We start from the raw sequence: 56,119 nt of genomic DNA on the forward strand, positions 1-56,119 counted from the left end.
ACGCCTTGTATAGGGAGGATGGGACAGAAGTTGGATAAACCCAATAAGGGTTGGTTAGCATGTGATTTGGTAGAAGATAGAGAAGGAGAAGAGATGGTTAAGAAAGTTGATAAAATTGCTAAAGTATGTGGGATTGCCGTACCTCCAGAGAGCTGGCGTAAGTTACTGACAGAAAAGAAAGGGAAGCTGTTGGACCATGATTTAGTCCGAACAGCGGAAGCCTGGTATCGAGTAGCGAAAGCTATTCAGCAAGAGGGATGGATTGAGGAAGAGGTTGATCATAAAGGTTTAAGATTGTTTGTGTATTATAAAAACTTTGTTGCTGGGAAACCCTCCCAGCTGGCGCCCAGTTATGGCGCACATGAGGCGGCCACTACCAGCATCACGTCAGCAATGACTGAAATGCAGCTGACCATGGCTCCCACCCCTAGTCTCTTCCCTGTCACTGCCCCCGTTTGCCCAGTCCTGAATGCTGATGGGTCCATATTTTCCCTCCAGCCCTTTTCACCCCTCAAATATTCACCTCTTATATTTCACCCCTCTTCGCCTATCCTCCTCTGCTGCATCACCTGCATGCCCACTTGCTTGCCCATCTTCCTCTCCCATTGACCCATCCCCTCTATCCGTCTCCCCTCCCACTGCTTCCTCAATTTCCCCTCCTGCATCTCCAACTCCTCCTACTCCACCTTCTCCTCCACCCACTCCGCCAGTCCCTCCTACTCCACCCTCGACTCCTCCTGCTCCACCCTCATCCCATCCTTCCCCTTCCCCGTCGTCATATCCGCACCCTCTATATCCCTCCGCCTATCCTCATCCCTACCCATCGCCACCGCCCTACACCTACTCCGCTCCAATGCCTTGGCCTCTCACCTATCCATACCCTGCACTCCCGCCCTATTCAGCCATCTCCCCTGTACCTCCTGTAGTCACGCAACCGACCCCGATCACCCCTACCCACACCATGCCCACATCCAACATGGCCGCCACTTCTTCTCTTGACCCAAACGCCACTTCCTTCCACGCCTCCAATATGGCGTCCCCCAGTAATACGGCACCTATCATGCCAGTCCTTCCGAATGATCTGCTGCCTCCAACTCATAATTTACCAGCAGCCCCGGCTGGTGGAGTACCTCTCCTACCTCCGCCCCTGACACCACAGGTAGTACACCCTCCGGGAGTCCGGGTAACCCGTGCAGACGAGTCTGACACAGTTAGTTCTCATGGTTACCAGATCCCACCAGAATCCAGGGAGGTATCGCCCCAACCACCCCGTCGTTCATTGAGCGACCCTTTTGGTCGCAAGTATCCGGGAGAAAAGGCCCCTATAATGTATGTCACTTTTAACCCGACACAGGCCAGTACCCTGATGAAATCACTTCCTGACCCTGAAAAACAGCCCATGCCCTTTTATAGGGCAGTCGTTCAGATCCAACAAACCTATTCCGCCGCTTGGCGAGATCTATTGAGTCTCTGTGCCAATAAGGCTGGGGATGCCTATTGGCCTAATATCGCCCGCCACCTATGCACTAACTGGCTGGTTAGTGATCCTGATTATATGTCCGGAGTTGAATTCTGTGATCAACTGAGAGCCTGGGCTAAGGATAAACTTGCGGATCTAGCAGCAGGCCTTAATGACATTACCCAGGAAAAAGGCGAATCAGTAGAGAGATTCCATGCTAGACTTTTCCAGTTGTTCACAGACTTAGGGTTTGAACTCAGTAACAAAATACACGCTCAAATGTTGTCTGGTGCCTTTGTCCAGGGCATCAAGGACTCTATACGCAAGGGAATTATTGCTGCACGCCCTGAGTATAGGGTTGTTCCCCTTGATAAGCTGCTTCTGGTTGCTAGAGGACTAGAGGCAGCACAGGTCCCTAGACGACCTAACCCTACCCCTCTTATGGTGTCACGACCACCGGCCCCACCGGCCCCTAGAGGCACCAAGCCTGAAGATGTAATCTGCTTTAACTGTGGAGAAAAGGGCCATTATAGGAGTGATTGCCCTGCCCCCATTAGATACCAAAGACCATATGCTGGCAGGCAGGTGTCCCAACTTGCAATCACAACAGTTTCTACAAAGGCCCCAAACCCTCCTTCACCTGTTCCAATCCAAGAAGAATAGGACATCGGCAAGCCTGTGTCATTAACCCCTGTTATGGCAGTGTCTTCAGGGGAACAAGGGGGGCCTCTAGCTACAGTAACTTTACCCATCGAAGGCCACCCCACCACTTTTCTTGTTAACACAGGTGCAGCCCGTATTGTTCTGAGAGAACAAGACCTGCCTGGCACCTCCTTCCTTTCTAATATTGATGTTTCCTGTGTAGGAGTGGATGGCCTTCCAAGGCAGAGTCCCCTATCTACTCCTCTACGGGTTGGCAGCTGCCCAAGTCTGCTTGCTCGTTTTGTGGTATCATCCACCTGTCCCATAAACCTGTTAGGTGCTGATGTTCTCTCTCGCCTGCAAGCATCTATCACCTTCACTCCAGATGGCCAAGTGGAATTATCCTCTGCCCTGTCTGACTCAGACACCTCAGCGCTGTGTTCCTTACCTCTAATGCTCCATCTAGAAAAACCCCGTGAGAACACAAAAGCCCTGAGGGACAATTTCCCAGAATCTCTGATGAACAGCGTCCCCAAGACACTATGGTCTTCAGGCCCAGAGGACATAGGCCATCTTAAAGTCCCACCTGTAGTAATCAAGCTCCTTCCAGGAGCCAAACTACCGAGAAAGTCTCAATATCCATTGAAGCCTTCTCAAGCTGCAGCTATCACTAAACAAGTCCAGGCCCTACTAGAGAAAGGTGCTCTTGTCAAGTGTGAATCACCGTGCAACACTCCACTATTTCCTGTTAAGAAGAAAACGCCAAAGGGTGAACCAGAGATATATCGAATGGTCCAGGATCTCAGAGCAGTAAATGAGGCCACAGTTCTGGATACCCCAATTGTACCAAATCCACACACACTCCTCTCTGGCGTTCCTCTGGCTAGATATTTCACGGTAATTGACCTGGCCAATGCATTCTTCAGTGTTCCCCTGGATCCAGTCTGTCAGTATCTGTTTGCCTTCACACATGAAAAACAACAATATACATGGACTGTCATGCCCCAGGTGGCACAAAATTCTCCAAGTCAGTTTGCAAAAGCGATGTGTTCCATCCTTGACCCCTGGCAATCCGACCATCCTGAGGTTGTCCTACTCCAATACGTGGATGACGTCCCCACAACCGAAAAATGTTCTTTGGACCTCCTTTGTTATCTTGCAGATCAAGGATGTAAGGCGTCTCTAGTCAAACTTCAATTCTGCCAGCCTACTGTAATCTTCTTAGGCCACTGCCTGTCCCATGGAACCAGACATCTTACCCGTGAACGGGTCAGAGCAGTGTTGGCCATCCCACCTCCGAAGACTACAAAATCCCTTCATGCCTTCCTAGGCCTCATCTCCTATTGCAGAGCCTGGATCCCTGCGGCCTCTCTGCTCATGCAACCCTTGTATGATGCTCTCAAATCAGATCCATTCTGTCTGTCATCAGAAGCATATGACATCTTCCATATTCTCCAACGTGCTATTGCCTCTGCCCCTGCTCTTGGCCTACCAAACTACGACAAAACTTTCAAATTATTCGTGTCTGAAAGACAAGGCCATGCTACAGGTGTCCTCACACAACCACATGGTCCTGGCGGACGCCAGAGGCCTATTGGTTTCTTCTCCTGCCAACTAGACATCGTGGCTAGAGGAACTCCCTCTTGCCTTCGCGCTGTCTTTGCTGCTCAAGAACTTATTGAATGTACTGGTGACCTGGTCCTTGGCCACTCTCTCACTGTATTGGCTCCCCATGATATCTCGGCCATCATTAACCAGGTCCAAATCAAACACGTCACAGCTGCTAGACACCTTCGCCTCCAATGTCGTCTCCTGTTACCTGACAATGTCACCCTTCAGCGATGTCAGGTTTTAAATCTGTCCACTCTTCTGCCACTCCCTGAGGGTGCCACTCCCTGAGGGTCACCACAACAGATGAAATTATTGAATCATCATCATTACCATCAACAAAGTCTGCGCAAGAAGCTGAATTACAAGCCCTAACCTCAGCATGCAAGATCTCTGAAGGAAAGCGCGCCAATATCTACACAGATTCAAGATATGCACTGGGCGTGGCTCATGACTTCGGACTAATTTGGAAAACAAGAGGATTTCTTACCACTGCCGGCACGCCTATCAAGCACAGTTCTGCAATCAAAGAGCTGATGGATGCCCTCCTACTTCCAGAAGAAGTGGCTGTTTTGAAGATAAAAGCACATGGGAAGTTGGACTCGGATGAAGCAAAGGGCAACCATCTGGCGGATCTGGCTGCAAAACAAGCTGCAAGAGAACCACAGGAAGTGGAAAGAAGAGTGTCCGGAAATGAAGAAACTCCCATATCCACTCTGCAGACTCTTCCAACCGATCTAAAAATCCTACGGGAAAAGCAGGCTACAGTTGCCCCTGAGGAAATACAAAAATGGAAACAGAAAGGGGCAGTTCTGAAGGATGGAGTGTATTACAACAACCTCAGGTTCTGCCTCCCTAAGAATTTGTACCCAGCAGTTGTTCAATGGGCACATGGTCCTGCACACTTATCGAAAGAACTGATGAATGCTCTTATACAAAAGTACTATGAAGCTCCTGGGATTACTACACTAACCAACAACTATTGCAAGACTTGTGTCATCTGCGCAAAATGTAATCCTGGAAAAACAGCCAAAGTCCCTTTGAAACACTTGGCTAAACCCATGTATCCATTCCAAAGAATTCAAATAGACCACATCCAGATGCCAAAGAGTGGCATCTATGAGTATGCGCTAGTAATAGTGGACATGTTCTCAGGCTGGCCAGAAGCCTACCCAGTGGTTAACATTACCGCTAAAACAACAGCACGGCGTCTACTCACAGAAATTGTATGCAGATTTGGATTGCCGGAAGTTATTGAAAGTGACCAAGGTCCGGCCTTCACAGCATCAGTAACCAAAGAGATTTGGGCTGCTCTTGCTTTCCATACACCTTATCACCCACAAAGTAGTGGTAAGGTGGAGCGTATGAATGGTACCCTGAAAACCAGAATGCTAAAAATGTCACAGGAAACAAATGCCCTGGCCAGAAAGCTTGTCAATAGCCCTGTTCAGTGTCAGACACACACCCAGAGGAAAGCCCTCATTATCCCCTTATGAAATTCTGTTTGGAACCGCACCCAGACTAGGTTGCTATTTTCCCCAACAACTACAACTGCAAACTGATGGTTTGGTAGATTATGTAACTGAACTTGCAAGTGCCTTAAACAAAATCCATGCCCAAGTTTTCTCTTCAATTCCAGATCCTGATACTGATACAGGCAACCACAGTTTGCTCCCTGGTGATTGGGTCCTAGTCAAGAAATTTGTGCGGAAACACACCTTGGAACCCAGGTTTGACGGACCATTCCAAGTTCTGCTGATCACCTCCACTTCTGTTAAGTTGGCCGGGAAAGGCAACTGGATCCACGCCTCCCACTGCAAGAAGACACCGGCCCCAGAAGAAACCGACCCTGTACAGCCATGTACTTCTGGTACATTATCCCCTTGATTGGCCTCCTTAAAGCCCAGCAAGTGGCCATTACTAAAGATGCTAATGGGTACACTTTCTGGTATAATTCATCATGTACCCGTGTAGCCACATTTACCTTTGATTATTGTGACATTGTAGATTGCCCATTTCCCAAGTCACAGATCCAAGCCATCTATAAAGATATACCACAAGCAAAAGATCCCTATGTTTGTGTGGTTGACAAGCAATGGGGGCACAATTGTAATCATTGGGGGGCTGCAGGATGGAATGCTGGGGGTTATAAACCAAAACGTGCCTTATCTAAAGTAGATGACCATGGTAGATCCCTCCTTCAGAGAATGACTTTGAGAAAGCCTGGAGGAGGTACACCTATGAAATTGATGTTAAATATTGAACATCCTGGCCCAGAGGATGCTGACCAATATGTAATGGGAATGTATTGGAAGAGAGGTTCCTATAACAAATTAGGTAATTTCTATCTTAAAGATATGTGCCACTCTCCAGAGTGGCGAGGAGCTGATCATATGGTCCCAAATCCGCTGAAACCACATATCCAGTCCTTTAAGGACATGATGGCCATTGCTAACCCCACCTTCGAAGATACCATGGCCGCAGAAACTGGCTTTAATTACATTAACTTGTGGTTAGAGTGGATGAGATATAATGCCAATAAACATAATAGAACTGCATGCTATGTATGTGGTGGTGCCCGACCCCGTCTCGGCACCGTTCCATTAACTATCCCTTTAGAAATAGAGAATTGTTTCCTAGGTCTTTTTGCTAACCATTATGGTTCTAATCAGTCCCTCTGCAAAGCATGGACAGCAGAATACCCTCTCTTAGTTGGAAATGTCAAACCCCCAGATGGAGTTACGATTTACAAAGGTAATTACACTTGTTATACTAATTATGACAGAACTGGTAAATTTGTGGGTAACTTTTCCAAAGGTTATTGTGCCACCTACAGAACTGTTCCTAAACACCTGCTACAGCACCATATCAGGTCACTAGGGGATATTTACTGGTTATGTGGGGACTTACTGATAAGGTCCAAGCTAGAGATTGAATGGTGGGGAGAATGTGCCCTAGCGAAAGTCATCATGCCCATTCACATTATTTCTGATAACCATTCTGACATACTCGGTCCTCCACATATACCAGCCAGAGCCAAGCGTGAAACCCCAGTAAAGGGCAGTTTTGACCCACACATTTACATAGATGCCATTGGGGTGCCTGAGTGGGTACCTAACGAATTTAAAGCTAGAGATGAAGTTGCGGTGGGATTTGAATCATTGTTTACTATAGTCACTGCCAACAAAAACCTTAATTGGATTAATTACATCTATTACAACCAGCAGCACTTTGTTAACTACACCAGGGATGCCCTCCAGGGCTTGGCCGAACAATTGCAGGCCACATCCCAAATGACCTTCCAGAACAGACTGGCCTTAGATATGATTCTAGCTGAAAAGGTAAAATACTACCCGACACCATGACTTGTTGCACCTACATTCCAGAAAACACAGGTCCTAATGGTAAAGTCACCTTGGCCATAGAAAAATTGAATAAACTCTCAGAAGAGTTGAAAAGGAATTCTGGGGTAACTGATCCCTGGGAAAGATGGTTTGGTTGGATGACTGGTTGGCAGAAAGCTTTAGTCCATATTGGTATGGCTCTACTAATTTTTCTTTTTGTTCTCGCTCTTCTCGTTTGTTGTGTCCTCCCATGCCTCAGAAAATTCTTACAGAAGACTGTAGACCAAACGACACCAACCTTTACTCATCTGGAAATTGGTGATCAAGATCTCACATCGCCCTGTATTCCGCTACAAACTCTCCCTTATGCTGATGAAGTGCAGAAATTCTAGGAAGGGACAGCTCAGGGACAGCTTCCGTCTGTATGGGTCAATCTACTGTGTGGAGAAGTGGTGGACAAGCCCCCGCGGGATACCCATGGAGTGAAGTGTTCGAGAGCCGTACTGACAGATGAGCTGCAGCCTGTTAGGGTCAGACAAGGGATAGACTTGCACTTTGCATTAACACCAAGCTAGCGGTCGTGGGGCTTCTGTGTCTTTGGGCTAACAAGTCTTCTGATATTAACAAAGTTTTATCTTTTAGTAATTAACATTTTAAGGGGGGGCTGTTGTAGAATTATTAGGCCCCTTTAAATCTATACCCTTATATTTCTTTCTCATGCTCTCATAGTCTTATAAGAATGCTTTGTTCGTAGAAATTGTGTGTCAGCAGGAAATGTTAGGTTCCTGCTGAATGAAATATTGTAGCAGCCAGTCTTAATAAAATGTGAAGTTACTAAAAGCCTTGAGAACTAACCTTGAGAGACTAACGTGCCAACTACTCAAAATGGCTGCCAAAGCCCCCCCTCCCATCGAGTGAACTCCTCGTGCTAGCAAGATGGCGCTGAAATCTGGAGAAGTTCATGACGACAGTTGTGACACTAGATATAACACCCAGTAGGGAGGGCATTTAACTAACCACGTAACACCTAAACCAATTAATAATGTTTACTTGTTGTTATCTTGAATTTCTTTAGTGATGTAATTATGCCTTTATAAGGGTCTGCGCACCCACTTTTTAACAGATGCCATTAAATATCCGGAAGTTCTTTCATTTAACCTGAACCTCGTGTCAGTGTGAATTTACTTCTGCGTGCACGCAACTTTATTATTTCTAATTTGGACAGGAACAGATAGTCATTCAAACTTATTGGTTTGCTGAAAAGAAATCTATATCACTACAACTTGTTCAACATATTACTACCGTATCAGCAAATGCTGTGTCAATATTTTTGTAGGTTGTTACTTGGGTCACGTGGTCTGGCAACCATTTTTATTTTTTCTGACCAATTCGCACAACATTCAAAAATCAAAACAGTTTGTCAATGCAGAATTTAACACATAAGTTCAAAACTAGGTCCTCTACCATGATTATTCAAGTCGATATCAAAAGCACAACAAATACCTTATGTTAGTTACCTTCAAGGTATCCTAAGATTGTTACATAGTAAAATAAATGCAAACGTATGCAACTTGTTATAAATACAATATCTATTATTTGTGCAGTGAATAAGTTATTGTGTTTTGTCACCTAGCTCAAATTGTCTGGCAGACATTTTGGTTTTTTTTTTTTTAAAGACCAATTTCAAACAAATCTTCTACTCCAGAATCACATGTGCTACAGATCTGCAACAGGATATGTGTCAAGTTATATTGTGAGGTAGATTCAGATTTGTTTAAGACAAGAAAAGATGATGGGTCACATGGTCTGGGAATAAATACTCTGTCTCAATTAAGTGGCAATCTTACACCATTCCCCATCATCTGTTGTTGTAATGGTTCCTGGAAACTGAAGTCACAAAGAACTGAAGATGCATGGCAGCAGGAAGAAAATAGAGCTTTTCTACTTCCCTCCACTACCATACAAGCCGACATGTCACCTGGAGGAGTCGTCGTCGTCTTTGGAAAACAAAAAGGCATTAGTCTCCTGGACTAATTTTGATATTATAAAACTACTGCACTTCTATCGTTTTCAAGAATGCAAGAACATAATATTCACAATGTTGAACTCTTTAATTAAATGGAACAATAAATACACACCCAAAAAAATTATTGACATTTTATTGGTTAACATTTAATGTACACAGTTCATACGAAATTCAAAAATAATACACATAGATATTGGCATGTTTGTCAATAGATTCAAACAGAAATACAGTTAAATATATACAGTGGAACCTCTGTTCTGAACGCTCCCGTACTCCAACAATTCGGTATTCAAACAAAATATTTGAGGGAAAAAAAAATGTCTAGGTACCAGCACTAAACTCGGTATTAGAACAAAATCACACAGCATTAAAGGGAAACTCCAGTGCCAGGAAAACAATCAGTTTTTCTGGCACTGGAGGTACCCTCTCCCTCCCACCCCCCAATCCCCGGTTACTGAAGGGGTGAAAACCAATTCAGTCACTTACCTGAGGCAGCGACGATGTCCCTTGTCGCTGTCTCCTCCTCCGCGTTGCTCCGCCCTCTGATTCCGTCGGCCGGTGGGAGAGACTGATCCCGCCCACCGGCCGGGGAGACCTAATGCGCATGCGCATTAGCGCTCCCCATAGGAAAGCATTGAAAAAGATTTTCAATGCTTTCCTATGGGGAAATGAGCGACGCTGGAGGTCCTCACACAGCGTGAGGACGTCCAGCGACGCTCTAGCAAGGAAATCAGGAAGTGACCTCTAGTGGCTGTCTAGTAGACAGCCACTAGAGGTGGAGTTAACCCTGCAATGGAATTATTGCAGTTTATAAAAAAACTGCAATAATTACACTTGCAGGGTTAGGAGTAGTGGGAGTTGGCAATCAGACCACTCCAATGGGCAGAAGTGGTCTGGGTGCCTGGAGTGTCCCTTTAACCTCTTTGTTGCGGTTTTGGAACCTCCTTGGTATGAGGCATCGGCCTCCTAGCACTAGACAAAGAAAACAGAGCTCCATTTTGTCAGCAAACAGCTCTATTCGGTCAGCAAACAGAGCTGACAGGTAAAGTGAAGCTAAATTTTATTTCATTTCATTTATTTCTTATGGAAAATTTTGATTCGGTTTTCGAACATACCAATTCTCAAACAGCCTTCTGGAATGGATTAAGAACCGAGGTTCCACTGTACTAAAGTTGGTCTTTGGAAGTTGTCTATTTTTTTTTACATAAACCCCCCCCCCCCAAAAAAAAAAAAAAACATAACAAGACAGCTGACAAATGCTCCAAAATAGGATTATAAAATGATCAAACCGATTGGTTTTTTTCTCAGTCATATTTAAACATATATTTTGAGATACATACATTGATATGTGACTCAAGGAATAATGAAGATTCTATAAAAACATAATATAACATATTAGTAAAAGGGTTACTTCTAGCACCATGAACACTTTAGTGATTTGAAGTGGTCATGGTGCCTGGAGTCTGTATGTGCAGCGTTTTGCTAGCCAGAGGTGTAACTCCACCTTGAGCAGCTTCATTAGGGTGTTATCAGCCAGCCCAGAGCTGGAAGAACTATCGGCATCTCGCAGGGTTCATAGTAAGATGGCAAACCGCTGCAATACCGTTTGCCCATTACATGTAAACAGGGCCAGGGTGCTCCTCACATCAGAATTACTACAACCCGCCATTATGCTATGCGTAACCCTTTAACTTAACCATTTGTGATTCAGTGACCAAACCATAGATTGATATTTTCATTTTAATATATGGTACATTATCAATATGTTTACAAATTCCAGTCTTGATTCTACATAAACTTATTTGCGAATTTTCAGTAATTCAAAGTGAATTTCAAAATTTGGGTCTAAATAGCTGATGTAGAAAATTCCCCAAGTCACCTATGTTTTCAGTTTGGCTGTTTTGTCAAAAACTTGAAATTTACTTTGAATTCCTGACGAATCACACTTCAGTAAGTAACCTATCTGTTCTCAAAGAGCAAGTATGTGTTTTTAACCTTAGAACCCCATATGTCACAATTGTGGGAAATGTAGTTTACAAACAACTGGGTTGCTAGCGAATGTTGGTCATCACTTTAATAGGATTGTGTGAACAACACACATTCCAATGAGCTCATGGAACAGTAGCAATGTGTGAAATTTATAATCACTAAACAAAAGCAGCAATAAAAAATACTAAAGACATAATTCATTTCTGCCATTAAAAAAAAACCAAAAACCTCTAACAAACTATTCAAGAATTCTGACTGTTTGCTGTTTATAGTTTTTAAATATATGGTAAATCACAAGCTATTCACAGTCTTTATTTTTGAAAGCAGAAACACACAAAAAAAAATATATATATCTTTAGATAAAAAAAAAGAAAAAATTGTTCAAAACACAACTGAAAACAAAACAAAAATTACTTCAAAACACAGGGTGCAAAAGGCACTGAATATGTCAATAAATAAACCTGAAAAAAAAATTAGAAACAAACAAAAAAAAAGCATGAGGATGTAATACAAAAAGTTCCAACACCAAAAAATGTCAATTTTAATTCCTAGTGGAAATGAATCCAATTTGGGTTCCAAAAGTATCACCATCTCGTTTATGTGAGAAAAATAGATCTGGATTACAGCACGTGCACAGCATAAGGTCATCCTGGATGTTACTTGGAAGAATCCCACCATGGTCTAATAGAATTCTTAGGAATAGAGAGCAGAAAATAAATGGAATTGATTTTTTAATAATAAACAAGTAACACCAAAGACAAGTATTTCAAAGAAAATACATATATGACATGGCATCACATTCCAACTATACATTGTCAGGCCAACTGCTAAGACATTAAGAGATTAAAATATGTTCCTTTCGAATACAGACAATGATTTTTGTATTTATCTTTATGACTTTCGCACCCTTTATCTATGCCACTGGTATAGTGGCACAAAAATCTAAATATGTTGTTTACTGGATGTGAATTGATCACCTGCTTCGCCCCCAAGTGGCATGCAAGAATCCCACAACTCCCAGCAAGTAACTAGGAAAATAGTGTGGAATCCTGTAACATCATTTGGGTGCAGAAGACTGTATGCACTGTTTTCACAGGTTATCGAGAAGGTAGAAAAAGTAAACAAGAAGAAGATACCTTTAACGCCGTTACGGCGTTCTATGCCGTCCCCATTATAATGGGCTTTAAACCTTTTGCGGCGGCATAGAACGCCGTAACGGCTTTCAGCCCCTGGAGGTCCGCGGTACTTACCTTCACCGCAATCCTCTTCTGGAGGAATGCCTGACAGCCCAGGCAGCCCTCCCAAGGCAAATCAGGCCCCCGGGGGTCATGTGATCGCTCTCAAAGAGCAATCACATGGCCCCCTATAGCTGGCTGTGGATCTGCCTGCAGTGGGACGGTCTGTGCTGTCAGACAGTCCCGCTGCTGGTGTGAAAGTAAAATAGAATATTATTACACACGTTAAATTAAATGTATTTATACATATACTAGTATTAAAATACACTTAGAATGAAGATATATATAATACATACATATATATATTTTAATTTTAATTATTTATACATATGTAATTTCATTCTAACTGTATTTTATTATTAATATATATTTGTAATAAAATACACTTAGAATGACATACATACATACACATATATGTATATAAAAAATATGAATAACCGCTTAGTCACAAATATTAGTGTTTTGCTTTTTTCACACAAAAACAAATATGAACGCTAATTTTGGCCAGTGTTTGTGACTAAGTGGCTACTAAAATAAACTTGACATACCCCACTTGCAATACCTTGGGTTGTGTACTTTTGCAAATAGTATGCCAGCATGAGGTAATTTTTATTCCTGGGTTACCATACGGTCTCAAAGGCCAATTTGGCAAATTTCAATGAAAAGAAAAAAAAAAATTAAATGGGCAAGCTTTATATTTGTTCCGGTCTCCTTCAAAAACACCATAAAACCAGTACATGGGGCGTACTGTTATACTCAGGAGACTTTGCTGAACACAAATATGAGTGTTTCAAAACAGTAAAACGTATCACAACAATGATATCGTCAGTGAAAGTGCAGTTTGTGTGTGAAAAATGCAAAAAACTTCACTTTCACTGACAATATCATCGCTGTGACATGTGTTACTCTTTTGAAACACTAATATTTGTATTTAGTGAAGTCTCCTGAGTAAAACAGTACCCCCCATGTACAGGTTTTAGGGTGACATGGAAAGTTACAGGGTTAAATACAGTGTTAGCAAATTAAATTATCTGGACTTTCGGCCTTGGTTGTCAGGCAGGTCTCCCAAATTGCAATCAATAAAATTACTTAATTATGTAAAAATATTACATAAATATGCACGTAGAATTTAAAAATATATATACACACACATATTTATATATTTTAAGTCTATGTGTATATTTATGAAATTATGTATATAGATACATATTTTTTATTTTTATACACACACACACACGTGTGTGTGTGTGTATATATATATAAATAAAAAATATACAAAATATATATCTATATACATACGGTAATTACATAAATAATTTCATAAATATATATAACATTTCATTCTAAGTGTATTTTGGTATAAATATATATTAATATCAAAATACAGTTAGAATAACATTACATATATATTTATTTTTAAATGTATTTATTATTTATAATTTATAATATATATATATATTTTACACACATAATATATACAAATTATATGCAATCACATGGCCCGTGGGAGCCTAGTTTGCAGAGGGGGGACTGTCTGGGCTGTCAGGCAGTAGCCCCCAGACCGTGAGGATCGGTTAAGTGGGGTAGATTTAAGCAGTTAATTAGGAACTGTCATTTCACAGGATTTTTAATATTAGGTTTACTTATCAACTATATTTAACAAAAACGTGTTTGTAAAGTGTGAAAATATAATTAAATGTAGAAATCGACACTTCTTTAGACTGCAACAATAAAATGGAAGCTCCTGCATGGCTGTGTTCCTACGGCAAACTTTTTGCTACAAATCCAAGGTGCAGTCTTAATCACGGATATATATAAACAGACTATCTCCTTGGTGACAGTGGTACATAAAGCAAAGGTTGACGAATTTAACTAAAGTGTGTGAGAGCACATAAAATAGAACGTAATCTTTACAACATCATTTCGTTCAAATCCATACATTACTGATATTGATTAAAAATACCATACTCACTTGGTTGCTCTTCGTATATCAACATGAGGGCTGGGTGATTCAATCTGCCTAACACACTGTGGATGGATATCGTGAAATGCTTTGGCATCTTGCTGGGGAAGAGTAAAGCAGCACGGTCCCACCGAAGGCCCGAGAACCACCTGTATGTCTTTCATACTACATCCATATTCAGACACCATAGCGTTTACTGTGGCCATTGCTACACCCATTAAGGTTCCTCTCCAACCTGCAGAAGAAAATGAAAACAAACAAAACGCAATTCCATAAATAAAAGCTTTTAATATGGTTACTTTTTCATATATTTTTTCCTCAGTGATTTTTCCTGCAACAGGAAATCTTTGCATATTAAAGTTCACGACATATATAAAATAAGCATTCCAAAACCCCAACCTCCAAATCATATCTAACCTAGCACCAGCTCTCTGGCCTCTCTTTCAAAAGGTAAGGATGGATCCGGACTAAAGACTAGTTCACGGTCTTGCTAACTTATTCATTAAAAAGTTACTTTAACCACCATGACCACTCTTGAATCTATACTCTGCTTGAAACGTTGCACATACATAGAAATATGCACTTTTGAGCCAGGGCTAGTAACATCCCCGGCACTCGTAACTTAGACAACCTCTTTGGGGAAAAAAAGGCTAATATGACGTCTGTCGTCATGTGTGCCTGAAAGTGGAAGCTTTAGTGTTCCCTCCCATCATTCTCCATTTTCAACATTTACACTGTCTTTATTTTATTTTAATTTTTTTTTTTTTTATTAAAGACCTCTGTCCACCGGCTCAGAGTGTGACCATGGATTGCCCAGCGCTGACTCCAGGGTATGTTTTAATCTATTTAACGGGAGGGTGTGGGATATAATTAAAGGGACACACAGACCACTTAATTGAAGCAATACCTTGCTATGGACAAGGCCTAATGTGTGCGGCACTTGCCATGCATTAGGTCCCCCTATCACCTAAACACACACACTGACAGACGCACACATACATTGACAGACACACAAAAACACAGACATAAACACACACAGACACTGACAGACACACAGATACAGAAAGACATACACAAATATACTGACAAACACACTCACAGATACATACACACACACACACAAAAACATTACTATTTGTTTTCATGCAATTCTATCGCACCCAGCCTCCCTACCTTTGGGAGAGCTGGAGTAGATCTGTTTTTCCTGGGGTCGAGTGTGGAACAGTGGAAGCGAGCAGCCGGCAAGGGGGCAGTGGAGGCGGACCTGGGAATAGTGGAGGAGGGCGGCTGGCTGTGAATTCTGTAGGCAGGCGGCGAGGGAACAATGATCTCCCTGCTCTGCTCCCTCACGCGCCGCTTAGTAATGCCGGGGCTGGAGTGACATCATATTTCGGCTCCGGCATCACTAAAAGGCGCGCGATGGAGCAGAGCACGGAGATCACAGCTCCCACGCTGCTCGCCTGCAGAACGCGCAGTCATCCGCCCTGATTCTTCAAAGGGAGCGGGCTCACAAATTTCAGGTGCCAGGACTAAATTCCTGGTTGCCACGGTGACCTGGGATTTGTCGAGCCCTGCACTAAAGTGTTACTTTAAATAAGTGGGCTGGGCAAGAGGAATAGTGCCCACTAAGGTATTATAAAGCTAAAAAAAACATTGTCAAGAAAGGAATCATGAGCCATGATATACAAGATCCCATTTAATGATAGAAAATTGATAAAAACATATGCATACATGAATGAACCATTACCATTTTGAATAATTTAGAAGACGAATTAATAAGCATCATAAAAGCACATTCTTAAAAAGGATACTTATAGCACCAAAGCAACTTTAGCTTAAGGAAGCAGTTTTGGTGTTTGGATCATGCCACTGCAGTCTCAATGCTTAATTCTCTGGTATTCAGGAGTTAAGTCATTATTTGATGCACTAAACGCGCCTTCCTTGGCTGTCACTCACACAACCTCTGTACACACTTCCTGAAAAAGAGGTCTAGATTTAGAACTTCCCTTAATGCACAGTGTGTTTAACTAATGCTTGCTAGAGCATGCATCAGCATTTAGTGTGTGAATAAAGTTCAATTAACAGAGCAGGAGATAAGAACTTCTAATATTAAGATTATGTGCTGTTAGATCTGACTGAAAATTTAACTTTTTTTGCCATTAAGGCTGTGTGATTCATAGAAAGTGGAGGGCTAGGTCAGCATTAAGAAAGTGATTTAAATTCTAAACAGCAGAGAATTAAGCAGTGACACTGCATGGGCATTATCTATACACCGACTATACTACAGAACAGCTAAATATTATACTACAAATATGTTGCGTGTACATAAAACGTATTGCACAAAAACTTTATTCTTAAGCTATATTAAAGATAATGGACATATAGGTTCTGATGGCTAAACATGGCACTTCATTAGTTTGTGAACTTAAAGGGGCACTGTGCATCAATACCATTTCAATGCATTTCAAAGGTTTTGGCCGCATTAATATGTTGTATGTATTTTTTTTTGCATGCTCAAATCTTTATACTTTTTGCACAAAAAAAAATAAATGTTTTTCAGAATACTAAACCTTAAGACTACCTTGGCCACACAAACTGATGTCATAACGTCTTTAGCAATGGTATGCCAGCAATGCCAAAACCGAATGCATTAAAATTTATTTGGTGCCTCGAGTGTCCTTTTCATTTTATCTGATGCTTAGTGATCCTACAAATAACTGCTTTACCAAGGAATGGTAGCCAGCACTGCATTACACACAAAGCAACACATAAAGGAACATTGCTTCCTTAAACCGGAGGTCAGGTTGCATATATAATTTCAAATATGCAAATTTCGGTCATAACAAAAAGAAATACAAACACGTCACTGTTGATAGGTGGTCTATATGTTTAAAGGAACACTCACGTTAGAGTTAATGTTATTAACATTAGTGTTTCTTCCTTTATATACTTTTCTGTGCCTTGCATTTTTAAATTAAAAAAAGAAAAAGCTCTAAAACAGTGCTTTCAGTCTAATCGCAGCAGTCACTTCACATATGGTACATGTGCTGCAATCACCCCGTTTAGAAGCATTGAATTCAATATATCTCTATGATAAGCATTGGGCATGTTTGGGATCATCATACTGTGCATGAGGATGCTGAATGTAAAGACCGTCAAAAATCAAAGGTCTTGCGTAGGAAATGCCTCTAGTGGCTGCCAGTCTGGCGTGGGTTCAGACAACTGTAAACATTGCTGTTTCCTGGAAATGGCAATGTTTCACATTGTCCATTACATTAACATGTCCTTGTTTTGGTGTTTAGAGTGACTATTAGAGACTTTACAGCAATCACTTACCGGTCAAGTGATAAAGTGGAAGAGCAAATCTATCAATGCCTGTCACATTACAAAATAATCAATTGGTTGTGTTTTATCTACTATTAATTATGACATATTAAAATGTCAGAATGACGAGAAGACCATAAAGTTAGCATTATAATGGCAAATGCTACATGAAATTCATACACACATGTAAAATCGACACTTATTTTAAAAAGTAATGGTTCTCTAAAAGTAACGTGTTAAACTATTCACACAAAGGAGTCTACCGACTAAAAAGTAAAATTGTGAAACATAGACCAAAACAGCAGAGCTGACAAATTATTTTACTTGGCCTAAATAGAGTCCTGCTCACTTCTTGCACTGCAATTTAGGGTATAGTTAATAAGTTGTTCATCTGATATTGAGAATTTAGTGAGTGAACTGTTTGCATTTGGTCTCTCTACAACTATTTTATACTGGATGGATTGTGTTTTAAAAAAATATCAGAAAACAAAAACAATTAGATTCCCCAGCCCGTGAATAAGAATACAACAAAGCATTGCAATTTCATCATAAAAAAATAAAAAAATCCTGCACGAATACCATTAAAAAGGAACACATACATAGATAAAAATGGGAAAGGAAAATGTAAAAAATATATGTAAATTCTCAACACTATGTATAACAATTTATGTGTTATCTTACAAATCAATAATATTGCATACAGGTAAAATGAGCTATTTAGAAACTAAGCTAGGAAATTAGAATAAACAAGAACCTCCTTAAATTTATGGAGCCTAATTTTTAACATGTTCAATAATAATATAATTGAGGATTTTTTTTAATAGACTTAACCTCTGCCTATGCCCACTCCCGCTAGCATGTAAGCTCATTGAGCAGGGCCCTCAACCCCTCTGTTTCTGTGCGTCAAACTTGTCTAGATATAATTACGTTTGTTAGTCCATCCATTGTAAAGGGCTACGGAATTTGTTGGCGCTATATAAAAATATATTAATAATAATGCTGTTACTCTAAAGGCCATCAACGCATCATGGCGGTTTGTCAACTCTTTTTATGTAATCGTATGTGACAAGATTCTTCAGGCCTTCCAGCCCTCAAAGCCCACCACATTCTGGATAACTACCTACTGTATGTTATGTCAAGGGATAAGCAAAATAGGCTTTTTTTGCAGCAGTTATACAGATTACAATTTTAATTTTAAAAATAGCTAACACACCTAAAGCGATTTTTATCCTAATTACATGGCAATTGAGAAAAAACAAACAATTTACTAATGTAGACTAAACTTAGCTACGGAGGGTGGCAAGTAAAGCACCATGTAAAAAAAAAATGCTCACCTGCCCAATTTTATACATTAGATTTCTAGTAAACATATCATGATTACATCTGCTTATACCACATATGTGTGGCTTGCAGGATCACCATTACCTGAGTGAGCAGCGCCAAATACTTTTTTAACTGGATCGGAAAAAAGCAAAGGTATACAGTCTGCACCAGGAGCTGCTATTGTGACACCTTTCTGATTGGTTACTATCCCATCATAGCTGTCAGGTTCTTTCTTTCCCATGATCCAAACATCATTGGCATGTGCAGCCTAGCATTACAAAGTGACAAAAAAAGGAACAGTAATAAGGGTCTAACAGCCAATCCTGTGCAGTGATTATGTGATATCTCCTAAAGCCTACAGTGGGTACTCCAATGGGAATGAATAGCCTCTAAACAAAAAGATAAAACATATTTTAGTCATTTCATTAAAGAGAGAAAAATGTACTTACTGGTATAGTTTTTCTTGTTATCCATCATGGTGGCACAAATGATTTTATAGCCACAAGGAGATAATCATTATTTCACAGAAGGAAATTGATATTAACTAGTCATCATAACCACTATAGCTGATAGTAGAGGTTATGGTGAAAAACGTCTATTCACATCATCCTCTAGATGTTTGGTAAAATGCGTTGCTTACTTGGGACCTACAGCCTGGATCCTATATTTCATTTTGTTTAAAGAAACACGAAAGAAACACAATCCACTTCATCTAAATGAAGTGGTCTGGGTGCAGTGTCCCTGTCCTCTTAACACTGCAACGTAAAAGATTGCAGTTTTCGTGAAACTGCAAAGTTTATTTTGCAGGGATAATTCATCCTCAGTATGACAGCCACAAGAGGAGCTTCCTCTGCACTGATCAAGTAAAACTTTGTTAAGTGAAGCAAAAGCCTCCACTGGAAAGCATTGATTTAATGCTTTCCCATGGGGAAGTTTGAATTCAGGTGGTAATCATCAAGCATGTGCATTACGTCCCTAATGTTCATCTATAAGGAATATTGGATTGGACATGGCTCTTCTGTTACATCACTGTAGTCAGGTAGGTGAAATGTTTGAGGTAGCTTTGCAGCTGGAAAAGGGGGGATATATTTTTCTTCTTCAAATTTTTACAGCAAACGGGAGGATAAGGGAGACACCTATGTATAACTAGGGAGTGGGACACAATAGCATTAGGGATACAGATTTGTATTCGTAATGATAGTGTTCCCACCATACTTTTTGAAAGGAACACTATAGGGTCAAAAACACACTTCTGATCCTATAGTGTCAAAAACACCATCTAGCCGGCCGCCCTGGCCACCTCACCCCTTAAATATAGCAAAATCTTCCTTGTATTCCAGTCTGCTGCTGCTGGCCTGGTCCCTGATCTGATGTGTTAAACAAAAACCAATCACGATGCTTTCACATAGGAAAGCATTGGATTGGCTGAGTTTGTCAAAGAGGCAGGTCAGGGGCAGAGCCAAACATCGCCGAGGCCAACCAGCATCTACTCATAGAGATGCACCTCTATGAAGAAAGTTCAGTGTCTGCATGCAGAGGGTGGAGACACAATGTCAGGGCTGCACACTGCAGGACTACCCCAGGAAGCACCTCTAGCAGCCATCTGAGGAGTGGCCAATGGAGGTATCCCTAGGCTGTAATGTAAACACTGCATTTTCTCTGAAAAAAAAACAAACAGTGTTTACTGCAAAACGCCTGAATGGAATGATTATACTCACTAAAAACAAATACAATAAGCTGTAATTGTTTTGGGGACAATAGTGTCCCTTTAAAGTTGGACATGCTAATCCAGACTCTCACTTCTACATTACACAAGCCACAAATGCTGCAATAGCATTTCTATGGAAGTTACAGTATTTGCTTTAGTATAGAAATGCAAATATCTTGGTGGCATCAAATTATAAACAATTAAGTAACCTTTGCTCTACTGTTCAACAACTGTAAATTATTAGAATCTCAGAAGAAAAGGGATCAATGACACAGAGAGAGTTGGAAGACATTCAGTGTTGTTCCTTGAATACATATATGTATTTATAACAATAGCATGTCCCTGGTGCCTATTAGATTGTTGGGCCCACCTGTAAAGGTCAAAATTATACTTCCAGGTCATCCAGTCCCAGTCCCTCCAAGGCTGAGACTCCTGCTTTGTGTGAGATCATCTGGACAGATGATCTTCGCCAATCAAATTATTCTCTTCATAGAGAATGCTTCTCTATGATGGACTTAACTGCAATCAATATTATCAGTTTTCTACAGTCTTCACTAGGAAGTATGTCTAGTAGCTGCCTGATTGACAGTCCATAGAGCAGGATTGTCAAATACCAGCCCCCTAAACACTTCAATGCAGCCCAGGGTCATCCTTACAAAAGTCACTGAGCATTTACAATTTAGTTAAATACTCTGAATATGTGGTCAACATTTAATGTTAGTAGTCATTGGCAACTAGTGCTATATGGACTTGATACTGTGTTGTCTTAAAGGATTGTTGCATTAAAATACCAAATTAAGCTATGTTCTTTAGACCATATATACTAATAAAGTCTAGCACGGTCATCAGGAGAATGTTGATCAATTTTCCAAAATCATGAAACTGAGCACATGTTGTTCTGAACCAAATCTTCTCAAATGAAGCTATATACTGCATGCATAACAAAAGAGTTTACAGTACAGTAGTAAATGAGTGCCAGTGTTGTTTGAAGGCTTTTTATATCAACTTATTGGCCAAAGCAGACTTCAGTGCAGCAAGAATTTTAAAAGTAATATCTTACATGACGCCCCTGTTATATCGACTGGCAAATTAAGTTTCAATGCCTGCATTCATAGTAATGCATGGTTCACAGACACAATGTATTACAAGGGCCTCAAATATATCCACACAATTCATTACAAATAGGAGTTAGAAGGTCACTCAAAACACCATAAAAACCTTGCCTAATTGCAAAGATTACCTAGCATTCATTTTTAATGTTTTCAGAATTGCCAATTACTACAGCAAACTGCCAGCCCTCTAGCTCAGATAAAGCTATGGCGGTTTTCAATTCCCCCTTTTCCGGTGTTATTTTCATCCAACTTGTGCAAGTAACATCCACAAATAACATGCATAAGTAGGTTGGAATCTATCTATCCTCCCTGGAGACAGCCAAGATGTAGCCACATGTGAGGAGTAGAATTATTCCTAGCAGGAGCCCAGCAAGAGCTTATGGAGAAGACCAGACACCATGGGCCAGAATGAGAGGGTCCTAACTGGTGGATCGTCTACCTGCCAAGAAGAGGGTTCTGTCTGTAGCTTTAGATAGCCACTCTAGACTCCGCAGCTACATGACATTCAAGGCAAGTATAGTTCTTACTTTTTGTAACCTTTTTTTGCATTTTTATATAATGCAGTAAAGGAACAATGCAGAGTTAAGAACACAAATCTGTATTGCTAACAATATAGTGTTACTGTCCCTACTAACAGGCCCCCCCACCCCGAAGCACAAAAGTAAAATAAAATAAAGATTTACTCATCTTTTGTCAGTGCAGAGGCTCCATTGGTGCTGCTTGACTCTCTTCCCCTCTAATGATTGTACTAAGGCTGCCACAAGATGAAAAGTTAACTCTGTAATGTAGACATTCCAGTTTCTCAAACTGCAGTGTATTATATTGCATGGTTAAGGGGACAGGGATACTGCACCTAGTCTACTCATTGAGATAAAGTTGTCTTGGTGACTATAGTGTGTTCCTATAAAAAAATGGCCAGGGAAAATGTTATTTCCATTCAATTTCAACCTAGAGTGGTCAAAACACAGCTTTGTAATACAATGGAACACCATTTTTGAAGGGGATGGGGATGGTAACTGTATTCGTATTGCCTGCATACAGTATACAAGAAAATGTTTTTGAAGCTAGTGTTCCTGTCAAATGTTAACTATTTGTTTTATCTGCCTCACACACATTGAATTAATACTAAAATCATGTCTTCATCAAATTCAATTTAGACCAGTTTAAATGTTTTCCATGGTAAATCTCCAGCTACAAGACATGATTGTTTATTATGTTTTTTTACCCTAGTTATGAGACAATGCACAAATTAAAATTTCCCATGATACTGTAAAACATCTGTAATATGTGAATTTGTATAATGTTGTGCCTTTTAAACACCTCTAGTGGCAGTTAAACAGCCACTAGAGGCGCTTCCTGGGTCAGTGCTGCACAAGCTGAACACTCCCTATAGAGATGCACTGATACAATACATTTCTATGAGAAGATGCGGATTGGCGCAGCATTTAGCTGCGCATGCGCTATAGCCTCCCAATGCATTAAATTGGCTGTGTGTCAAATTTGCTAATCTTAGTCCAGGAGCGGTGCCAGCTGTAATGAGACCGGCGCTGGAAGCAAGGTAAGTAAACTCACCTTTTACTCCTAACATGAGGGCCAGGAACCTAAACCCTAAACTACATTTTTAACAACTATAGTGTCAGGAATATTCCTAACAGTATAGTGTTCCTTTAATTACTTTCCAAATGTGTAGTCTCTACCACAGTGGTTCTCAAACCAGTCCTCAATACCAATGATCAGTACAGGTTCGATCTGTAACACCATTAGGACAGAATTGTAAACTGCTTAAAGTAAACTGCATGACCATCCGTTTTTTTTTTTAATTTATAACGCTCTGCCACTGTACTATTCAAGTTTAGAATTCAACCAAGTCGGCCATAATCCCCTGACTTAACGCTCTTCAAATACAATCCGAGACAAATGTCCAGATGTTGAGGATCAATCTCCAGCTTAAACTGAACAAAGAATACTGGTAAATACTTTGTGCCACCAAGAAAGGGTATCCAAGAAATTCAAATAGGACACCAATAATGTACCATTTCACTCCATTACCTGTAAAATAAACCACAAACACAGCAACTGCAAAGATGGGGGGAAAAAATGCAGGACAGAGTGCAGAGTCGTACAGAATCAAGTCAAGGTATATGTTGAAATATAGGGAAATAAAAGGCCTTCAGGCAGGAAATGTTTAAAGGGATTCAAGGGATTAACCGGCTTTGTCACTTGCATTCATACATTTAGTAGGCTAAGTATATCAATGTTTTACACCCAGGTGTGTGAACAAACTAGTTGGCAATATGTTTTAAAGCTAGACTAATATTTCATACTTTTTTCCACCAATAAGTCCATAGCATAGGGAGTGCTTACTCTTCTGATTAACTACACATTATTTATTGAGTCTACAACCAAAGGATGTGCTCAGTGTCCCATTGGTTTTAAAAATAATCTATCGCTGCTGTTCAGCCTGGATAGCAATTATATGCTCAGAGTGCTGGGCTAACCTCCCCTCATTACTATCAGACTATCACTGTCATAAAGGTTGTATGGATTGACATTTGATGAGACAGAAATGTAGTTTTCACACTATCATTGTACACGAAAAGGGATGTGGTGCCATGGGGAGCAAGTAATTAGTATTCCAGATATATCTTTCAGGGGACAAATTCTGATTGGATTTACATACTGGATTTCAAAAACTACATTTTGAAAAAATACTAAAACAAAACAAACAAAAACATGAGTTTACATAACTTTCAAAAGCAAGATCACCCGCATCTCTATGAGCTAGACTGGAAGAGTGCTTTACTTCTAGAGAAAATATTCTTGGATTAATCCTACATGTGAGGAAGGTTATAAGCATACATGCAATTCCTAAAACATTCTTTGAACCATGTTCTCAAAAATGACTTACATGAAGCTTTGACATAGTGTACAACATTTTGCAGGGACAAAATCTGTCAGTAGATGTAAACAATGTCCTTCCTAAAAACTTCCTGTAAAGAGTAATCTAATATTTACACTTCCTTTATTGCAAATTCTGTTTAATTTTGAATTTTTCTATCTAGTGCTCTGTTAATAGCTTGCTAGACCCTGCAGGAGCCTCCTGCATGTAATTAACGTTAAATTTACAGTGCTGGAAAACGCTTAAAGTAAGTTAACATCTGACTGATTATGAAATCATGTTGTTTTCATACATGCTGTCAGTCACAGTCAGAGATGGTGTGGCTAGGGCTGCATAAACATAAATAAAAGTTATTTAACTCCTAAATGGCAGAGAAGGTTTCACCACCCTGCTTCTTGTTGGAACTCTCAAACCTGTGACCAGAAAATTCAACAATACAAAAGGTTAGTCTGCATTGCATGTGGGCAGTACACCTCAATTACAAGTGTTCATATAATTGAAAGTCTGTCAGAAAGAATGCTGAGTTTAAAACTTCCAATAGGACCATTTATAGTTACTTTGGTTGCTTTCAGGTCTATGGACAGGAAGAGTTAGTAATAAGTAGTATCTAAATATATTAAACATATCCATTATGATATTAAAATAAAAAGGAGTAAAACAACCAAATAATCACCAGTTCCATAGATTATATACCTTGACAAGGTGAAAGTTCTTTGGATTAAACCCCACAGCTCTGGCTAGACGGCGAAGGTTCTCCGCAACAACTGCAGTCGAATCATGCCTCTTGTCGCTGCTGTAAAGGTTCAAGGAGGAGAGCAGTGGAATGTATGATATTCCACCGTATCGTGTAGTAAATCCGTGGAGGAACACGCTTTCTGTTCGATTAAATAGAATTAAAACATATATTATTATTAAAAAAAGAAAAAAAACGTTAAGTGATGAATTACGGGATAGGAATAACATTTGTGGTTTCTCTTTAGTTTACCTGTCCTACAAATATCATAAATGTTACTATTTTGAAGACAAAGTAAAGATAAAATATGGTCTTTATAACATATAAATGCTAATAAATTATTTTTTTTAAAGACAAAATGAAGATAAAATAGAGTCTTTAAAATGATAGGTTTTCTTAGCAAAACTTAGAAGGCTATTTGCTAAAGTAAAAATGGTTAGGAATTCAAAGAGAATTTTAGATTTTAGACTAAATTTTAGTCTAAATAGACTAAAATTGTCAAACTCAAAACATCCGCCTTGAGATAATTTTTCTTCAATTCAGACATTTTGACTCTACACGTGGAATTAACTTAGAATTTCTGTCAATTCTAACTTTAGTGAAATCTTGATAAAGGCCAGAATTGGCCGAAACTTCGATCTACATAAGATTTGAACTGCACCAATAAATTTATGTTGGTGAGAGTGCTTCTTATTCGCTACAAATAAATCTATAATCAACATAATTGTTATTATGTTTATGAAAAAACAAACTTTTTTCTAATTTGTGCTTCATCTTTGACTTACCAGGTATTAATGATGATTTTAATATTGTCAGTTCCCCTTTGGCAGGAATGCTTTGTAAATATATTTGGATATCACTCTCGACTAATTCAAGTTGCTTTTCTGTAAGATTAAGAACCCCACTGTGAGTGTTGGCAGGTTTCTCTGTCTGATCATCTCCGTAACTCAGGTCCAAGGAATCATACTCAAAGTAGTAGACTTGGGTAAATAGACGGTCAATGAAGGCCTTCATTAGACAAGACCTTTCAAAAGGCAAGATCACGTTGACTCTTCTAACATTCCGTTCATCTAGTTTTTGTTTCACATTATACAACGTGGCAGCTACGCTAGCACCGCTTACCAGTTCGATACGCTTCTTCAGAGCTTGAAAAGACCTGATGGCTCGCAAGAACATTTCTCTGGCATCATTACTATCACATCCAAATGTCTGACAGTACATGATATAAACAGCAGGATCAGAGGAGACAACAGTCTTTTCCGCAACCAGTTTCATTGCCTTGGCCAAAAATTGATTGATGTGCCGAAAATGAGTATTAAACTCTATGCTAAACATATCAATCAACACAGCTTCCATCATTTTTCCTTTTTTGTTGGTCAAATTAACAAAAATATCTGTAGAAAGAAAAATTGGAATGTACTTAAAGGAAATTTTTTGCATATACACTTGTTGAAAAGTATTTTATCAAAACATATATCAAACAAAGTGAAACTTAAGTACACAAATGTAAGACATTAAAAAAGTGATTTATACTTATATACCATACTCAAGTTGTGGTGACTTTAGAACCAACCTCCAAAATTTGAAAAATGTAAAAGTAAAACCAAAATTTAAATTAGATTTTTTTTCTTAGCTAGATTATTTTTGCCAGCATTTTTTGAAATCCTTGATAAAATCAATTCACTAAAGTGAAAATTCATAATCAATTTTATGGACATATGTCTCTTTTCAGCCTATGTAAATAAGTAAATTTAGCAAAATAGCTGAATCAGAAACATTTATCTGAGTTTATCTAAATAGACTTGTAATCATAGATAATTAAAAAAAAAAAAAAAAAATTTTTTTTTGTTTTATTTGTTAATCTTTCATGAAAACATTGAGGGGATGATATGTCGTAGGGAAAATCTTTAAAGGAACACTCCAAGCATCATAACAGCATGCTGTAGTGATATTTGTGCCAAAAATGCCCTGGCAGTATAATTAAAAGCATTTGGCAACTTACCTCGAGTCTGCTGGACAATTTCACTATTGACCGCAGGACTAGCTTTGGGCAGAAGATTCCAGGTCTCATGAAAGGAGGTGACTGGTACCTGGCCGACCCCAAGTAAATCTCAAATCTTTAGTGAACCGTTTGCTTACATTTGTGGGGCAACAGGGCACTCCTCACACCATAACCACTACAGTGAGCTGTAGTGATTATACTGCTCAGGGTTTACCTTTGAAGGACAAGTAAAGTCACCCAGATCACTTAATCTCAATTAAATGGTCTGGGTGCAGGGCCTTGTAGTTTTCACCGTGTAGAATCGACAATGTTTACATTGCATCGTTAAATGCGTCTATTGAAGCGCTTCCTCTGCAATGACTGTGAAAAACTTGGTCAATTGACAATGCAGCTCATAAGAAAGCATTGAATTCAATGCTTGCCTATGATAAGCATTTGGATGCGGCTGCAGCACTAGCTGCGCATCAGTCCCCAACTATCGCAGCTGCAGTATGGTTGTAATTAGTTTAACATTCTGTGTTTATTGAGTGTTTATAGACACAGTAAGCATTACAGAAAGGAAACGTTGCATGACTCAGTGCATATACAGTTGTAATGTAAATCAATAATTATTCGGATACAGAGCGTTATTCATGTAATTAGCACCTTTCGTGAGCATTAATGATGTGTTAGGGTAGTCCACGTGCATTTAATCTTCCTTAGGGTTTTATTTGTTGGTGTTTCCAGCCTATGTCTGAGGTAAATTATGGATATATAGCCAATATTATAAAGGAACAGAATATAGAGAACAAAACAAGAGAAAATATATTCAATGATAGTAACAGATATTAAATTTAATCGGTAGCTCAGTGAGCTGAATTGTGATTTGATTAGTCACATCAGGGGTTCTATGTAGAACAAAGGTGTGTGACATGAGGATGGTGTGCGATGACATTTGTAATTGAGAATGAAAGGGAGTGCCCTTGTGTGTGGCATTAATAGAGGGTGTCACCAATCCAGGCTCCTTTGTGGGGGGTTGTCATCGGTTTTTGGGACAGCTCCACTCATCCTTTGTGATGAATGGAACTACTCTTTGAAGACAAATTATTTGCTAGACAAAAGTTTATGGGGTAAGAAAAGATATCATAAACCAGAATGAGAAACTCTCCTGATTGGAACATCTGAAGTTGGGTCAGTTTACAGCTGAAGTAAAAAAATATACAATAAAAACTAAACTAAAAAAAAAATAATAATTTACATGTGCATAGGGATCTAGGATAATGTGCAAGTAACCTTGTTCTTTGGTTTTTAACTAGCAAAGCCCCTACAGGATACAGAAGATTTATCAATAAAACGAGAACTTTAGCACACCAGATGTGAACTACATCTCCCATAATGCTCTTACAGCCATAACACTGGCAAAGCATCATGGGGGATGTAGTCCGCACAAGGAATGCGGAAGGTTGCCTGCCCCCGACCTTGCCATACACAGTGGGGGGCCTGGAGAAGGCAGTGATGAGGCACAGCGCGCTGTCTCACTACCTGCCGCGCGGGGGCGCTCTACCATGCAGGTCATAGCCGCGCGCTCACAGACTGAGCACGAAAGCGGTGCGCGTGCACGGACACATTACGGGCCCTCGGGCTCCAGAGGCATTCATAGTAAGGGACTTGGTGACCGCGGGGTCAGAATGCATATTGGTCACCGCACGCACACAATATAGTCGCGGCAGTGAGGGCGACCATTCTGCCACTCCTAGCTGTGCCTCCCCGCACACCGCGCGCTATAGCCCGGTCGGTGAATCAAGCTCGCCCCGTACCTTACTGAACAGAACTGGCAGCAGAGCGGATGTACGCAGCGTGTCCCCACCTGGCTCGGTCTGTCAGAGCGCGGAGAGATACAAGACGGACCGCAGAACAATGCCACAGCCAAGGATCCAGCCGGTGTGCGTAGAGGGGGCGGGGCCTGCTGGCTGGGCGGGGATTGGATGGGAGTGTGTGAGGGGATCACATGGGATGGAGAGCAACACTCTGTCTCTCTGTGTACCTAGGGCACAATGCACCTAGGGCAGGCATAGGCAACATCCGGCACTGCACAGCTGGGACAATAGGTACACTAAGGGCACACCTACCTACCTACCCTGCTCTGCTGGGACAATAGGTACACTAAGGGCACACCTACCCTGCTCTGCTGGGACAACAGGTACACTAAGGGCACACCTACCTACCCTGCTCTACTGGGACAATAGGTACACTTGGGGCACACCTACCCTGCTGTGTTGGGATAGTACACATAGGGCCTAGGGCACACCTACCTACCCTGCTCTGATGGGATAGGGCCTAGGGCACACCTACCTGCACAGCTGTGCTGAGACCATAAATACACATAGGGCACACCTACCTACCCTGCTCTGCTGGACAATAAGTACACTTGGGTCACACCTACCTACCTTTTTCAGCTGGGACAGCAAGTGCAGGGCACAGCTACCTACCACCTAGCCTGTTTTGTTGAGAATAGGTACACCAAGGGCACACCGACCTACCCTGCTACTTACCCTCCTGTGTTGAAACAAACGTACATCTAGGGTGCAGTGGTCTACAGGTGCTAGTGGGGTTGGAGGCTTTAGGGCCTAAATCCCCAAATGTGGGGTTCTTTAGCCCCAGACCTCTATAGGTGGAGGAGGGGTCTTAGAGATAGTGTTTGTTTTTGTTTTTTTACATCAGCTGTCTGCTTCTCAAACCAGTTGCCTATTATAAAAACATCAGTTTAGATCAGTAGTGTAGTGTTCCAGGATACTTAGGAGAAGGGTTTGGTGCCCCCGGGTCACTGTTGGGAAGTGATGTGAAACAGAACTTCCAGCACACCCCTGTATTAGTTAGGAAATATAACGGGATTGCGTTGAATGCCTGGCTGTGCAGCATCTGCTTGTTTCTGGCTAAGCTTTCATTAAAGAAACACTAAAGCATTAGGAATACAAACCTGTATCCCTAAAGCTTTAGTGTCCCTGTCCCTTGTTACATAGATCTCCTCTCTCCCCCCCCCCCCCCCCTGTCATTTATAAATGTAAAAAAAATAGGCTTCTTACCTTGTTCCAGTGCTGGGGTTCCCTTGGCTCTGTTTACCTCTCCTCCAACATCAGCGAGGAGGCATGGTTACCTCTGGTGGAATCCAATCCAATGCTCCTCACAGAGAAATATTGGGGATCTAATGCACATGCCCACTAAGTACTGTGCGCACATTCAAGTTTTCCCATAGGAAAACATGGAATCAATGATTTCCTATAGGGGCTTCCACATTATGTGAACATTTTGCTCAATCATTCATGTGGAAGTGCCTCCAGTGGCTGTCAGTGTAACAGCCTTCAAGGGTTAACGTGAAGACATCTAGGGCTAAAGGGAAGACATCTAGGGTTAAATTGAAAGACATTGCACCCAGGCCACTTCATTGAAATGAATTGGCCTGGGTCATTTTAGTGGTCTCTTAAAGGGATACCATAGGCACCGAAACAACTGAAGCTTAATTAAAAATTTTGGTGTACAGGTCATGCCCCTGAAGTCTCACTGCCTCTAAATCCCGCCCGCAGCACCCGCCTCCAAATCCGCTCAGAAGGAAGAAGTGTTTGTAGAGTGAATACAGGGTGTGTGTTTTGTGGATGCAGTGTGTGTTAGTGCATGTTTAGTAGATGCACTGTGTGTATATTGTGTGTGTGTTTTATAGAGAGAGAGTTAATACATTGCTAAACATAAATACACACAGCAGTCAATCCATAAGACTTGCTTTTCCAACAGAAATCTCACTTTAACAGTGCTCTCACTACTGCAAGGGACTCTGGGTAGACGTATGCAAATGAGCTCAACAAAGAACCACATTTTTGCCTCATAATTCCACTTTATACATGGATTCCTTGGAGTATCTGTCTGCTGTATACAATAACTTTGAAACACAACTCAGGAAGAGGAGCAAAGCCAGTGAACCACTCATGGACAGCTGTTTCATTGTTAATGGAACTCAGCATGAGGTTGGTTACTGGCTTGCTATGGAGGCTTGGCGTTACTTGTAAAGTAAATATATGCACACACACACAAATTTTTTTTTTGTATGGAGTAAGTGTGTGAATGTTGGTGTTTGAATACAGGTGTTCATTTGTGTGTAATGTATACACTTCCACACACACTGATACTCACACACATACACAGACACACTTGCAAATATAAAGACACACAGATACACACGCTGACACATAGTTACACAGACACATGCACTGATACAAAAGGACACAGATACACAGACACACACACACACACACACACACATGCTGACACACACATACATACTAACAGACACACATACTGAAACGCGCATACTGTTACAAACATACATACTGACACCCAGACACACATATACAGACACACACCTCATTTTTAATTTTTGAAGGGGGAGAGCCAACCGACTCCTATCAGCTCCAGCCACCTCCTGCAACAATAAGGTAAGAAACAGGAGGATGGCTGGAGCTGATAGGAGTCGGCTGGCTCTTCCTCTTCATGACCTTGCTGTCTCTCCTCCTTCCCGCACAGAGTGAGCTGGGAGAAAGTGACCAGCCATCAGTTAATCCCAACACTACAAGCGGTGCGGCTGACATTTTTAAAGGTTGCGCTATTACACGGCCGCAGTCCTGACCGGCCACCTGAAGATATAGGGCCACCCGATGGGCCCTATCAGCGTGCGGGCCCTGGTGCAGTCGCACCGGCAGCAGTTCCACTGCTACAAATGAGGCCAGGGCGGCCATGCCCGTGACAACCATCATGGTTGTCACCTCCTGATGGCGGCCCTGGCCTCCTGTATGTGATTAAAGTTCAATTTATAGAGCAGGAGATAAAAGCTTTTTTTTCAGGCAGTCTGTGTCACTTACAGCTAGAGGAGGTGTGGCTAGTGCTACATAAACAAAAGTGATTTAATTGAACCGTGAGACTGCAGAGTCATGATCTGTACACCCAAACTGCTTCACTAAAGCAGTACTGTCACTGTCTGGGGCATAGCCGATCCTGGGCATGTGCAAGGGGTGCACAGCGCCCAGGCTCTCTGTGAGTAGAGGTGCATCGCTGCATTAGGCTCTGCTCCTCTTGCTTAGCACCGTCCTTTGTTTTAAGCTCCACCTCCTGCCTGAAGGCCCTCAGAGTACCTGAAAGGCTGGACTGGAAGGTGAGCACACACAGGGGAGGGAGGGCTTCATAAGGGCACAGGAGGGAAAGGGGCTAAAGATGGCAAAGGAGTGGGTTTACATAAGGACACAGGAGGGAAGGGGGCTAAGAGGGCACAGGAAGGTTAGGGGCCAAAAGAAGAGAACAGGAGGAGTGGGGGCAACAGGAGGGGAGAAGGGCTAAAGAGGGCACAGAAGGGGAAGGGGTTACATAAGGGCACAGGAGGGGAGGGGGCTAAATAGGGCACAGGAGGGAAGGGATACTACATAATGGAACAGGATGGGAGGGGGGCTAAAGAGTGCACAGGAGAGGAGAAGAGCTACATAAGAGGACAGGAGCTAAGGATGGCACAGAAGGGGAGAGGGCACAGAAGGGCGGCTACAGGAGGGAAGAGGGGTTACAGAGGGCACAGGAAGAGAAGGGAGGGGGGCTAAAGAGTGCACAGGTGGAAAGGGGGACTACATAAAGGCACTGGAGTTGAGGGGGGCTAAAGAGTGCACAGGAGGGGAGAAGGGCTACTTAACCCCTTAAGGACACATGACATGTGTGACATGTCATGAATCCCTTTTATTCCAGAAGTTTGGTCCTTAAGGGGTTAAAGGGAAACTCCAGTGCCAGGAAAACAATCCGTTTTTTTTAAAAACTGCAATAATTACACTTGCAGGGTTAGGAGTAGTGGGAGTTGGCACCCAGACCACTCCAATGAGCAGAAGTGGTCTGTGTGCCTGGAGTGTCCCTTTAAGGGGACAGGAGGGGAGAGGGGCTAAATAAGGCAAAGTGAATTTAAAAAATTAAGGCCAGAGTAGCCAAATTGAAACATAGCTGACTTAGAGAATGTTTCCAGTTTGACTATTTTGACATTAAATTTAAAATTCACATTGAATTTTCACTTTCATAAATAAGTAAATAACCCTGATAGTTTGATCTACTAAAGTAATAACCTAACTAGAGTTTTATTTATATCTGATAAACAATTATCTAATATGATTTACAAACATATCTGAATAAACATTATGCATTGTAAATTGAATTTAATCACGTTAAGTTACTATATATATATATATATATATATATATATATATATATATATACTCAACTGCTTTTTTATTTATTGCAATATAATACCAATGTATTATTTAGCTATATATGCAAAATCTATACATTGTATGCTAAATAGGTCTACAACTGACATCTAAGTACATTAGGATTACTAGCTTTTTTATCAGCATTTACAACTCATGTGGCTTTTACCATGTATAGATGAAATTATCAGAATTACAAGAATATCTTAGTCTAACGTTTTTCATGAATGATTTCATTTAAAGTATTCGATTTTTTAATATTTAATGAAATGCAAAAAAATATACATTACATTTCAATGTACCATTTGTAATTTCAATATAAAAGAATGGATCAGGGGTCTGCGTATGCTTACATAGCACAATGTATTTTAAAGTGGCACAGTCCCCCATGTTATGAGTCAATATGTTTATAAGTAAGCTCGTTTGATCAGGGTCCTCAACTACCCTTTGTTCCTGTTAAATTATGTTATTGTCTGATTTGGTAAATTCCCCTCTTATTGTAAAGCGCTGCGGAATAAGCTGGCGCTATATAAATACCAATAACAATAATAAGTGGTATTACACAAATTGAGGATACCCTGCCCCAGCCATGACTCAGCCCTGCAATGTCTATATTGCATTTGCTACGGCGGTTGTTGCACATATGCATTAGCAATATATTTTCACTCCTTATTTCGATTACATTAATTGACCACCACCTGACATGATCATCCAATGAATTACATTCAACCTCAGACAAAATGGATATTCCTAATGCAGAAGTAGTACTATCTCAATAGTAATATGCCAAGCAAAGGACCAGGCTATAGAATCATTGTGGTCCTTTGGTCTTTGTCAAACTTTTCAAATATGAGTTTGACACAGAACCAGTAGATGGCGCCGTGTTGGGACCACGTCAATCATTTAGAATGTATCCGTTTATAATGATACACAGCAAATGGGTGCCTTGCAATGATCCCAACTAATTTGATTCCCACTCTGAAAACTTATAACATGCCTTTCTATGCCATTTAAAATCAAACCATTAGTCATGTTTGTAAAGTACCATTGCAAGAAGTGATAAACACATTGTTTGATGGAATACTCCATTAGCATTTTTCACTATCTCGATGTCCGTCTTCTTTACCTACCTCTACTATGTGTGATGAGAATTGTGTGTGTTGGAGTGTGAATGGAGCTGTGTGTGGGGGCTCCATGCTTGTATAATGAGTGTGTGTAGTACAATCATGATGAAGCACTGGCACTGATCTGCACCTGGCAATTGTGCAGTACACATGCTCTAGCAAAGCAAGGTGCACAGTGCTAGTCAGGGGAGATTCTTTCATTGTTTTGAGACCTTTTAAAATACTAACTAACCCATCATGTATTAAAGTAAGGATGTGCTTACAAATCAAACAGACAAGATAAGCTATACATCACAACTGAGATTCAGAGCAACTGAAGTGTAGTTTTTCTGTTTGTTGTTTTTTTGTCCTTGTTGAGGTCATCATAGTATAGCTAATAGATTTATACAACATAGACATACAGTATTGTCGCGGACACTTATACTTAATGTTAAACATTTAATAGGTGGTCTTCCTTTACAAGATAATAGCTGCTGGCGTTTTGAAAAAAAATCTTTTAGGTTTCATTGATTTCTGCCCTCGTTGAGTGATCTTTTTGTAGTTCTGTTGTAGCTGTTAAGAAGCGATCTTCTAAAGGCTTTTTCAAGTTGATTCCGGAACCTTTTGCTTGCAAAGTAGTAAAGGACTGGATTAATGCAACTGTTTGAAAAAGCAATGCAGACTGTTATTGGCAATATAGCTTTAATGACCCGAATAGTCATACACGTTTTAATAATTTTTAGTCTGATTAACACATTAAGGAGGTTAGCAATATGAAATGGCAGCCAGCACATTAGGAAAGTGATTGCCATTGTCACTACTAGTTTGAGGACCTTGTCACTCTTTTCTCTTCTCCATTTGTTCTTTAGTGATGATAGCATCTTCTTATATATCAAACCGTAGCAGATTCCTTGGAGAATAAACGGTATCAAAAAACCAACAACATTTTTCATCAATTCCACAAATGCCATCCAAAAATGGTTGGTTTGAGGGTAGTTCATGGAACATACTGTAAATTGGTATATATTGGAATAGAATGTTTGCCGGAAATACAATGTAGGACAGCTTGCAGCACCAGCTGAGAGCCAGACAATAAGAGAGGACAATTTTGCTTTTCCTTGCGTTCTTTGATTAAGAGATTTTATTGGCTGCACAATGGCAAAAAAGCGATCTATACTGAGGCATGTCAGAAGGAAAATGCTGGCATACATATTAAAGGAAGCCATAGTTGCACATAACTTGCACATGAAAGACCCAAATATCCACTTGTATTTTGCTGACATGTTAACCGCCCACAGTGGTAGAGTGGCCACGAAACATAGGTCCGCAATAGCAAGGTTCACAATATAAATATTGGCCACGGATCTTTTTGGAAGACAACACACTAATCCTGCTATTATAGTAGTGTTTCCGATAACCCCCACTATGAAAATGATGATGTAAAATGTGGGTACAAGTGTAAATATAAAGGCAAAATTATCTGTAAGCATTAAGCAGTTTGCATTTGGGTATGACGTGGTAGAAGCCAGGTTGGAAATATTTTGAAATGATGAGTTTGTTGTTGTAGAATCCATAGGTGATCATACCAATGTCTTCCTGTATCTGAAAGGGGAGATTAATAACAGATTGCATTAATATTCATATATAAAACCAGTTGTTTAGTCACCTGTATTTCTGTCACTGGGCCTCTGCATATTGGGAGGTAGGGATATGCTAAGCTCTCTTCCTGGCCACTGGCGAGGTCCACGGTCCTTTGGCGGTGCGCTGCACTCGCTCCTTTCCCACCGACCCCTGCAGCCCCTCCATATTGGTTGCGGCATGAAGGGAGGTGTGCCTTGTCTGCCCTTCAGACCACCTCCCCTTCAGCAGGCATCCTATGTGGCACTTGTAGTGTCCCCCACGCTGCTCCAAGATCCCCTCAAGATGTTGGAATGCTGGGGATCCATGTCAGAAGATCTGGGAGCAGTGTGGGGAAAAACTAGATGAGAGGACAGACCAGCATAGCATCCCACCCACAAAGGGGACGTGGATAACAACTCATCGCAAGGGAGCAATCTACTTGGGAGGGCTTCAATACCCTCTAGCCTATTTAAACCCAGACCACCCTAGATTTGCTCAGCCATAACAAGCATCGCTTTGCATGAGGACATCGAACATCTTGAAATTTCCCATAGGAAAGCATTGATTCAATCTCCTGATGTCTCAGGAGGACAGATCTAGCACCAATGGACACAGCGCTCGCATCAGATAACTAAAACCCTTTTGGGGATGGGGAATGGGTTCTATGGTAACAGAGGGACACTATAGTATTAGGAAAACAGTTTTGTATTCCTAACCCTACAGTGTTCTTTTAAATTAAAAAGGGAGCTGTGTTTAGTTAGTTAGAGAGCTGCCTATTTTAGTATCCTTAACCCCTTAAGGACCGAGGACGGTTCAGGACCGTCATCGGCATTTTTGCATTGCCGACCGCTGAAGGTCCTGAACCATCCTAACTGTAAGATGTACTTACCCGATCGCCGTCGTTCCCCCAGTGGCGATCGGCGGTGCTCCCGGAGTGGGGAGACTGCCTGCAGCCCAGACAGTCTTCCCATGGCGGATTAGGACCCCTGTGGCCATGTGATCACTCAACAGAGCGATCACATGGTCACAATAGGTGTCCAAGTGTCTGCCTGCAGGGGGATTATAAAATACAGGTTAATGTTAATAAAAAATAATAATAATTATATATGTGTGTGTATATATATATATATATATATATATATATATATAGACATATATTTATATAGCTATAATATGTCTATATATCATATATGTAATGTCATACCAAGTGTATTTTTATATTAATATGTACATATATTAATATAAACATACACTTATAATTAAATTACACGCGTGTATATATATATATAATAACTATATATATTGTATATATATATTATTATAAAATACAAATAAGTAATTTAAATTAAATGAAAAAAATGTCAAAATAATATATATTTTTTTAAATTATATATCTATATGAAATTTTATTATAACTGTATTTTGATATTAATATATATATATATATATTTATATCAAAATACACTTAGAATGAAATTGTGCATATATATCTATGTATATATAAATATATAAAAATAATATGAAATATACATATATCCACATACAAAATTACATAAATAATTATATAAATATACACGTAGACTTCAAATATATAAATATGCATATATATTTCAATTCTACGTGTGTATTCATGTAATATTTTTACATAATTAAGTAATTTTATTGATTGCAATTTGAGGGACCTGCCTGCCAACCCAGGCCAAAAGTCCAGAGAATTTAATTTGCTAGCACTGTATTTTACCCTGTAATGTTCTATGACACCCTAAAACCTGTACATGGGGGTACTGTATTACTCGGGAGACTTCCCTGAACCCAAATATTAGTGATTCAAAACAGTAAAACATATCACAGCGATGATATTGTCAGTGAAAGTGACTTTTTTGCATTTTTCACACACAAACAGCACTTTTGCTGATGATATAATTGTTCTGATACGTTTTCCTGTTTTGAAACACTAATATTTGTGTTCAGCAAAGTCTCCTGAGTATAACAGTAACCCCCATGTACAGGTTTTATAGCGTTTTTGAAAGTTATAGGGTGCAATATATGGGTCAAATATTTTTACACTGAAGATGGCCAGGTTTGGTTACGTTGCCTTTGAGAGCGTATGGTAGCCCATGAATGAGAATTACCCCTATGATGGCATACCATTTGCAAAAGTAGACAACCCAAGGTATTGCAAGTGGGGTATGTCCAGTCTTTTTTAGTAACCACTTAGTCACAAACACTGGTCAAAATTAGCGTTCAATTTAGTTTTTCCCTTCAGATTAGAGGCAGTGCTTATACCACAGGGATATCCAATCTGGAGGGAAAAAACAGGCAGGCAAATCTCCAAACATTTAAACCCTCCCCTAATTACCTCCTTTCCCATAAGTAGCAGCTCCTCCTGATCATACCCAGTTCTTTGCCTGCCTCCGGCAGGGGAGGTTAGACAGGAGGTTCTCCAGGAAGCAGGTGAGAAGGGCTGAGGCTCTGGGGGCACTGCTTCCTTCATGTCCGGGTAAGTAGCCTTTAACACGCCGGACGGCGTGGTCCCTCAAGTTTTATGTTGCCGTCTAATGCCGTGCCAGGTGCCGGTCTGACGAAGGACGCAGGCGTGCGTCGGCTGGGAAGTCCTGCGGTGGAACGCACACACAGGTTGCGTTGCGTTCCACTAGGGAGTCGCGGAGCGCTATGCGCATGCGCAATGCGAACCTTGATTCAGGCGCCAAATTTGAACTGGGCGTTCTCTTTGGTTTCAGGACTTATATGAGCATTTACCAGCAGCAACCTCTGTTTGCCAGGAGCTCTCAGATCGGTTGTAAAGAGTGTTATCTCACCTGCCCTCCAACACACTCTCAGGCCATTTAAGGTAAGACTGATTAAGTTTTAATTAAATGGGTCCTAGCCTGAATCGATAAGGAGAAAAATTTTGATTGTTTTCCCTTTTTTGTTTTCTCTTTTCAGTATGTCTAATCCGGAAAATTTGGATAAAGTTGCTGAAAAGGGGAAATGTTCATCTAAAGCCAAGCATTTAATCTGCTCTGTGTGTAGCCAACCTATGCCAGATGGTTACAAAAAGAAACTTTGCTCAGTGTGTTCTAAAGAAGCTTCAGAGGAAGCGAAAAGAACAGAAATGTCTACTTTCCTCAGCTGGTTGCAACAAAGTATGCAGCAAACATTTGTGGATATGCAGTCGGCTGCATTACAGTCAGTCCAGGCCTCGGTTGCCCAAGATTCGCAAGTTGTAAAACATGCTAAGAAAAGACTAAGATCTTGGGAAGCTTCTGATACTAGTTCAGTAACTAGTGGTTCTGAGTATGAGGAAATTTCAGGTAGTGATTCTTCAGACGAGGAGTTTGCCTTCCCAGATGAAGCAATTGGGAAATTGATTAAAGAAGTGCAGTGCATTTTTGGAATTGAGGAAACAGGGAAAAAGTCCAAAGTATTTCCTTTTCTCCCACAGATTAAGGAATTGATTTTAAAAGAGTGGAAATTCCCTAGTCACAAGCCGTTTCTGTCTAGACATTTTAAAACTCTTTTTTCCTTAGCATCGGAGCAAGACTGTAAGCTGGATACGGTCCCTGTAGTGGACGTTCCTATTGCTCAAATCTCTAAGAAAACTACTTTACCGATTGGAGACACAAGCGGGCTCAAGGATGTCATGGACAAACGCATTGACTCCTCCTTAAAAAAGTTGTTCTTATCTTCTGCAGCCCAAGCTAAAGCTTTGATTACGGGGTCATCTGTTGCCAAGGCCCAAAGACTTTGGTTGGAAGAACTTGAAAAAGTTTATACGGGAGAAACTAAGGAAGACCCGGTAAAGCTATTAAAGAATATCAGGATGGCATCTGATTTTTTGGTAGATGCGTCTGCAGAAAGCCTAAAAATTTCGGCCAAGAATATAGGTACTTCAACAGTCGCCAGAAGAGCGCTTTGGCTCAAAAATTGGTCAGCAGATACAGCATCTAAGAATTCACTGTGTGACCTATCCTTTGAACCAGGTAGACTTTTTGGTTCAAAACTGGATGAATTGTTAAAACAAATGAAGGAAGGAAGGAAAGCTTTACCAGAATCATTTAAGAAGCAGTTTAGAAGACGTAAAGCGGAGTCGCTTCCCTCATTTAGAAGTTCCTTTCGTAGAAACTATTTCAGGGGTCAGCATAAAAAAACCTTTGATTATAGGAAGAAGGAAAGATTTTCTGACAGAAGAAATAAAAAGTTATGACGCCAGGCCTGTGGGTGGAAGCAGGGCCGGATTAAGAGCCCAGTGGGCCTGGTGCTGATAATTATGATGGGCCTAATTACAAAATCTTATTGACCAAAAACACTAAAACAGTCCTACCTCCTAAGCGTCATGTATCTGATGGAGATGATGCTGTAGGGAAACTCATAGGATGCAACTATGAGAAAACACATACTCTTTGCTAATCTCATGCTTTCATCTTTCAAGTAAACCCATACCCCCTAACAGCAGTGTCCAGTAAAGCAGGAAGTCTATGGATGCGGTAAAAGGGTGGGCTACTGACACAAATCACATAACCAGAACGGCCGAAAGGACGAACATACACAAAAAGGGGGAATGTCTGTGTCCCTATGTCTCCCAGTCCCTTAGTGTTTGTGTCCTCATGTCTCCCAGTGTCCCCATGTCACTAGGGGACATTGAGAGACATTGGGACACTGGGAGACATGGAGACACAGATACTAGGGAACACTGGGAGACCTGTGAAATCTGATACTCTTGGGGACACTGGGTGACAGACACGAGGGGACACGGGGAGACATGGGGCACTGAGACACTGTGATATATAGGGGACACTGGAAACTTGATAAAAACCTGGGTACAGGTCAAAATGTTGTGGTGTCCAATAAACCTGCTTAAAGCTATCACAGTGAGTGCCTGAGATTTTTTTCTTTTATACTAGGGGACACAGACACTACGGGCACAGAGACACTATGGGCACAGATACACTACGGGCACAGAGACACTATGGGCACAGAGAGACATGGGGCACTGAGAGACACTGATACATAGGGGACACTGATACATAGGGGACATTGGAGACTTGATAAAGACCTGGGTACAGGTCGAAACGTTGCGGTGTCCAATAAACCTGCCTAAATCTATCATAGTGAGTGCCTGAGATTTTTTCTTTTATACTAGGGGACACTGAGACACTAGGAGACATGGGGACACAGAGACATTGGGAGACTAGGGGACTTTGGGAGTCTAGGGAACACTGAGACACTAGGGACACTGGCACACTACAGACACTGAGAGACACCAGGGACACATGTCTCAAAGTCGCCCAGTGTCCCCATGCCTCTCAGTGTCCCCATGTCTCCCAGTGTCCCCTAGTGTTTGTATCCCCATGTCTCCCAGTGTCCCTTAGAGTCTGTGTACTCATGTCTCCCAGTGTCCTGATGTCACTAGGACACTAGGGGACACTTAGAGACATGGGGACACTGGGAGACATGGGGCCACTGAGCAACTAGGGACAGTGGCTGGGAGACATGGGGACACAGACTAGGGGCCACTGGGAGACATGGGGCAACTGTGTCCCTAGTGTCTCAGGGTCATGGGCGTCCGAATGGGGGGTAAAGGGGGGTACTTGCCTCCCCCTCCCCCCTCCTGGATTTTTCAGCTTGTGCTTCTATTTTTCGTTTTAGTGTGAGAATACAGTGCAATACCAGCGCTGTCCAGTAGCTGTCCAGTAGGAAGCTACAGCTTATCCCTGCCTCTCTCTCTCATGACTGAAACCGCAGGGGAGCAGCACAGAGGCAGCCTACAGAGCAGGTAAGTGAGGGATGGGGGGTGGGGGAGACCGCATAGAGGAAGGTAAAGTTCTGCAAGGGGCAGGAGGGGTCAGAAAGGAATAGAAAGGGGCAGCAAGAAGCAGGAAGGGGTCGAAAGGTTTTCAAGGAGCAGGAGGGTAAAGTAGAAGGAGCAGCAAGGAGCAGGAGGGGTCAGCAAGGAGTAGAAAGGGTCTGCAAGAGGCAGGAGGGGTCAGCAAGGAATAGGAAGGGGCAGCAGGAAGGGGTAGGGACGGTCTGCAAGGAGCAGGAGGGGTCACCAAGGAGTAGGAAGGGTCTGCAAGGAGCAAGAGGGGTCAGCAAGGAATAGGAAGAGGCAGCAAGGAGCAGGAATGGTCTGCAAGGAGCAGGAAGGGTCTGCAAGGAGAAGGAAGGGGCAGCAAGTAGTAGGAAGAGACAGCATGGAGTAGGAAGAGGCAGCAAGGAGCAGGCGGGGTCAGCAAGGAGTAGAAAGGGTCTGCAAGGGGCAGGAGGGGTCAGCAAGGAGTAGGAAGGGGCAGCAAGGAGAAAGAAGGGGCAGAAAGGAGTAGGAAGGGTCTGCAAAAAGCAGGAAGGGTCTGCAAGGAGCAGGAAGGGTCTGCAAGGAGCAGGAAGGGTCTGCAAGGAGCAGGAAGGGTCTGCAAGGAGCAGGAAGGGTCTGCAAGGAGCAGGAAGGGTCTGCAAGGAGCAGGAAGGGTCTGCAAGGAGCAGGAAGGGTCTGCAAGGAGCAGGAAGGGTCTGCAAGGAGCAGGAAGGGTCTGCAAGGAGCAGGAAGGGGCAGCAAGGAGCAGGAAGGGGCAGGAAGAATCAGAAGGAACAGAAAGGATCAGCAAGGGGCTGCAAGAAGCTGGAAGGGGCAGAAAGAAGCAGGAAGGGCAGTAAGAAGCAGGAATGGTCTGCAAGAAGCAGGAAGGGCCATCAAGGAGCAGGAAGAGCCATCAAGGAGCAGAAAGGGATCAGAAAGACAAAGGAGCAGAAGGGCGCAAAATAAGCAGAAAGTAGCAGAAAGGTAAAGGAGCAGAAGGAGCCTCAGAAGACAAAGAAGACTGTGTCAAATGAAGGAGAAGAAAATGAGATTGGAGCACTTCATTCTGGACACCACATCATAAGGCGTTGGTACCTGGGCCTGGCAGTGAAACTTTGGACCTTCTCATCTCCCCAGGTAAAAACAAACAATATCAGTGTTAATGTGTTCACTTTTATTTACTGAGTGTCAGGAAACACAGAGGGCCGCTGGGTAGGGGTGCCGCTGATTGGCTAGATGGGTCAGCTAGCACTCTAAGCCAATCAGTAGCTCCCCATTCATAAAAACGTAAAACATTTTTATGAATCGGGAACTAGCGATTGGCTTAGAGTGTCAGCTGACCACTCTAGCCAATCAGCGGCACCCATGCCCAACGTCAATCTGCACTTCCTGACACTCTGTTTCAGAAGTCGAATAGCATTGAGCGACCTGGAGAACTGGAGCTGAAGGAAGCCTTTGGGGGTAAACCATTTGAGAGCGGTTTCACCCCTTCAAAGAAAGAGCACCCGGGGGCCTCCTTGCATCACAGCATTTTCATTTAGATAAAGTTGTTATGGTGACCAGAATGTTCCTGTAATTTGATGAAAGGAACACTATAGTGTCAGGAATACAAACATATATTCCTGACACCATAGTTGTGAAAACGCTATTCATCCTTGCTTTATGTGAAAATGACTATGCTCCTTCCCTTTCATGACACTGTCAAAAAGGGGCCAAGCATGGATGTCATTACAATTATGCCCCCCGCCCACCCACGGAAAAATTCCTGCGGACGTCCATGCTCAGGGTCCCCATGTTCCCCAGTGTCCCAATGTCTCAGCGTCCCCATGTCTCGGAGCTGCTGTCTGGACTCTCTGTGCAGAGCTGCTCCCCCGCAGATCAGACAGTAGAGAGAGGCAGGGAGGGAGATGCCGTAACTTCTTATCACTGCCTCTCTCCACACAAACAGCGACCCCTACTGGCCGGCGCTGGTATTGCAGAATAATCTATGTTTATACTGAGACAGACATTTGTATTGCAGGTATTACTGCAATACCGGCACCGGCTAGGAAGCCTCAAATACCTGAGAAATACTTCTGAGAAATACCTGGCAATCCTAAGAGATACATGAGAAATACCTGGCAACCCTAAGAGTAGTGTGTAAAAAAAAAAAAAAAAAAAATTTTTTTTTTTTTTTTTTTTTAAACCAATGGGCCTATTCCATGGGCCTGGGCCTGGAGCTGCAGCTCCATCAGCCCCTATGTTAATCCGGCCCTGGGTGGAAGGCTGAGTCACTTCCTAGAGCACTGGAAAGGAACAACATCAGATCGCTGGGTTCTCACAGTGATAAAACAGGGATACGCTCTAGAATTATCACAAGCCCCAATGGAAATGTTTCTATGTTCCGAGGTTCATTCTCTAGAGATGGAACTCTCTCTAATGCGAGAAGTATCGACTCTATTACTGAAAAGAGTGGTGGAAGAAGTTCCTCTCAAGGAAAGTTTTCGGGGCACCTATTCAAGACTTTTCTTGGTTCCAAAGCCAGATGGTTCGTTCAGACCCATTTTAGATCTAAAAGCCGTAAACAGGTGGATTATCAAAAAGAAGTTCCTCATGGAAACAATAAAGTCCGCTACTCTGCTTATTCATCCAAAAAGTTGGTTTGCGTCCCTGGATTTAAAAGATGCCTATCTTCATGTGCCCATAGCAGAATCCAGCAAAAGTCTTCTAAGGTTCGCTGTGTGCTGCCGATCAGTAATCAAACATTACCAATTCAGAGCATTACCTTTCGGCCTGTCATCAGCACCCAGGGTATTCACAAAGCTGCTAGTAGTCGTTTCAGCTTTTCTAAGAGGTATGGGCATCTCTGTCATTCCATATTTGTACGACTGGCTGTTGATTGCAGAGTCCCAAGGTCAACTACAGCTAGACCTGGGGACAGCGATAGAATCGCTAGAAAAGCATGGCTGGCTAATAAATTTCAACAAATCGGAACTAGTGCCAGTTCAAAGGATCCAGTTCCTGGGTCTGATTTTGGATTCTATCGCAATGAAAATATTCCTGCCAGAAGAGAAGAAACTAAAAATCAAGCGATTAATTCGGAATCTCAGAAGAAAAATTGTGTTTTCAATCAGAGAAGCCATGGGCTTACTGGGTCTGTTTACAGCCTCAATCCCGGCAGTCGGTTGGGCAAAATCCAGAATGAGACCTCTACAAAGAAACATTCTGCAAGTCTGGAATCGACAGGAACTCGGCCTGGATGGGCTTATGAGGTTCAACAAGCTAACTTTGAGAAGTCTGCAGTGGTGGACATCTTCTCGATTCCTGCACGAGGGTCTCTCATTCCGGATGAAGTCCTTCACTATAATTACGACAGACGCCTCTGCCCTGGGCTGGGGGGCCCATCTGGGAGACATCAAGAAGCAGGGATCCTGGCAAGAGAAGGATATGAAAAATTCCTCGAACTTCAGGGAATTAAAGGCCGTGTGGATGGCACTCTTGGCATTTCAGATGCTTATCAAAGATCGACATATTCAAATCCGCTCAGACAATCGAACGACAGTGGCATATTTGAACAGACAGGGAGGTACGAGATCAACAAAGTTAGAAAGCCTTTGTTCAATGATCATGCTGTGGTCAGAAGTGCACCTGATGTCAATTTCAGCAGTTCACATTTTAGGGAAATTCAAGGTGGTGGCAGATGCCCTGAGCAGGCATCATTTGAAACAAGCAGATTGGTCCCTGTCATGCAGAACTTTCAAGTTCATCACAGACCGCTTCGGTGTTCCGGAGATAGATCTGATGGCTTCCAGAATGAACAGGAAGACAAGACGTTTTGCATCCCTAAATCCAACAGACAGGCCGGATATCATAGATGCCCTGTCAGTTCCATGGAAGTTCAATCTGGCTTATGCCTTTCCGCCAGTAGTGCTTATTCCCAGAATACTTCAAAAAGTAAGACTGGAAAGTGTACGTATTATCCTTATCCTTCCATGGTGGCCAAGAAGAAGTTGGTTCTCGGTTCTCCTGAATTTTCCAGGGGCCACATTTTGGAAGCTCCCACTTTCAAGAGAAATACTAGAGGACGCCATGGTGCCTCTGCCGACCCTTCGAAGATTCCATTTGACGGCCTGGTTTCTGAACGCCAGATTCTAGAGAGCAACGGTCTGGATACTGAAGTGATAAATATCCTGTTGGCAACTAACAAGGAATCTACTTCAAAGATCTACGCTAGAATTTGGAAGATATTCTGTCAGTGGTGTTGTAGATTTAAAATCAACCCTGTTTCCGCATCCATCCAGAAGATTCTAAGTTTCCTTCAGATGGGATTTGCTAAAGGTCTTAAACCTGCTTCATTGAAATTGCAGGTTTCTGCTATCAGTTTCTTCTCCCTCAGATGCTTGGCCTCTAATATTCTGATTTCGAGGTTCTTCAGAGCTCTAACTCGTTTGGTGCCCTATGTTAGGGAAACCTATCCTCCCTGGGATCTTAACTTGGTTCTTTCAGCGCTTTGTGAGCCGCCCTTTGAACCATTGGAGGAAGCTTCCCTGAAGATTATTTCGTTAAAAACTGTCTTTTTGGTGGCTATTACATCAGCTAAAAGAATTTGTGAGATTCAAGCTCTTCGGGCGAATTTTCCTTTTTTAGTTTTCCATCAGGACAAGGTGGTTCTAAAGCTCGATCCTTCTTTTATACCTAAAGTTTTTTCGGTTTCAAACGTCAACCAGGAAGTGGTCTTACCGACTTTTTGTCAGAATCCATCTAATGCCTTGGAAAGCAAATTTCACTGCCTAGACGTAAAGAGATGTCTGTTACAATACCTAAAATCTACGGAATCCTTCAGGAAGGATAATAGTCTTTTTGTCCTATTCAGAGGCACTAGGAAAGGCATGAAGGTTTCGAAGAGTTCTCTGGCTAGATGGCTGAAGGATTGTATTCTGTTGGCTTATTCCAAGAATGGCATGGAACATCCAGGCCCTATAAAGGCCCACTCTACTAGAGCGGTTTCGACGTCTTGGGCTCTCCGAGCAGCTGCATCTCCCTCTCAGATTTGTTCGGCTGCTACTTGGTCCTCTCTCCATACTTTCTCGAGACACTACAAGTTGGACATACTGGCCTCGGAGGATGCTGCTTTTGGGCGCAAGGTGCTTCAAGCTGTAGTGAAATGAACCCGCCCTCAGGATCTGCTTTATTATATCCCTGTGGTATAAGCACTGCCTCTAATCTGAAGGGAAAAACATAAATTTTACTTACCGTAAATTTCTTTTTCCTGAAGATTAGAGGCAGTGCTACATTCCCGCCCCTTTTTTTCTAATAAACTCAGTAATTTTGCAGCTATTTGGCTTATGTATTTTCTGGGTATGATCAGGAGGAGCTGCTACTTATGGGAAAGGAGGTAATTAGGGGAGGGTTTAAATGTTTGGAGATTTGCCTGCCTGTTTTTTCCCTCCAGATTGGATATCCCTGTGGTATAAGCACTGCCTCTAATCTTCAGGAAAAAGAAATTTACGGTAAGTAAAATTTATGTTTTTTACTTTTTTCACACACAAACAAATATGAATGCTAACTTTGGCCAGTTTTTGCGACTAAGTGGCTACTAAAAAAGTCTGGACATACCCTATATTGAATACCCTGGGTTGTCTACTTAAAAAAAATATGTACTAGTGGGGTGTTATTCAGAGATTTATGACAGATAATAGTGTTACAATGTCACTATTGATGAATTTTAAAAATGTATGTTTTGAAACCGCCATATCCTACTTGTACTTATAGCCCTATAACATGCAAAAAAGCATGTAAACACTGGGTATTTTTAAACTCAGGACAAAACTTTGAATCTATTTAGCAGTTTTTTTCATTCGCTTTTGTAGATGAGTAAAAGATATTTCAAATAAAAGTCAAAAAACATGTATTTTGTTTACATTTTTCATCATATTTTTTTTTAAAAATTTAAATTAAATTACATGAGATTATATAAATAATGATATGTAAAGAAAGCCCTTTTTGTCCTGAAAAAAACAATATATAATTTGCATGGGAACAGTAAATGAGAGAGCGGAAAATTACAGCTAAACACAAACACCATAAAAGTGTAAAAAGATGCCTGGTCGCAAATGTACAACATCGCAAAAACAGTCCGGTCCTTAAGGGGTTAAATAAGATAATTACGATTTTTGAATACCGATTATTTCGCTAAACAAATAGTAAAGCAAACTGTGTCGGTGTGGATAGTACTATGGCATACATATATCATGGCATACATAGTACCAGACTATCCTGAGCATAACTCTATAGCTAACAATAGAAAACAGAAAGACGAAATAGGAGGAAAACAAAAAAATGGGGAACCTCCCGACAGGTAATTAAATCACAGAGCATTCCGTATCTGTCAGGGACTAAAGGTAGGGCAACCATATGTAGCAGATAGGAGAAACATAGGCAAGAGTTATGTAGTACACATCAGTCTTTATTCTTCTGTGCCCATAGGTCAAAGTAATAGAAGAAGATGATGCCTGTTAAGTACTGGGGAAGGTGGGAGTATAAATTAGAGTAGCTTATCTGGTAGTTATGTACTGTATAAGGAAATCTAATTCTCTCCAAAAAAAATAAACATACACTAGAGGCTACCTGTTACTATAGCTATACTATATACCAGGGGTAGGCAACCTTTTAGCAGCACTGTGCCGATATAGGATTGTGATGTCCCGTAGAGTGCCAGTCCTATTTTTTTTTTTTTTTTAATCGAGGTGTGTATGCTGCCGTATTCTGCTTGTTATTTTTACTGTAATTGCTTTGTATCGTATTTGTACGTATATGCAGGGCCGTCTTTAATAGTGACTGGACCCTGGGCAAAGCATTTGCTTGGGGCCCCCTGGACCCTGTCCCTCCTCCCCAGGCATGCAATCACATCCTCCACCTCAACGCAGTGGCGGACCTTAAGTTGAGAGGTGCAAGAATTTTGGGGAGTCTCCCTGTTGCACGGGTGATTAAAAGGTAGATCCCCATCTGTCGTGCAACTCCAGAATGCATTGACAGCTGGGGCTCTACCATTTACCCATGTTTGCAGGTCTGTATTTAGCACTAAGCAGTTTTTGTGTGTTTGAATGTAAACAGGTTTTTGTATGGAATATGTTTGTATGTGGTGTTGGCGTGATTGCAAGCATGTATTTGTGTAGTGTTGGTTTTTGAATGCAGGGGTGTATTTACATATAATTTTGGTGTGTAACACAGACATGTGTTTGTACTTAGTGTTGAAATTTGAATGCAGGGGTGTATTTGTGTGTAGTGTTAGTGTGTGAATGCTGAGATGTATGCACATATATACACACACACACACACACACACACACAGATATATACACACTGAAATGCATACACACACAGACATACTGACGCACACACACAGACATACTGACGCACACACACAGACATGCTGACATACAAACATACTGACATACACAGACATACTGACACACACAGACATACTGACACACACAAAGATATACTGACACATACTGACACACACAAAGATATACTGACACATACTGACACACACAGATGACACACACTGACAGACATACACTTTAAAACCCACCCTCCAGTTTCCTACATTTCCTGCTGGTGGCTGAAAGGTGTTGGGAGTTTGGGTCTAGCGCTCTCGGCCAGCCCCCCTCCAATCTGCATACTCTTCTTTCCCGCGCGCTCCTCTCTTTGTGGGAGGAAGTGATGCGCAGCCGTCACTTCCTCCCAGCCTGCTGCCAAAAAGCAAGGGGCCTGCTCGCGCTGTTAAAGCGCCTCAGCGTGCGACCAGGCCCCTGCTGACAGAAGCCCCCGGGTGGTCCTTTGTGTGTAGATTACCGGCCAGAGGGTTAGAAATAGTTGAGGCCAGCAGGGCTCATGGTGCAGCTGGCCAGTTTGCCCCACATTAAAGATGGCCCTGCGTATATGAGCTATTATATTGTATATGTTCATGAGTATTTTATGGTATTGTATATGATACATATGAATGTGGGCTGTGTATGGGGGCTGCTTGTGGAATTGTGTGTGTGTGTGTGGATGGATATGTCACAGTGTGTGTTTGGTAGTTTGTGGGGGCTGTTTGGTGTATTGCATGTGGGGTTGTGTGCATGTATGTGGATTGTTAGTGGTGTTTCATTTGTCCGGATTGTGTGTATGTTTGTGTGTGGGCTGTCCGTAGTATTTGTATCAGGGGAGGGTTATTCTGCATTTCTGTGTATATCTAGCAGTGTGGGCGGCTTCCAGTGGGGACTAGGCCGGCCAGGTACATGTCAAGGACAGGAGCTGCAACAGCAACTGCGAGCTGCTCTACTACAGTGTGGATTCCTATTCACAAGTGCTGGGAGGAAGTGATCTGAGATCACTACCTCTACGTGCTGCAATGCATAAATTGAGGATTGTCCTTCACCACCTTTTCGGATTAGCAGATATCTGAAGTTTTACTGGGACTCCAAATAGGCCAGAGCCTGTTTGGCTCTAGCAGCCTTGAGTGCCGTGCAAAGACACCTCGAGTGCCGTGCATGGCACTAGTGCCATAGGTTGCCTACCCCTGCTATATACCATAGTTAATGATCTCAATCCTACAACCCTCAGCCCACAAAGGATTCATCTTGAAGAAGACCCTAATCTGCAAGGTTTAACTGTAAAATATAGATGAGACACAGGAGCAGGAAGAAAAGTCCAGAAAGAGTAGAATAAACTGCTATCCCTCACTTGTTGCTAATACTGCAACAACCTACTACCGATAACAATGCTGCTGTGGGCACCACAATAGCTGTAAAGAGATAGACTGTCTGTAAATAATAGCAAGGCAAGTGGAATCTCAAAAAGTAAGTACCTCATTTTCTGCAAGTGGAGTTTCAACCAAATACCATCCTATAGTGGAATACAAGTCCTCACACTAGACTAGACTAACAAAACATCAAAAGAACGGACGCGCGTTTCGGTGCATGAATTGACTTTCGTCATGGGCAAATAATTTCCTTATACATATCTAAGAGACAAGCTTCTCTGATTTACACTACCACCTTACCCAGTACTTACCAGGCATTATTTTCTTTGTTACCCTGTCCAATGGGCACTCAAGAATAAAGTATGAAGTGTTCTTCTTTTTTTTTTGCCTATGGTCCTCCTGTCTGCTACTTATACCTTTTAGTCCCTGACAAATATTGAATGCTCTGTGATCTACTTACCAGTTGGGAAGTCCCCCTTTTTTGGATTCTTCTCCTCCTCCTTTTTTCTACAGTTACAATTTTTGTTTAGGGGGATTCGTTCATTAATTCATTCTTCCATTGTAGAATTCGGAATTCGGATGAATAGGCAAAAGAGACAATTTTCATCCGAATTGGAATTCTTCTGAAAACAAATGACCAAGTTTAGTTCCTGAAAACCTAAACGAGACTATGATAGAAGCCTAACAAACATCCTCACAATCCGACCCCTCCACAGTAGTCCATATGCAGTTACTTAAATAGTTTCACAGTAAGTGGATTGTGGAACATACCACCAAAACCACATGATACTTACTTTTTTGACAAGTCCCATGTACACTATACACCACTCAACAGCATCTGTTCATTATTCGCAAATAATATAAAGCTTCTGTTCTATACATCTCCACATTATTTATTTGACATCTGGAAATATAATTGCTTTGCATATTTAAAAAAAAGATGTTACTTGGGTATCTATCTATCTGTAAGACACATACACAAGAGCTAATTATTATTTTTGTTTGTTAGTAAAAACAATACTATTAATTATTTATTTAGTATTACCAACATTGTACACAAATAGTACATTGTGATGTGAACATTATGGTTTAAAGGGTTAAATGAATGTACATTTAACCCTTAAAATTATGAAGGGTTCAAAAAGAATGCTGTCCTCGTTACAATAGCCCTTTGACAAAACATATTGCAGAATTTACACTATATGAGGAAGTTAGAACGCCTGATGATTTCGATATAAGAAGATATAGAATGTATGGTAAAGAAATAGATAAAGTTAGAGGTTGTTTTTAAATTGCATACAGAAAATACAATCAATGTACATAAGAATAAAGCTCTCCTTCTTACCAAAATCATGTAGGTTTGTGCGCAGAACTGACTGTTTTGTCCACATATCTTCTCTGCCAGCAAAGAATGTGAAGAATTGTACAGTAAGTGTGTATATTTCCTATCGACCAGCTCCATCCCATCTGGTCAGCAATTATAGTTAAACACATACGTATGTTTGCTTTATTGCATGAAAGCTGTTATTTATTGGTGTGTAAATATGCAGAGTCCTATACAAAATTAATTTGCAGGTTGAATTAACCTGCAGCTATAGTTACCTGCAGCCATAGTTAATGGACTAGCTACTAGCCTTTCATTTGTAGGTTCGTGACATTTTAAATTCTAACTGTGATTGGACCCAATTGTTAACGCACATTGCATCTTGAGAGTCTGAAGATGAATTTTGAGTCTGTTTTTAGTATGAATTATAGCATGTCTCATATAAATGTTTATCAGATCAGGCTATGCCATTCAGGGCTGGCCTGAAGATTAAAGGCAAACAATAGTATAGTAGTAATAGTGAATATTTACCCCAATTTTGTTTTCATGTGTTTTGTAGAAAATGAAAAAAAAAATTCCTAAAAGCAAAATAAAACAATAGCTTTAAATATTTGGAATATGCACCGCTGAGTGAAATTATTTGAATCTGCAGTTAAACTTCTTCGTGACCAAACAGAGGCTTCACCAATCTGTAGTCTCCCATTCCAGTCTATAAGGTCGGATCTTATAATCACAAACTCTGTCAAGGAAGGGTTTATGGAATAAATAGCCCACCCCAGGCAACGGCTTCACTCAACACATAGGTTCTCTAAACTGATAGAAGCCATACTGTGGGTACATGGCCTCATGCCAAGTGTCAGCTACATATTGCCAGCCATGTCCTTCACATTATGTATGGGCACAACCCAGATAACCCCAAACAATTGCAAATGTTTTAAAAAAAATATTACGATTCCAGGGTATGGGTGCATACAATGGGAATCATGTATAGATGATTCCCATTGTGGAGCGGTTAATATATCATTTTGTCTAGTTGCAAACAAATAAAGACTGGAGAAGGTCAGAAAGTATGTGGTTGTAGATATGAATTCTCTACAAAGCTTAGATAAACACTCCAAACACTTAAAGCACTTTACCTTGTAGATGTGCTTTATGTGTGAAGAGTGTGTCCTCTTTTTTATTTTACAAAAAGTGCAGGTTTCAGTATAAATTGGCACTTTTATAAATTTGTTTAGTTTCACCTCACCTGGTTGTCAATAAGATAAACAATCCTGTTACTTCATGGTCTGGTTAGCTCAGTTGAGCTAAACCAAAAGGCAGCAATTGCCCAAAGGACCTGCCTAGCAAAGACTTATCTGAGCTGCACTGGGAAGTCTGTGATTGGACAGCCACAGAAAGTGTGGGGTGGGAAAGGAGAGGGGTTGCAAAGGCTGCAGACAAAAAGGCCTACAGCTTTTGCAAGCTGTTTTATATATTAATTATTTATATGTTAAACAGTCATGTGGGATTTATTAAATTCCAAATTGTCAGGGTATTTATATCAGCAGACATTTTGTGCTATGATAGAAATACAAAGTGTATATTCTGAAGTAATCTGAACAGACCAGACTCCATTTTGTTATTCTCAAGTTAACAAAGAGACACAAAATTTCTATCCTTTCTCTAAAACTGACTGCTTTGCCTGAGTGAATGGAATGTGTAGTATAAACAACAAAGAGATAAGACATTGAGAACGGGGGATGGATAGACTGTCTAAATACTAATGGAATAGAATAAATTCTAAATCCAGACATAGGTGACAGGGAAGATTAAATAATTAATTTTTACTTTCTATACCTAACAGATTCCCATTGTAAGTCTTGAGTTCATTTGTAGTATTACAAGCTGTCATATTAGGAATTACTACAGAAAATGCAGACACATAGTCTGGATAAAACTGAGAAAGACCCTTTGATCTGAAAGGAAACCTGAGTTATAGGCAAAATAAAGATAGGCCAAAATGACGTCAAAATAGCCACCAGGAAAAGTTAACTCTTTCCTGGATAGGTATGTTTAGTGGGACAAGACTGCCATCTTGAGTCCAAATACTAAAATGGTTACCTAGAAGGGAACCACACCCCTAGTTTCCTATTGGTTCTCACCAAAGGAATTTTCCCTTTAAAAAGTTAAGACAAGGGAAGAGAGGAGGCAAAATGGGGCGATCAGAGTAATCAAGAAAAGCAAGACACTCCATGCAGAGCAAGAGAGAAACATTCCTTGACACTTAGCTACCTGAGAACATCTGGTGAGAATATCTACTTACTGGTAATTATACTGGCTTCATTTAATTAATTTAAATTAATTAACATTTTCTAGTAGCATGATATATGACTGGATAAATCACGTTCAGATTTCCATATTTAGAAATCTTAGTCAACTAAGAAATATATATTAACTTTCCATTCTGCAGGTGGAGAAGATTAATTATATATTTATGTGATTAATATCACGTTAGCATATCGTGTGCATATTTATCCAGCTGTATGGATTTGCTCTAAAATAAGATAAAATAATTAAAATATCAAAATATGTGGAAAAGGGGGATGTAGGGAAAAAAACTCACATTTACCAGAGCCCTATCACCCCAGGCTCTGGGTTTGCAATGCTCCACTTGAGAGGGAAAATTCCCACACTGATTAGGCTCCAAGCTCACTGGATACCGATAAAGCTGTGCAATATAGGACAGAGAGAGGCAGGACCTCCAATTGAATAGTATCAAAGACAATTTATTAAAAGTAAATGGTTAAAAACTCTTACTTTGCGAGTGGTGGGTTATGCTAACATAGCTACCCACATAAAAGCATGTAAACAGCAGATATGAAATCACTTCCTGGTTTCGTCCGTCCCGATCACGTGATCACTTCCGGGTCCGCCTCTCTCGTGACGTGTGTGTGACGCGTTTCGCCCGCCTCCACAGGCTTCCTCTGACAACGTCATTGGTGTCCAGCCCTGTCTTTTAAGTGTCTTGCTCCTCCCCTTCTGTTGTTTCATTGGTCCGGGGGCGTGGTTTCCTCGGAAAGGCTGGTATTATGCATCTAATGGATTTTAAATCTCTAGTCCAGCACTTACTAGCCCTGTAATGTGGGTTACGTGTTTGAAAATTATATACGTATAAGTATGCTGGACTAGAGATTTAAAATCCATTAGATGCATAATACCAGCCTTTCCGAGGAAACCACGCCCCCGGACCAATGAAACAACAGAAGGGGAGGAGCAAGACACTTAAAAGACAGGGCTGGACACCAATGACGTTGTCAGAGGAAGCCTGTGGAGGCGGGCGAAACGCGTCACACACACGTCACGAGAGAGGCGGACCCGGAAGTGATCATGTGATCGGGACGGACGAAACCAGGAAGTGATTTCATATCTGCTGTTTACATGCTTTTATGTGGGTAGCTATGTTAGCATAACCCACCACTCGCAAAGTAAGAGTTTTTAACCATTTACTTTTAATAAATTGTCTTTGATACTATTCAATTGGAGGTCCTGCCTCTCTCTGTCCTATATTGCACAGCTTTATCGGTATCCAGTGAGCTTGGAGCCTAATCAGTGTGGGAATTTTCCCTCTCAAGTGGAGCATTGCAAACCCAGAGCCTGGGGTGATAGGGCTCTGGTAAATGTGAGTTTTTTTCCCTACATCCCCCTTTTCCACATATTTTGGACCTTGTCCAGATAGTCTGCACTATATGTTGTTATTCTCTATTTACAGATCAGTTTAGCGCGCTTTCTCTGGTAAATATCTGTTATTTAATCTGTGTGTACCTGTGTATCACTGGTTTGGAGTGCTGCCATACTGTATGTTTTATATCCTATAGCGCTGACACCCTATTGGTTCTAATTAAAATATCAGCTTATAAAACATATACCGTATATACTCGAGTATAA

At 41.3% G+C, this 56,119-nt stretch overlaps 1 protein-coding gene across 2 annotated transcripts; it reads right to left on the reverse strand.

Moving 5' to 3' along the window:
- Nucleotides 1-11,441: 11,441 nt before the first annotated feature.
- LOC134595615 (purine nucleoside phosphorylase LACC1-like) lies at nt 11,442-29,288 on the reverse strand. 2 transcript variants are annotated; one of them, XM_063444716.1, is made up of 6 exons: nt 29,214-29,288; nt 26,151-26,759; nt 25,326-25,507; nt 19,016-19,181; nt 14,276-14,501; nt 11,442-11,760 (listed from the first exon to the last, which is right to left on the reverse strand). In XM_063444716.1, the coding sequence occupies exons 2-6, from the start codon at nt 26,722-26,724 to the stop codon at nt 11,610-11,612; spliced, it is 1,299 nt and encodes a 432-aa protein (XP_063300786.1). In that variant the 5' UTR covers nt 26,725-26,759; nt 29,214-29,288; the 3' UTR covers nt 11,442-11,609. The 2 variants fall into 2 exon arrangements, with proteins under 2 accessions (XP_063300786.1, XP_063300788.1); XM_063444718.1 differs by having other exon boundaries at nt 29,164-29,282.
- Between the last annotated feature and the right edge of the window lie 26,831 nt (nt 29,289-56,119).

Source organism: Pelobates fuscus, chromosome 1, assembly GCF_036172605.1.
Source record: "Pelobates fuscus isolate aPelFus1 chromosome 1, aPelFus1.pri, whole genome shotgun sequence".
NCBI classification, from domain to species: domain Eukaryota; kingdom Metazoa; phylum Chordata; class Amphibia; order Anura; family Pelobatidae; genus Pelobates; species Pelobates fuscus.

Bases quoted from the DNA above. Each gene is read 5' to 3' on its own strand.
- LOC134595615 (XM_063444716.1), bottom strand. From the start codon at position 26,724: ATGATGGAAGCTGTGTTGATTGATATGTTTAGCATAGAGTTTAATACT. The intron at 19,182-25,325 runs GTATATAATCTA...TTGTAATGCTAG, and splicing joins AGAACTTTCACCTTGTCAAG to GCTGCACATGCCAATGATGT. The intron at 11,761-14,275 runs GTGAGTATGGTA...TCTATTCCTAAG, and splicing joins GATATACGAAGAGCAACCAA to AATTCTATTAGACCATGGTG.